This window comes from Lissotriton vulgaris, chromosome 4_1, assembly GCF_964263255.1.
Source record: "Lissotriton vulgaris chromosome 4_1, aLisVul1.2, whole genome shotgun sequence".
NCBI lineage: Eukaryota > Metazoa > Chordata > Amphibia > Caudata > Salamandridae > Lissotriton > Lissotriton vulgaris.
This window is the reverse complement of record NC_141691.1, coordinates 406,358,261-406,430,349: the sequence shown is the minus strand read 5'-3', so window position 1 is coordinate 406,430,349 and position 72,089 is coordinate 406,358,261.

Here is a 72,089-nt window from a genome sequence, read left to right as displayed (position 1 = left end):
CATTTTTTTCAAATTATTTAAATTTAGAGAGACCCTAAATTCAAGACCGGAGCATTGTAAAACTTGAAGAACTTTGTGAGTTCTCAATTGCAAATGTTCAAAATGCCATAGTCACCGTGTGTCCAGATCTGCTCCACAGAATCCGATTGATGCTTATAAGGGTCCACCTCCAAATGTCACAAACCCTCCTGTACAATCACACAGAGGCTTTGAGCCATTAGGCGAGGGATAAAAAGAACAGGGAAGGGAAAGGGAAGGGTCAGCTGGGGAAGGGATATACCTGAAACGACAAAACATATACTTAGTAACACTCAAGTGAGGACAGACTAGTCTCATATGATCTCACTAAATGAAACCTAAGTACCTTATGGTATGGGTGAAACCAGCTTGGGCGAAAACACTTCAATCATCTCTTGTCATTCAATGAAGCCTATTGGAACACAAACACAGGTCAGGGAAAAAAGGCATACCCAGTAGAAAACATAGACCACCTGATTCATACCCCTATATCCAACATACCATGACAGAATGCAAGAGGGTTGAGTAACTGGATTCTAATAAACGTACAGCTCCTTGCTGGAATAGTACTTGAAATAAAGATCCTCTGGTATGAAGGTAAGTAAGCACGAATTCCTTATTTGCAGAATCGGCAATGCGTGGGATGCAAGAACCACCACACTCCGCTCTACATGTCATAAGTGATCCACAAATTTGTTTAGAGAAGATTTTTATTTTATTTTATTCATATTTCATTAACTTATCAGTATGTCTTCAAAGGTACATTTATCAAAACAATCAAGTAAACATTCAGACAATAATGTGCACAATATATACAAGTGTTGGAACTGTACACAATAAATACTCAAAATTCAGGAACACCAAAAACAAAACTCTATATACAAATCAATTGAGACATGAGAAACATTTAACAAAAAGCACCAGTCCTTCAAATTATATACCAAAAGACAGGCGGACACGGGGATTCAATGATACTGCCTGCCTGTCTTAATAGGCCTGTGATTAGGTGTTTTGAGGATTAGACAACTAGGGAGAGAGAGAGTAGTGTTATTTATTCCCTAGCTGCACCCTTCTTCCTTGTCACAGGCTGGGGTCAACGCGTTTCGAACCACTGGTGAGTTATGGGTTCTCCTCCTGATGTGGACTGGGTGAATCCATTTCTGTAAAACAGGGGATTTGGTGTAAATATTGTGTTGCGGAAACATAGTAGTGACCTCTCAGACTAGAATATTGGTTGTGCAAAAAAATACCTGCAGGAAGCACGCAGGGGCTGCAAGGATGGTAATCAGCTTCACGCGGTGTGGAATTTCTGAAAAAATAATAATTTGTGGAGATGTGGGCTACAGGGGTAAGCTGGGCAGAACGAGGTGCATAGTAAATTGGAAATGCTGCCTACTGTCCTACCTGAACTTGAGAACGAGTGAGAGATATGTTGAAGATTGGAACGCCCGGTAATTAATCCGGAGGTCAGGGAGGGGCACTGCTTGCCTTCAATTGGAAACTGGATAAAAAGATAAAGAAGGGATTACCAAGCGTCCAAAGCCCGAGACTGGCATGTTACAACTAGAATTCGTTAGCGGAATTCGTTTGTGTACTCACCCTGGAGGGAGCTGAACTGAATCCGTTCCGCGGCCTCCAGCATTTGGCGTGTAACGCCGCGGGCCAACTAGAGGTATTTAAAGGGAGACGGAACTGGAACTACTCGGAGTGTGGAAATAGAAAGCGGATCAAGCTCTGAAGTTCTGCTAAGCCTGGTACTTGTAGTTCAATACCACTGCGGGAAAGGTTCAATTAGTTCTTGAATGGACAGATTCAGTGAATGGAGAATGATGAAGTGACAAATTGGACCAGCAGCACGGCCCAAATGGTTTGAAATTGTCGCAGACAAAAACTGAGAGGGGGAGGGGGAGCTTCTTATCCCCAAGGCTCAGGATGTTTAACAGGAAATGGTCAATTACAGGTTCCCCAGTTCGGACAGTTCATTCAGACCCGAGTTGGCTGTATCAAACTTGAGAATAAGGTAGGCCTCTTTCTGGGATAGGCGTGTGTCCGGATCTCCACTGCCACCCTTGATTACTGCCAACACGGTCCATCTGATGTCGTTAGCTGAGTGTTTGTATTGTAGGAAGTGAGACACCAACGGTGCTGTCAGGTTTTTGTTGTTGATTCTCAATCGATGTTGAATGATTCTCTGTCGTACCTCCTGAGTGGTCTTTCTAATGTACACCTTGTTTCATGGACACTGAATGGCATACACTGTGTTTTTTGTTTTATAGTTCGTATGTTCTTCGTGACGCCAAAATTTTGTCCCATATGTAAAGAGGGTGCCCTCCATTGTGAGATTGCAGACGGTACATGTACCGCATTTGCGGTGTCCCTTGACTGGACTGGCACCGAAGATGGTACTTTGGGTGTCCTTTTTGGCAGGTGGACGTATAGATGTTATCAACTGTCCAATACTTAGATTTTTCTTCAAGGCGAAGAGTGGTAGACCAACATCGGGCAAGATTTTTTCAAGAGGTGCCAACTCTTCCTAATGATTTTCTGAAGCGGGTGGGTGTGGGGACCAAAGGTGGAAACACACACAATTCGTTGTGTGGGTGATCTTGATCTTTTTTCCAAAAGGTGCTCCCTTGGCGTCCATCTTGCCCTTTTCATAGATTCCGTGGATATCCTCTTTCCTGCAATTTGGTGGTCAGCGCCTGGCCATGTACATTAAAATCCTGGACTCTGGAGCAGTTCCGCCTCACCCTGAGAAACTGCCCATAGGGGAGATTGTTCTTGAGACTCCTAAGGTGATAGCTCCTATAATGCAACGCATTGTTTTTATCAGTCTTTTTTTGGTATAGGGAGCAGGACAGTCCATCCAGTGTTGCCATGATTTCCACGTCCAGAAATGGCAAGGATTTAGAATCGTAACACAAGCTGAACTTGATGTCAGGACTTCTGTTATTGAGCCACACGTGAAATTCCTCTAGCAATTGTGGTGTCCCGTTCCAGACGTACCACACGTCGTCTATATATCTGAGCCATTGCTCAATGTGATCTCGGTATGGGTTGTTGTTGTACACATACTTCTCTTCGTATTGGCCCATATATAGAATTACCATTTCGGGTGCGAAAGGGCAGCCCATCGCTGAGCCCTTGACTTGCAGGAACATTTCATCCTCGACAGTGAAGAAATTTCTTTTGAGGGCCAGTGATGCAAAGGAGATGATGAGATCTGTTGGCACCCTGTGTGGACGAAGTCTAGTTTCCAGATATATTTCGATGACGTCGAGACCGTCTTGTTGAGGGATTTGTGTGTACAAAGAAGACACATCCATTGTGGCCAACAGTTGAATCGATGAGCCGAACTTGAGACCTTCGACTTTGATGATAAAATCCATGGTATCCCTCAAGTAAGATGGGACCTGAACAATCAGAGGTTTCAAGAATATATCAACAAATTGGGAAATTGGCTCGAGGACCGAATCACAACCGGACACAATAGGTTGCCCGGGAGGTCTTGTAGTGTCCTTATGAACTTTCGGAAGAAAGTAAAGTTGAGGAGTCCGAGGATGTTTTTTCACGAGGTATTCTGACTCCTTGGGTCCCACTATTCCCTTGTCTCTGGCATCCTTCACTAGTACTGAGATTTCTTCCAATATTCTAGTCAGAGAGGTCACTACTATGTTTCCGCAACACAATATTTACACCAAATCCCCTGTTTTACAGAAACGGATTCACCCAGTCCACGTCCTGAGGAGAACCCATAACTCACCAGTGGTTCGAAACGCGTTGACCCCCAGCCTGTGACAAGGAAGAAGGGTGCAGCTAGGGAATAAATAACACTACTCTCTCTCTCCCTAGTTGTCTAATCCTCAAAACACCTAATCACAGGCCTATTAAGACAGGCAGGCAGTATCATTGAATCCCCGTGTCCGCCTGTCTTTTGGTATATAATTTGAAGGACTGGTGCTTTTTGTTAAATGTTTCTCATGTCTCAATTGATTTGTATATAGAGTTTTGTTTTTGGTGTTCCTGAATTTTGAGTATTTATTGTGTACAGTTCCAACACTTGTATATATTGCGCACATTATTGTCTGAATGTTTACTTGATTGTTTTGATAAATGTGCCTTTGAAGACATACTGATAAGTTAATGAAATTTGAATAAAATAAAATAAAAATCTTCTCTAAACAAATTTGTGGATCACTCAGTACAGACAGGCTGGGTGCCTTCTAAATCACTACAAAGCAAACCTGACTGGCTAGTTTGTTCTGTTTCGTAAGATAGTTGAGGTCCAAGCCGGTCAGAGACAGGACCCAAACCTTTTTTTGTTGCCCAAAATGTCATAAGGGCATAAACAATAGACTGCGAACTTCCCCAGAAGGTGTCTGACAAATCAAAGTATTCACTGTTATTTCCAAATAGCGAGAAATCCTCCCCGCTCCTGAACGACAACAGAAAAGCGAATGACAAGAAAATTCAGTGCACGGTAGCGTGTAGATTCGACCACCACCGCGCTCCGCGGACTGTTAGCCACAAACCAGTTCATCCAGAATTAAGGGCAGAACCCTTCGATGTTCTCCTAGGAGTTTCTGCACTCCCATTGAGGATAGAACGGCAACGCGTGGCTGTTAACCACCGCGCTTCGCTCGTTTAGAAGAAAACAAGCGCGGTGTAGCAGAAAGCCCGCCCGTTATTAGCTAGGTGCTCCCCGCTCTTCCGATCCTACCTGGATCAATGGTCACGGTAACTCCGACCTAGCACAGTCCAAGAATAGCCGACAACGCGGCTGCAAGGCGTCTCCAAACGGTTCCTGGAACCCGGAACTAAAACGAATTACACGCAACAGGAAGCGTGTTTGGGTTGTACAAATACTCCCCTTCACAGTATAGGATGGACTTGGTCTCCGATGTTTGTCCTCTCCTCTTTTGTACTCAGCCTTCGCTTTCTGCAGATGAGCTCTGATCTTTTTGTGCACCGCATGTATTTTACGCATCTGCCCCAAAACAGTAGGTTGGTCAGCTGATGGGAAGAATTCGGGCGTCAAAACCATAGGTGGCGCAAAAGGGAGAAACCCCCAGCGAACTGTGCCAGGCGTTGTTCTACGCCACTTCGGCCATCCACAACAGGGAGACCCATGAATCCTGAGCTTCAGCAGCATAGCATCTGAGGTATTTTTTCAGCGTTTGATTAAGTCTCTCAGTCTGTCCATCAGTCTGAGGGTGGAAGCTAGTGGAGAGAGAAGACTGGATCTGCATGGCTTTGCACCAGGCCTTCCAGGACCTGGCGATGAATTGCGGACCCCTATCCGAGACTATCACCTCCGGTATTCCATGCAAACGAACAACATTACTTAACAGCAACTGTGCTGTTTGACTGGCGGTGGGGAGATTCACACAGGGAATGAAGTGTCCCATTTTAGTGAGACTATCAACTACCACCAGGATAGCCGTTTTGCCTTGATCTGGGGTAGTCCCGTAACAAAGTCAACACTGATGGTCTGCCAAGGTCTTTTTGGCGTGGGTAGAGGCATCAGCAGCCCCTTCCTTTTTCCTGTCTCGTTCTTGGCTCGGGCACACTCCTCACAAAATCCTACCCATGTGGTTATGTCTCCCTTGATGGTTTCCCAACAGAAATGGCGTTGCAACAACTGAACCGTTTTGTTCACTCCTGAGTGACCTGCCAACAAGGTATCATGATACCATTCTAAAGCCTTCTTCCTTAAAGCTACACTAGGTAGAAACAGTTTGCCACCTTGAAAAAGTAACCCTTGTTTTAAGGTGCGATCACTCCCCTGAGTAGCCCAAGTCACCCATGCATCATGAGCTCTTGATTGGCGAATCATATCCAAGAAGGTGTTTGCCTGAACTATGCAAACCACCTTTCCCGGATCCACTATCGTCTCTAAGGATTTTTCACTAGGAACGTTGTCAGTATGAGACTGTCTGGACAGGGTATCAGCTTTCCTGTTCTCCACCCCAGGTCTATACGTGATAACGAAATCATATTCAGAGAAAAACAACATCCACCTCATCTGTCTCTGAGTGAGGTTCCTTGCAGTTTTCATGTACTGAAGGTTTCTGTGATCAGAGAACACGGTGACCAGGAATGCCGCCCCCCACAGATGTTGTTGCCATTCCTGAAAGGCTTTCTTTGTCGCCAACAGCTTTTTCTCGGCTATTGTATAGTTCGTCACTGCTGGGCACAGCTTCTTGGACATGTAGGCTACGGGATGTAACTGCCCTGTGGTCTGGTTCCGTTGTGACAGGATAGCCCCTATCGCTGTGTCTGAAGCATCCGCTTCCACTATGAACGGGAGTTCTGGTTTGGGATGGACCAAGATAGGGGCGGTGGTAAAGGCTTCTTTCAGAGTCATGAAAGCGTTATTCGCTTCTATAGACCAAAGAAAAGCGACTCCTTTTCTGAGTAACTTTGACAGAGGTGATGCCACCAAGGAAAACTGTGAAATAAACCTACGGTAATAGTTCGCAAAGCCCAAGAAGCTCTGGACATATTTTACACTAGATGGGATCGGCCACTCCTGGACTGCCTTCACTTTTCTCTCTGACATTTGCAAACCCGGTAGGACTCAGGATCACCCCCAGGAATTCCACCTCAGTCACACTGAATTTGCATTTACTCAGCTTACAATAGAGTTTGTTTTCCCCCAACCTCTGTAAAACCTGAGAGACATGGTGCCTGTGGATCTCGGTTTTGTCTGAGTAAATGAGAATGTCGTCGATGTATACGACCGCACATACGTCCACAAACTCCTTCAAGACATCGTTAAGAAAATACTGAAATGCCACCGGGGCGTTACACAACCCAAACAGCATAACGGTATATTCATACAATCCGTAACGAGTCTTGAAGGCAGTTTTCCACTCGTCTCCTTCTTTAACGCGCACCAGATGGTACGCACCCCTTAAATCCAAGCGGGTGTATATCCGGGCATCCCTCACTTGATCTAACAGGACCGTAATGAGTGGCAAAGGGTATCGGTTTCTTGCCGTGTTCTTATTTAACACCAGGTAGTCCACACAAGCTCTCAATTCTCCGTTTGCTTTCTTGATGAAAAACAAAGGAGAGGCTGCTGGGGATCTTAAGGGTCTGATGAACCTGATCTCAACATAGTGATCAAGGTATTCTTTTAGGTGCGCTGTCTCAGGCACCGACAGTGCGTAGACACGACATGACGGTAGTGTGGCACCCTCCACTAGATCTATTCGACAATCATACATCCGGTGTGGGGGTAGTTGTTCTGCCTGGCTTTCACTAAAGACATCCTCGAAACACTGGTATTCGGAGGGTAGAATAACCTTTTTCTCCGCTGCAGCAGCCACTACCACCAGAAGAAAGAAGGCAGCTGTAGGCTGTGTCTGGGAAGAGTCCAGATGTTCCTTGCATACCTCCGACAAAAACTGGACCTCTTTTGTTTTCCAATCAATCAAAGGGTTAGTCACTACATACCCAGAGGGTCTCAAGGCGCTTAGGGAGGGGAGGAGGATTACTTGTCAAATATCCACGTTTTAAATTGCTTTCTGAATGCTAGGTGGTTCTGGGTAAGGCGAAGGTAAGTGGGAAGTGAGTTCCATGTTTTAGCCGCCAGGTATGAGAAGGATCGACCTCCCATGGTGGTCTTGTTGATGCGAGGTACAGTGGCGAGGGCTTGGCTGGAGGATCGTAGTTGGCGGGGGGGGGGTGTAGAAGGACAGTCGTGAGTTGAGGCATTCTGGTCCGATTTCGTAGAGTGCCTTGTGTGTGCGTGGGTCAGAAGTCGGAAAGTGATCCTCTTATTGACGGGTAGCCAGTGGAGGTTTTTCAGGTGACCAGAGATGTGTTCGTTACGCGGGATGTCCAATATGATCCTGGCTGAGGCGTTTTGGATTCGTTGGAGTTTTTTCTGGAGTTTAGCGGTAGTACCTGCGTAGAGGGTGTTTCCGTAGTCCAGTCGGCTCGTGACCAGAGCATGGGTGACTGTTTTTCTGGTTTCGGTGGGGATCCAGCGAAATGTTTTTTTGAGCATGCGAAGAATGTTGAAGCAGGATGAGGAGACGGCGCTGACTTGTCTGTTCATTGAAAGTGAAGAATCCAGGATAACGCCTAGGTTCCGTGCGTGGTCTGTCGGGATGGGTGCTTTTCCAAGGGCTTCCGGCCACCAAGAGTCGTCCCATGCAGAGGGGGATGTACCTAAGATGAGGACTTCTGTTTTATCTGAGTTCAGTTTCAGACGGCTGTGTTTCATCCATTCGGCAACTTCTTTCATTCCTTCGTGTAGGTTAGTTTTGGCGGTGCTGGGGTCATTGGTGAGAGAAAGGATCAGTTGAGTGTCATCCGCGTAAGAGATGATGTTGAGGTTGTGTTGGCGGGCGATGGCCGCGAGGGGGCTCATGTATACGTTGAAGAGGGTGGGACTGAGTGTGGATCCTTGTGGTACGCCACAGATGACTTCAGTGGCCTCAGACTTGAATGGTGGGAGGCGGACTCTCTGGGTTCTTCCGGTGAGGAACGAGGTGATCCATTCAAGTGCTTTTCCTTGTATTCCGATGTTTCTGAGGCGTTGTAAAAGGGTGCTGTGGCAGACTGTGTCGAAGGCTGCAGAGAGGTCGAGGAGGATGAGGGCGACTGTGTCTCCATTGTCCAGTAGAGTTCGAATGTCGTCTGTTGCTGCGATGAGGGCGGTCTCAGTGCTGTGTTTTGCTCGGAAGCCAGACTGTGAGGAGTCGAGGGATTTGTTGGCTTCGAGGAAGGCGGCGAGCTGGTTGTTGACAGCTTTCTCGATGACTTTGGCCGGGAAAGGAAGGAGCGAGATGGGGCGGTAATTTTTGAGTTCGGTGGGGTCCGCTGTGGGTTTTTTCAGAAGGGCGGTGAGTTCAGCGTGTTTCCAGCTTTCCGGGAAGGTGGCGGAGTTGAAGGAGCAGTTGATGACGTCTCGGAGGTGCGGTGCTATGACGGAGTTTGCTTTGTTGAAGATGTGGTGAGGACATGGGTCTGTGGGGATCCTGAGTGGATGGAGTTCATCAGGCGGATGGTGTCCTCAGTGGAGATTGGGTTCCAGTCGTTAAGGGTGTTCAAGGGGGGAGGATGTTCAGCATATGGTTGGATGGGTTGGACTCCGGGTTGGTTGTCGAAGCTGTTGTGGATGTCTGCAATTTTGTTGTGGAAGAATAGAGCCAGGGAGTCGCAGAGGGCTTGAGAGGGGGTGATGTCGTTGGAGTTGGCCGAGGGATTGGTAAATTCCTTGACGATGTTGAAAAGTTCCTTGCTGTTGTGGGCGTTGTTGTCTAGTCGATCCTTGAATGCTGTTTTTTTGGCCTTTCGGATTAGTTGGTGGTGTATGCGGGTGGCGTTTTTGAAGGCTTCCTTGGTGCTGGTGGTTGGGTCTTTTTTCCAGGCCTTCTCAAGGGAGCGGCAGAGTTTCTTGGACTTCTTAAGATCATTGTTGAACCATGAGGCCTTCTTGTTGCCAGGTTTGCTTTGACGTTTTTTCAGTGGTGCTAGGATGTCGGCGCTGTTGGATAACCATAGGGTGAAGTTGGCGGCGGCTTGGTCTGGGTTAGAAGAGTGGGCTGGGGTGTTTAGAAGGAGCGATGAGGAGATCTGGTCGATGGTGATTTTGTTCCAGTTTCTTTGCAGAGTTGGTTGGGGGTGGTTGATGAGTTTAGGCTTGTTGTAGGTAAAGTGGACGCAGCTGTGGTCAGTCCAAAGGAGAGCCGTGGTGTGGCTGAAGGAGACGTGGTTGCTGGAGGTGAAGATAGGGTCGAGAGTATGACCTGCTATGTGGGTGGGGGAGGTGACCAGTTGTTTAAGTCCGAGGTTGGCGAGGTTGTCCAAGAGGGTGGTGGTGTTGCGGTCGTTGTTCTTTTCAAGGTGAAAGTTGAGGTCTCCCAGAAGGATGTAATCTTTGGAGGGGAGTGCGTGTGGAGTGATGAAGTCCGTGATGTCTTCACTGAATTTTGCGCGGGGTCCTGGTGGTCTGTAGAGGAGGGTGCCTCTGAGTGTGGTCTTGGGGTCGATGTGGATCTGGAAGTGAAGGTGTTCAGAGTTGGCGAGATTGGCGTCAGAGCTGGTTGAGATGTGGATTGATTTTTTATGGACGATAGCGATTCCTCCTCCTGTGTGGCCGGTACGGTCCTTGCGAATGATCTTATAGTCTTCAGGGATGGCAATGGTGATGTCTGGGGCGGAGGAAGCGTTCATCCATGTTTCCGTTAGGAAGGCGACGTCCGGAGAGGTGGTGTCTAGTAGATTCCATAGGTCAATGGCGTGCCTGTGGACCGATCGGGTGTTGAGCAAGATGCATTGTAGGTGGTTGGGGTCGGGAATCTGTGGTGTGGTCGCAGCGGAGATGTTGTCGGTGCCGATGAATTTGCAGGAGTAGCAAGAGAAAGGTCCATGGGTGTGTCCAGGAGCGGCTTGGACGCAGTTGGGGGCGCGACCGGGGTTAAGGGCTAGGAGGGTGGCGGCATCGTAGGTAATGCGGGAGGGCTGGGCAGCGCGAGGGGCAGGGGGTCTGGCGCTGGGCGCGGTCCAGGCGCGGACGGGCGTAGACGGGCTTACCTTTGGCGCACCTTCGGCGCGGGTTGGGCGCGGTCGCTGCGCGTGAACGCTGCGCGCGGGAACTCCTGTCATATATGGATGGTGGAGGGGGAGGGGCGAGGGCGTCTCAGCTGGGAGGCGGGGCGGGCTACAGATGACCACAACAACAACACACACAAAATGGAGGCGGAGGGGGGAGCACAGCGGAAACACGCAAATACAGAAAAAGCGGCGATTTTTAAATCAAAAGTGCAAAATTATCAGAGCGGCAACCAGGCACACAGCGGCAGCAATAATTAGGCAGAATTAGCAACAAAGCAGTGCAGCAACGATACCGAGTGACACAGGAGGACACTGGGGAGCGACCACTCAGCCCAAGGGAGAGGAGCGAGTCACGGAGCTTTCCGGTGGTGGAGCGCTGTTATGATAGCTTAGCCAGGGCATTCCCAGAATGACCTCATATTGAGCGGCTACTATAATGTTTAAAGTTAGTTTCTCTCTATGCCATCCCTCTGGTCCCATAAAAGACAACTCCACTACGTCGGTCTGCTCCGTAATGAGGCCAGATATCAAAGGTTTTCCATCCACGGCCAATACCTCCTTGGGGGTCTCTCTAATTACTCTGGCCAGGGACAAAGAGGTTACTAAGCTGCTATCTATAAAGTTCCCCGTGGCCCCAGAGTCAATCATGACCTTGACCTGATGTATTCTCTGCTGACTCTCTAAACTCATTGGGAGAACTATATGTGTCTCCGTATCCTTCAAAGCCAGAACTGTTAACAAAGGAATTTTCAAAGGTTGGGAGTCCCTATGGGCTTCCTGAGGGTTCTCTGTCACTGCCTCGGACGCCCCTATCAAAGAGACCGCTATTCTTTTGCTTTTGTTCCATACCCCAGATGTCTTCGGTTTGGTGGGGCACTCTTTAACGAAATGCCCTTTTTTCCAGCAGTATAGACATAACCCCAGGGCTCTACGGCTTTCTTTTTCTTCTTTAGACAAGGGTGCTCTTACAGCTCCGATCTCCATGGGATCTGAGCTAGATTCAGAGGAAGGCAAAGACCTCCGAGGGACAGACTCGGACCCAACAGAAACCCTCTCCCACCATCTTCTTTCTCCTCCTCTTTCGCTTTGTCTGCCATCTAGTCGCAAGGTTACATTTATCATATCAGTGCAGGTAACCGGTTGAGGGTCTATCTGTGCTATGATGTCTTTTAGTCCATCTCTCAACCCTTGGTAGAAAAGCGACATCCTCTTTTTCTCTGGCCATGATGTCTCGGCCACTAACCTGTTGAAGTCAGTCAAGTATGACACTAAATCCCTCCTGCCCTGCCTAAGGGTGAGCAATTCTCAGTCTGCAATAAAAGTAGTGGCGCGTCTATCGAAAACCCTCTCAAATTCAGCACGGAAGGTGGTCCAATCCGATAATATGGTGTCATTATTTCTCACCAAGGGTACTGCCCAATTGGCAGCATCCCCGATCAGATAGGAAATGGCAAAAGCCACCCTCGAGTGATGGTTTGGAAAAGAGGCCGGCTTGCAGGAGAAATGAAGCATGATCTGCGTTAAAAACACCTGCGTCTTGGTTGCATCGCCAGAATAAACTTTTCTGGACTAGCCAAAGGAATGGGTGGGGGGACAGTGACCTGCACTTGCGAAGAGGACGCATCAAAAGGGTTTCGACTCAGTCTGTCTACCTTATCCCTTAAGGTTGCTGCTTCTGTCTTGGAAGCAGGTAACTCTTGCTGAACCAACACCAAGGCCTGGAGCACATCTTCCAATGTCGCTATTATAAGCACAACCACATCAGGTAGAGCTATATTCGTGGGCGTGTAATTCTGTCCAGATCTGCTCCACGGAATCCGATTGATGCTTATAAGGGTTCACCTCCAAATGTCACAAACCCTCCTGTACAATCACACAGAGGCTTTGAGCCATTAGGCGAGGGATAAAAAGAACAGGGAAGGGAAAGGGAAGGGTCAGCTGGGGAAGGGATATACCTGAAACGACAAAACATATACTTAGTAACACTCAAGTGAGGACAGACTACTCTCATATGATTGCAAAAGAAGCTCTCCCGCCTAGGGAGAGGGCGGCCCTGCGCACTACTTTAGGGAGACCAATGGTCTAATTCAATGTTCCATTTAAACAACAAATCGTAATCCGAATGGGAAAGTATTCAAACATCCAATTTTATTCATATCCATGATGAGATGTTCTTGTAAACAATGCAAATCAACACTTGTAATCCATATCCAAGTATGCGTTAATTCAGGTGTGTTATCACATCACACAACCCAATGCATTTCGGGCATGGCCCGTCGTCAGGGGAATTACTCTACGAACAAAAACAGAGAAACCAGCTGTAATCTCCATATTACATCTTAACTAAAACATATCATGCAGAGACCGTCTGAGGTGACTACGTGCTGAAAAACGGAATGAGATCAATGCGGTGAACGTGTCTATAGTAAAAGAAACCAACGTGTGAAAGGCTAAAAAAAGGCTACGGAAGGTGCCCAAAAACTTAGGTAATTACAGAACAGAAGGAAAGGCGTGACCGGTAACCAAACGTGATGGCGAGTGACAAACTAAAACAAGAACGAAAGGGTGAAACATGCCGGATAGATCAGAAGTAAGATAGTAACAACCACCGAAAATGCGGAGTATGACGGAGTCCCAGAGAGCGGGTACTTACAAGTGTGAAGATAACATTCGGACTCCGCGGAGTTCCGTGAGGGTGAACACTCGGTAAGCGACCAGGAAGGAAGAATATACCAAGAGTAAACATAGGAGTAGGACTGAAAGACCCAGTGCTGAGATGAGGGTGAGCGCCATCTTGGAAGGTGCAAAGAAGTGAAAAACCATAGATGAAAATAAACAAATGAATGGACATGCCGGTATCCAACACATAACATTCAATGTGTAAACAGATCATAAATAACACAAGAATTCTATGCGATCATTGAGACCTGAACACTTCAATCACCTCTTGTCATTCAATGAAGCCTATTGGAACACAAACACAGGTCAGGGAAAAAAGGCATACCCTCTAGAACACATAGACCACCTGATTCATACCCCTATATCCAACATACCATGACAGAATGCAAGAGGGTTGAGTAACTGGATTCTAATAAACGTACAGCTCCTTGCTGGAATAGTACATGAAATAAAGATCCTCTGGTATGAAGGTAAGTAAGCACGAATTCCTTATTTGCAGAATCGGCAGTGCGTGGGATGCAAGAACCACCACACTCCGCTCTACATGTCATAAGGGTATAAACAATAGACTGCGAACTTCCCCAGAAGGTGTCTGACAAATCAAAGTATTCACTGTTATTTCCAAATAGCGAGAAATCCTCCCCGCTCCTGAACGACAACAGAAAAGCAAATGACAAGAAAATTCAGTGCACGGTAGCGTGTAGATTCGACCACCACCGCGCTCCGTGGACTGTTAGCCACAAACCAGTTCATACAGAATTAAGGGCAGAACCCTTCGATGTTCTCCTAGGAGTTACTGCACTCCCATTGAGGATAGAACACCAACGCGTGGCTGTTAACCACCGCGCTCCACTCGTTTAGAAGAAAATAAACACGGCGTAGCAGAAAGCCCGCCCGTAATTAGCTAGGCACTCCCCGCTCTTCTGATCCTACCTGGGTCAATGGTCACGGTAACTCCGACCTAGCACAGTCCAAGAATAGCCGACAACGCGGCTGCAAGGCGTCTCCAAACGGTTCCCGGAACCAAAACGAATTACACGCAACAGGAAGCGTGTTTGGGTTGTACAAATACTCCCCTTCACCGGGGAGTCTGGGAGTTGTAGTCTTAACTCCCGTTTCTGATTTCTATGTCATTTCTCTTAGCGCTTGCACCCACGAGTGTTCAGCAATGCAGGCGCAACCTGGTTATTCCTGACACCGTGCTCCTTTGCCTTATGTTTCATGGTTATCACTCTTGTGTGTGTGGTTCACGATGCCTCTGTGTGACCTGCTGCTATGACACTCTGACTATGTATAAAAAAATTGCTTTCAGTTTAATAAAGAAACAATACAAATTATATCTCCTTTTTATTATATTTTGCAGGCTGCAAACTTCTTCAGGGACATGCCAAAGCTTATCTACTTTTTCAATCTCTTTGTAGAAATTCTCTGGTTCTGTTACTCTATTAAACACACGGTCAACACTGATAAATCCCACTCTATCAAATCTATTTTTGAAGTCAGCATGAAGTTCATTAAATATTTTGCAGCTCTCTACCATTTCATTGACTTATGTGGCATAGGTACTTTAGAGCTCCAGTCAGTGGTAGACTATGTCTACCCACTATTTTCAGAGAGTAGACGCCATCTACTCTGCTGCAAAGCTGGCCACTTTCTGCAGAGAGCCACATTCCTTTCCTACTTCTCTCGGAATTCACAGAAAATATGCTGAACTCGTCCAGGTGTAATTTTGTGACACTGGGCCACTTTCAGCAGCGTCTGCATGTTGTCTGCTTTTTTTCTGAGCAGCAACATGCAGACGGGGAAGGGGCTTATCAGATTCCAGCTTCGCCCATAACAAAAGGCAGAGTGAAGGGGCCATTAGGCCTCTTTTTGTGCATGTATCTTGACTGAGAGCTATGGGGAGCCTCACACCTAGATGCAATGAAGTGGAAACTAAGGTTCACAACTTGTTATCACTTCACAGGTACTTAAGAGAGAAATGCTTTGGACTTTGTTCAGACCCTGTATATAAGAGATATGTATACACTGTAAGAATATCAGATGTGTTGGTTGCCTCAGTAGTTACACAAACAACAATTTAAATCCCACTCTTTTGTTGTCTTTCTATAACAGCACTTTAGCACTACTCATCTCAATGCAAGTTGTGAAGAGCGCTTTACATCACACGTACAGATTATGCATTGATAATAAATCAGATGAGTGTTAATCAATGTACAGGATGTGTTACATATGACAGTGAGGGTTACAAGGTGTAGGAGACACATGGCCTTCATACCTCACATGCTACTATATTAGTAAGATTACAGTTTATGAACTGCAAGTGACAAAAGGATCTCAGTCTTAAAAGCAGTAACCGACTTACCTATTTACATAAAATAAAAATTGGTCATCTGGGTGTTACATAATGTGCTGTGCAGGCGACATAGTAACTCTCTATGCACTAGGACTAGGTAAAACACAGATCTCTCTATCAAATATGTTATCCTCCAGAGTTATCTAACCATTATTATCCCCTGAGATTTAGCTGGCACACAAAGATCTCTGAAAAATGTGCCTTAAAACCATAAGATATTTTAAAATGCAGACATTGCAACCAATTAAGCATAACAGGATTACTACAACGTTTCTGCTTGTTGCCAATTTCTCTGTGGAAGGATTAAAACAAAAGTTAAACAAATTGAATGTATACATTTAGACCCAGATTTTGTGTCGGGGTTTTGTCAATGTTTTGGCACAACTCCAGCACAAAATCAAATTTGTTAAATATTGTAATGTGCTCAAATTCACTCATGACAGACCTGCTAAACATATATTAGATCTTATGATCTGATGTCACTTCCTGTGAGATCATGGGTTGTGATGCCACGCACAGTGATGTCACACCCATTCTGCCTAACTTGGGGAGTTCTTTTTTTAGGACTTGAGCCCTGAGGTACATGTTAAATATAATCACATACAGGGTGGAAATGGGGCCGGCGCACGCTCAGGTTTAACATTGATCTCTCCCCGGGACAAGCTTGTCCAGTGAAGAATCAAATAAAAAGTCAATAAACTATTTGCATCCCACCTCCCTATGTCAGCTGATTCCACCTGATAAAATATATGATGTGCACGTGAGCACTCGCTAAATATACGTAGAAGGCAATTTCTTTTTTTTTTTTTTGCTAGAGCCGCGCGTTTTTTTTAAAGGTAGCGAAGGTCAACAATTATATTTTAAATAGGTCTCCTAACTTACGGGTAGGATACATGGGTGGTTGGGTCACAACTAAATGTCCTCATGCACTGCTGGAACATTACACAGCGCTTACAAAAGACACTGCGCACCACCGCGATACCAAGAACCTCCCTTCCTGTCTTCAGCCTGCAGCTGCCCGCTGCAGCTGCCACACGACCCCACCTCCCCAGCCCCGCCCCCTGCCCTCCCACGAGTCTCAAGGAGCTGAGCTCTGGGTAAGAAAGACAGGTGCGCGCCACGGAGGCGCAGTCACACAGGCAGCTCAGCCTGATCAGCTGCTGTTCGACACAGGGGCTGCTCTGCGCACTTGTGTAATTAGAGCAGCGCGCGCTCTGCGTTGGGAAGGATAACAGAACCTTGAGGGAGGCAGCTCAGGGTGTCAGGACGGCAGGTAATGTTTAATGCTGAAGGGTAGGAGAGCCAGAGGAATGTGAGGGAGTATCGTGGAGAGACATAAGGAACATGATCTTTTATCTGTGGCTCCTACGCAGTTAAGGCCTCACACGCTTTTTCCCCCGTTGTTTTTATTGGGGTTTCATAAACAAAAAATATATATATCACCATACAGGGCCGTGAGAGAGGGCCTGCCATTTGGCCATACAAGGCTGTGAGTGTGGGCCTGCTACCTGACCATACAGCGCCATGTGAGAGGGTCTCTATCATCTCATACAGGGCCTTGAGAGAGGGTCTGCTACCAGCCTATACAGGGCCTTGAGAGAGGGTCTGCTACCAGCCTATACAGCGCCATGAGAGAGGGTCTGCTACCAGCCCATACAGGGCCTTGAGAGAGGGTCTGCTACCAGCCCATACAGGGCCTTGAGAGAGGGTCTGCTACCAGCCCATACAGGGTCTTGAGAGAGGGTCTGCTACCAGCCCATACAGGGTCTTGAGAGAGGGTCTCTATCATCTCATACAGGGCCTTGAGAGAGGGTCTGCTACCAGCCCATACAGCGACATGAGAGAGGGTCTGCGACCAGCCCATACAGCGCCATGAGAGAGGGTCTCTATCATCTCATACAGGGCCTTGAGAGAGGGTCTGCTACCAGCCCATACAGCGACATGAGAGAGGGTCTGCTACCAGCCCATACAGCGACATGAGAGAGGGTCTGCGACCAGCCCATACAGTGACATGAGAGAGGGTCTGCCACCTGACCATAGAGGGCCACGAGAGACAGTTTTCTACTGACCATACAGGGCCGTGAGGGTGGATTTACCACCTGACCATACTGGGCAATGATAGTGGGTCTGCTACCTGACCATACAGTGCCATGAGAGAGGGTCTGCCACCATACCATATAGCACTATGAGAGAGGGTCTGCCACCTGAACATACAGGGCCGTGTGGGTGGGTCTGCCACCTCACTATATAGTTAAGCTTGATTTACACAGCTGTGGCTCTTTTGGGTTCAGGAATCTCAGACCTTATTTGCATAGCTGTGCTTCCTCCCGGTAACACGTGGCCACCAAGGGCTGTTAATTGAGGTCCTTTGGTCTGCCTGGCACATGACTCTGTACCCTTGTCTTGGGGTTCATGAAGGCAGTAGTAGGAACTGAGCTTGTTGGCGGGATCTGATCTCGGGGTACTATCCACAGGTCCTAGACATTGTTCTTCTCCAAACTCCAAATAGGAGGCTGTTGGTAGGGCTAGGAATGAGACAAGGGGTCAACCGTTTGAGCTCAACAGCTAGTAAAGGGTGAGTTGTGTCTCCTTAGCTACCCTGGCATTAGAGTTGTGCACCTTGAGTGATTGACTTTAAAAACAGAATGTCATTAACCATGTTATCCACCAAGCAGATTCATTTTTAATCTCTTCATCAATTCCTACGGCGATCAAATATGAATGCAGGATATTGTGCCTGCCCTTCCAATGGCTTCGCTAACCAGTTCCAACTTCGGTGAAGATGGAACTCTCGCGATACTTGCCAAGTGCCGGCAATGGAATCATCTGGAGGGTCCAAGGTCTAAGTCAAGGGGAGGTGGATTCTCCACGGTACTAGTACCATCTTTTCAGAGTGTCTCCCTGGATCCTGTCAATGATAGCTCTTCATCTTGTTCTAAAGTACTCTGTATCCAGGAGCGGTCATGGTAGTACTGTTTTTGCGGCGCTTAGAAGACTCTATTCTGTGACACAGGTCCCGAGCAGCATTGAATGATCTTCACCCATGCACCAGTGCTGTGGCCTTTGGTCGGTCCTTTATTACATTCTACAAACACCCCTGCCTAACAACGTAAAACAATGTAATATAGCACATCATAGGCTACAGGTGCACACTTAGGGGCTTGATTGTTGTTTATGCATAATTAGGAGACCAAAATAACAGCCGGGGTGCACTTTAAGAAGTAACATGTCCTAAGTATTTAAGGTCTTACACATCACAGCCTCACCTGAACGGAATGCATTGTAGCAGGGAGGTAGAATGATTGAGAGGTTCCAAATGGCAGAGGTAGCATTGTCATGTGACCTGTTTAATTGTAAAACTGTTAAGAGTTGGGAGGGTCCCAGAGAGTTTGGGTGGGCTAGGCTTGTTTAGTTTTGTTAACCTAATGTAAATATGCCTCATCACACTACACTCTAACCTATGCATTCTGGGTAAACACAACATTTGGTTTGACAAACCCAATATGCCCCATCCAAAAACAATCATCACTGGCTTAGGCGCACCGAACCTGCATCAGATCATTCACAAACCCTCACACATTGCTGGACACATCCAAGATGTCATTTTTACAAATACAGAACTAGTTACCTTTCAAACAATGACTCCAATCACATGGCCAGACCACCACTTGCTTGCTTTCCAACATTAAACAACACTAAGCGACACACCTAAAACCACCTTACGTGCATTCTCCTATCGACCGTGGAATAAACTTAATTATGAACAGTTAGAAACCCAGCTAACATCGAGTACAGATCTAAACAGCATAAATTCAGTTAAAAAACTATATGAGTGGCAACAGGAAGCGTTTGATATCCAAATACCACTTAAATCCACACCTCAGAACAAAAGAAAACAAGCACCTTGGAGAAATGCAGAGCTCAAAGAGATAAAACAGCAAATTACAAAGCTGCAACGTGCCTGGCTCAAAACAAACACAAATCAAGACAAACTTCGGCTACAGAAACTTAACAGGTTATGCAAGTCAGCTATATAAAAAAACGTACTATTCAGAAGGAATTCAAAATGCTAAATGTACAAATAAAGAATTCTATAAAATTCTCACTAAATTTCGCACACCAAACTGCTTAGGAGGAGCTCATCCCATTACTCAAGTTTTCACAGACAAACTGGCAAATCAATACACAGCCAAACCAGACACATTAGACTCATATTTAAAACAAAGAAAAACCACCTGCACCTACTCTTTTCCAAAATAATAATCCGCGAATACGCTAACCCAGCCTCTCCATTCCTTATGACAAATCTCACTCGATCAATTTAAGGACTTGGTCAAAGCACGCAGGTCTGCTGTCAGCCTTTCTTACCCCTGTCCACCACAAACCTTCCAAATAATTCTTGTAACAACTTCTGCAGCCACACCAGTAAGAAGAATCATCAAAAATTCCTCAACCAGGGGAATATTTCCAGTAGAACTAAAAAAGTAATTCATACGCACATTGCTAAACAAAACAAACCTGGTCCAGCTGAATCACGACAACTACAGACCAATTACAAATGGACCATTCCTAGGAAATTGATAGAAAGAGCAGCATTCGCCCTGATGTTACAATTCATTGAAGATAATGCCATACTTTCAGACTTCCAAACGGGATTCCGTTCAGGAAGAGGCACAGAATCTGGCCTTGTTGCCATTTGGGAGGACCTTAAGAACACAGTTCACTGAAACAGGACTTCTCAGCTGCGTTTGACACGGTTGACCATGACACTGAATTTTTTGTTTGATCTGTTTATTAATGTTCATATTTGTAATGTACATATATCAATCACTTGCGACTTGGAAATAACTAGTGTGTATTTACAACAAGCAGATCATATACAGCCAATAAAGTAAAATATAAACATAAAGCGGCCAAACTGGCCATAACAGTAGCGTACAATAAGCAAAGCCTCATATAGGGAGGCTATATCATCTCCATACATACCTTTCACATATTTAGGAAATACCAGAATTACAGATCCCGTGTTGTAAACAATTACGCTACACTTACATATCACTAAATGATTATAGGCAACTTGGCCGTTTCTTCAGGGTTGTCGATCAAACTATTGTACAGATAACTGTCAATTTTGGCCGTGACACTCTTATACAAAGACTCTATGAAGCCAGCATAAAGGAAAATGCTCTTGAGTGGATCACATCCTACCTTCGCAACAGAACTGATGTCATCCATACCCCCACTTTCTCTTTCAAACAGTACTTCACAAAAGCAGGGGACCCTCAAGGCTCTATCACTCATCCATGCTTGTTAACATCTACATGAAGTCATTACTTGCAATGATCAATCAGTTTCATCTCACATGCTTTAACTATGCAGATGACACACAAATACTCCTTCAACTGGAATGCCCCAAAGACACTGGAAACTCATACATTTTCAGTTGTCTCAGCCATGGATCAATGGAAGACATGTAGCCATCTCAATGTGCTGCTTCTAAAATGGAAATACTTGCGTGTGTTATTGGAAAAATGATGATCCACTCACTGCATGGCCTGATGATCTGGGAATATCGTTTAAGGTGTCAAAGGAAGTAAAAAACCTTGGAATTACCTCGGACTCCAAGCTATGAATGAATGCCCAAGTGGACAAACTAGCAAGATCAAGCTTTGTTATTATAAAAACTCTGCAACGCATCGTCCCCTACCTGGGATTCCCACACAAGGTCCAGGCTACCATCTCTCTTGTTCTGTCCAAACTCGATTACGACAATAGCCTCTACCACGGATCACCTTTAACAACTATGAGAAGTCTACAACTGAACTCTGTTGCCAGACTACTCTTACATATAAAACCACAAGCCTATATTTCCCCTGCCTTGAAAGCCCGAATTGGTTACCAGTTGCCAGAAGATCCACATTCAAGCTGCTTTGTATTACCCACAAAGCAATACATGGAACAGGACCACTCTTCATCAGGAATAAAACCACAAAATACATTCAACAAAGGAACCTCCGCTCTAGAGTGGCACGTCGCCTCAAAATCCCACCGTACACGAAAAAACCATGAGTGGCACATCCTTCTCTGTTCAAGCAGCCAAACTAAGGAACTCTTTACCCCCAAACATTAGATCCACCGTTAACCACCTTATCTTCAGAAGACTACTCAAGAGTAGGCTCTTCCCCACATAACCACCATACTCAAACATAAATTATACATCATATCCGTCTGTATATAAACCTGTATTGGGACTATATATTTGCACCTACATGATTATTGCTTTGTATAAACATGTATAATAATTGTTTTTAAAGATATAGATATTCATTAGTTCTGCTTAACAAATGTACTTATTACGTATAGTTACATTATTCTGTTTAACATGTATATAAATGACTACATAAATAAGTAAATCTCTTATCATAACTATTTATCTACTATTGCTACAATATTGAATTACAAAAAACCCAAAATTAAATAAAAAATAAAAGAAATTATTTTAAAGTACAGCAACACTTGAAAGTCTGAGCTTAATAAATGCAACTTTAATCTACGTATATTACCTTGCTCATATATATGCGTATACATGGAAGGTATACTATATATATATATATATATTGAGTCAGCTTCTCCCTCCTTCCGGAAAAAAGAATGCAAAGGACACCTTCGAATTTTTCAGAGGCTGCATTTATTCTGGATAACAACACGACCGGTTTCGGCGTTTGCCTTCATCAAATGTTCGTTGCCCACAGCGCACTCTTGGTTTGGGTGTTGTTTTAAGGGCTCCTCCTCCTGGTCGTTTAAGAAGCCCCTCCTTTTGCTGATTCCATTCACCTGCGCCGATTCCGGGGACTACTAGTCCCACAATGCTGCATTCTGAATGGTTCAGTACTGTTTCAGAGTCGCCCGTTGTTGCAGCAATTAACACCTCTGACTCCCTCTCGTTGCCACAGATTCCTGTTCGGTGCGCATTTGGGAGACACCGTTTGTACACCAGCGTCTCACCCAACAGTCTGGGTCTGCCGCGCTTCAGCAGCTTGAGCGCACCAGGCAGGGTAATGTGGCGGGTCACAGTAAATGTCCAACACCTTGGATACCTTCAGGAAATTGACTATTTTCCCTGTGTTCGCTTGGAGCGAGATGGTCCTTTGAGCGCTCAACAGGCTAGAGCGTAATATACCGAGTCAGCTTCTCCCTCCTTCCGGAAAAAAGAATGCAAAGGACACCTTTGGATTTTTCAGAGGCTGCATTTATTCTGGATAACAACACGACCGGTTTGGGCGTTTGCCTTCATCAAGTGTTCGTTGCCCACAGCGCACTCTTGGTTTGGGGGTTGTTTTAAGGGCTCCTCCTCCTGGTGGTTTAAGAATCCCCTCCTTTTGCTGATTCCATTCACCTGTGCCGATTCCGGGGACTACTAGTCCCACAATGCTGCATTCTGAATGGTTCAGTACTGTTTCAGAGTCGCCCGTTGTTGCAGCAATTAAACCTCTGACTCTCTCTCGTTGCCACAGATTCCTGTTCGGTGCGCATTTGGGAGACACCGTTTGTACACCAGCGTCTCACCCAACAGTCTGGGTCTGCCGCGCTGCAGCAGCTTGAGCGCACCAGGCAGGGTAATGTGGCGGGTCACGGTAAATGTCCAACACCTTGGATACCTTCAGGAAATTGCCTATTTTCCCGTGTCCGCTTGTAGCGAGATGGTCCTTTGAGCGCTCAACAGGCTAGAGCGTAATATACTGAGTCAGCTTCTCCCTCCTTCCGGAAAAAAGAATGCAAAGGACACCTTCGGATTTTTCAGAGGCTGCATTTATTCTGGATAACAACACGAACGGTTTCGGCGTTTGCCTTCATCAAGTGTTCGTTGCCCACAGCGCACTCTTGGTTTGGGGGTTGTTTTAAGGGCTCCTCCTCATGGTGGTTTAAGAAGCCCCTCCTTTTGCTGATTCCATTCACCTGCACCGATTCCGACGACTACAGTCCCACAATGCTCCATTCTGAATGGTTCAGTACTGTTTCACAGTCGCCCGTTGTTGCAGCAATTAACACCTCTGACTCCCTCTCGTTGCCACAGATTCCTGTTTGTGCGCATTTGGGAGACACCGTTTGTACACCAGCGTCTCACCCAACAGTCTGGGTCTGCCGCGCTGCAGCAGCTTGAGCGCACCAGGCATGGTAATGTGGCGGGTCACGGTAAATGTCCAACACCTTGGATACCTTCAGGAAATTGCCTATTTATATATTATATAATATATATATATTATATATATATATATATTTGTGAATATCTCACGCTGCCAGAACGCAGGAAGAGTCGCACTCAGGATTTCAATTTTTGGAGTTGTATTTAATGACTATATACACACCTTCCATGTATCTATGATAAACCTTCCATGTACATATGTATCTTTATATTTATTACTTTGCTTCAAATTCAACTTATCCAATGCACTACCCTAAATCTCTCGCAATAAATCACTGACCTCCACTCTGACTCATCTCAAACCTCATTCCACTACTCTCTCCAATGCACTACCCTATTTCTCACCCTATACCACTCCCAATATATTCTCTACCTTAACTCTCAGACTCATTGTGAGAAGTTGGCCTGGCATATGATGTCCACTATTCTAGTGGGCACCTTGCACCAGTCCAAATGACCCTTATTGATGGTAGGTTTAAAGACAAACTTTATAGAAAGCTATCCTAGTGGTAGCCGTGGAGAGCAGCCTTTAGGCTAAGTCTTGAAAGAGTGTAAAGCAGCTTTTTTTACCAGTCTATAATCTCGTGAATGACCAAATGAACGGAGAACCACACCAGGTATATATATGTAAAATCTATGTATTTATTCTAAACATTTACCTCTAGTCGCTTTCTGAGGCTAGATGCAAAAGTACATTCAGTAGACTTAATTAGCACACACTAAATTAGCACAATATATGTTGAGCTCTAGGGGCGTACCAAACCATATATTAAGAAAGTGGTATAAGAACCACGACTGCCATAGGGACAAGGCCTAGAACCTTTAGAACTGCTGGGGCCTCCAGGAACCACCCAAGGAAGTGACACAGTGGACCCACGGGGGACGCGTACAGTGTCTAAACACAGCCGCAAATCACCATTAACTTCTATGGGGAAAGTGCGGTTGGAATTTTAAAGATATAGGACACTTAGAAGAAGACTTGGAGCAAACCCCTTTAGAACTAGGAGGTTCTAGAGTCAATACCCACATGAGCACCGGGGTACTAGTGTTACCTCACCAAGGGAAGCCGGGTGCATAGGTGTCTTTTCGTTTCGGGTTTCGTCGTCGATTTCAATGGCGATCTGCTGAAAAGTGCTGCTGGCGTCCAAGTGGAAAGTGTCCGGGTGGATCCAAGGTTGGATTGGGGATATGAAGAACCTGAAAGCAGAGGGGGCAGAGTCTGGGTCCCTTGCCAGTTACCAGGAAGGTAATGAGTGGATGCCCACCGATGTCGGGTGATTTCAGGTGAAGAAGGTGAAGCTTGACTCTTCAGCCTTGAGGACCAGGAGGCGTCGATGCTGACCAGGTGCTGGATTCAAGCTGTCCCACAAAGGAAGGCAAGTGTTGCGGTGTCGGTTTCCGGATTGGACCCAACAAGCCTTGGCAACAGCAACCCACGCAGAAAGCAGAGATTGGCTTTGGTGCAGACCAGCAAGGTCTGCGGGACTCACCAAGTGGTGGGGAGGCAGGGCACAGATGGAGCAACCAGCGAAGCCCAAGGAAAATAAGAGTTACCTTCATGGGGACTCACCAGTCGACAGACCAGGGATCGCGAAGGGGCCTCAAGCAGAAATGCTAGAAGCGAGATCACGGAACACTCGTGAAGTGTAGGCCCACAATCTTCGGTGGAGGTGGTGCTCGGGGCTTGGTCTACAAGTAGCCCAATGCACAACTTCGAGAAAGCTCGGGAAGTTGATGCACTATCAATTGTGAACGGTGTCCAGGAGTTCCGGTTTCACGTCACTCAAGAGGGCTGTGGGTCTCAGCTTTGCTCGGATCTCGTGTCGGCCTCTGAGAAGTCTGGAAGTCTGTGTCCTGAGTTACACATACTTTGGAGTCCGGCGGGAGCTTCAGAAATGCAGACAGGCAAGATGTTTCTTTGGTGCCTGTTTGAATGGGGGAGTCACTCCTTGGCCCCAATGGAGATTCTTCAGTCCTCTAGTCGTTAGTAGTGTTTCGAAGTTCCAAGATTCAGCTTCAAAGTTTTGTCGAGGTATAATCTAAAGTCTTGTTGCTAGGGATCCCCTACTTATACTAAGAAATGGGGTTGGACATACTCTGGGGACCAACCTATGGGAGGGTCTAGGAAGAGGGGTGGTTAGACCCACTTCCTTTGTCCAGTTTCGTACCAGAGAAGGGGCTGAGTGCCCCTGCAACCGGTTTGAGTGCCCCCATCCAGCCCCAATACACTAAAGCCTGTCTGGGAGGTGGTTACACCTCCCTGTGACAGAAAACCTATAGTCCAGGCCTCCCCTGCCGCAGTTTCATCCAGCAGCAGGAGGTCAGACCCGTGTCTGTGGCTGCAGCATCCATTTTGTGATGCTAGGGTTCTTTTAAACTATAACCGGTTAGGTCAGTGTGTTCATGTCTCTCCCTCTAGAAGGGTGAAATTCTATCGCCGCCGCCAGGATTGGCGGGGGGTAGGATTCCAAGGTGTTTGACACCAAACACAACATGTTTCCTTGCAGCCATTCCAAAGTTAGCATTTAACACGAGGTTATTATGCACTTAAGAGTATATGGTCTGGCTGCATCACAGAACAGTCTCAGAGAATAGGCTCGGAAAGCTTCAGAGGGGCCCAGCTCATGCATGGGCACCCTCTCACACAGAACCAGGCACTCTGCCTTCAGGATTAATAAGGCCTGCCATATGAGTGACTGATAGGTTTATATCTGTCAGTGATTAACGGTAGATATAGGTAGCCTATATCTTAGTAAGGGGTGCATGCACCACCTTACCCAGGCTACAGTAGCAGACCTGTGGTGCCATTTTGGAATGCTTCCCAGGGGTGGCATAATACATGCTTTAGCCCCTGGTAGGCCTCTGGGGTACCTATGCCCTTGGTACCTAAGGTACCATATACTAGGGACTCACAAGGGTAACCCAGTAACCAATCTGAAGTGTACCTAAAGTACATGCAATCATTTTAGAGAGGAAACAGCTAGGCTGGGGTCCTGAATAGCAGGGCCCCAGCCAGACTAAAGTCGAGAAACAGTGAAACACCAGCAAAAAGTGGGGGTAACCATAGTAAGCAGATCCTACTCTCCTTCGCTCATCTCAAGCCTCATTCTACTATTCTTTCCAATGCACTACCCTATTTCTCACCCTATACGTCTCTCAATATATCCTCGACCTCAACTCTCCCATTCATCCCAAACCCCATACCAGTACTATGATCCCCAAAATAACCCTTTCTAGGCTTTACCCTCCTCTATCCCTCCTTGCATCATCTCATACCTCTTTTACTGTTCAGTTCTCCTAAACAACCCTTTCTAAACCCTTCACTCTGATTTTTACCCTTCCACCTTCCCTATACTCATCCCATTGCTACTGCTATAAGCTCCCCCCCAAAAAACCTTCTAGACCCTCCCTTCTTCTATCCCTCCACTAATTCTTTTACAATCCAAATAACAGACTAACATGTCCACTGCTGAAATCCAATTAATTTTATATTTCCCTACACTAATTCACCACAAATCCTTTTTGGGTTCCAAAGTAGCCTGGTACTCACCAAAAAGTGCTACAACACCTCATTAGGGGAGCAAGCGCTATATAAATGCGAACACTTCCCTCTTCCATCTCTCCACTATCCTTTTCAATCTTTATAACAGACTAACATGTCTAACAGGCAAACTCATTTCACATTTCCCTAGACTAATTCACCAGTAATCCTTTTCTGGTTCCAGAGTAGCATGCTTCTTGCCAAAAAGCATTTCAACACCTAATCAGGGGTTGCAAGTGCTATATAAATGCAAACCTTTTCCTTTCCTATCCCTCCACTATCTTTCTCAATCCAAATACTAGACTAACAAATCCACTGCTGAAAATAATTTCATATTTTACTATACTAATTCACCACTAATCCATTTTGGGTTCCAGAGTAGTGTGCTACTCGCCGAAAAAACACTTTAAAGCCTCATCAGGGGTATCAGAAGCGTCTCTTTTTTCACCTACTGTGCCCCCCCCTCCAACTCATGTGCCCAGATCTAGGGTGTGCCTTTACCTCGATTATGTTGTCATGTTGGTTGGGGTGCGGGGCAGAAGATGCCCTACTCTTTGTAGTGTGGCAGTGCAGTCCCCAGGTAATATCTACAAATGATCACGCACTAACAAGGAATATAGTGGTGGTCCCAAAATTGAACCACACTTGGCTCCCCAGGCTATTTATTATTGCGTCTGGCTGTACACCAGCAACTAAGCTTTCGTCAGCAGGGAGCTACAGGTCTCCTCCCCCCAGGCACAACAAGTAGTATGGTGTTACCCATTACTCGGCAACACTACATTCCTCTTTAACAGGAGATACAAAACATCTCAATCATTAACCAAAATTGCAATGGCACCTTATGATAGTCTAGACCACAATATGTATTTCACCATCATCACTTAGTTTGTGATGTGGAACAAATACAACTACTCACAAATGCAGCACCGTCATCGGTCCCAGGTTAGTCGCACACAAAGTCACTCAACTTCTGAGAGAGCTCGGTTTGGGTTGCAGCAGAAACCGCCAATGGCCACCCCTGGTCGAAGAGTTCAGTTAAGATCTCTCCAGACTCGCTGTGCCGGCAGGTCTTGGGCTCTTGCTGAGTGCCGCCGGTGGTGTGCCCACGGTGCCAGGGAGGGACCGGGCAAAGGCGCTGAGAACAGTTATACCCACTGTGTGCCCTCATCTTGGTCTTGCTGACCTTGTCATCGCTGTCAGGTGGGTTGTCCACTTTGGCATCGTCTTGCGAGTCAGCAGACATGGGTACGGTTGTGGGCCTCCGATGGACTCTTTTGACCTAAGATATATCACGTGTGATGCACTCATAGTCTGGCAGGACACATTCTGGACGGGGTGTTCTCAAATGACCCTAGGTTGTCCTCTGGTTCCCCCGTACCACTAGTCTGGTCTGACCATCTAGCTGTGCCTTTGGAGCTGATTACCCCTTTAGGTCCCCTGACTTCTCAGGCTCCCGCCAATAGAATTCCCAAGCAATGCCTTAGGAATATTACCAATGAGGTACTTGCCCCTTTAATAGAATCTGTGGTCGATCTGGCTTCCAGAGACGCTGGTGCTGCTGCACACGAACTTGACACTTCCATCGCGAGAGCTGTTGATGTGCTAGCCCCAGCCTCGCTCTGCTATTCAGCTAGGGCAAAACCCTCTGCCCCCTGGTTCTCAGAGTCCTTGAGACTCTTGAGACAGAAGTGCAGGAGGCAGGAGAGGAAATGGCGGAAATCCTGGGAACCTACAGACAGAGATTGCCATAAGCGGCTACTGGGAGAATATAAGGCCGCGATTATTAAGGAAAAACAGGAGTTTTTCTCAAAACGCAAGCTGTCCCTTACCTCACCCAGGGAGCTCTTTAAGATTGTCGATACCCTGTGCACTCCAAAGGAACCGGATCCAGTCGTAGCTTCTCAAGATCTTTGCGACAGGATCTCTGATTTCTTCCACTCTAAAATAGTGGATATTTACACCATGTTAGAAGCACAGAGAAAGACTCTTGACGACGACTTTAGTCTTACCCAAGACAGTATAGAGCCCTGGTCTAGGGACTCGGCTAAGACCCTTACGGTCTTTCCCATCCTCTCTCCTGAAGACCTTGACTCTTTGCTGAATAAAACGAAGTCGGGTTCCCCTTTGGACCCCTGCCCTTTAAAGGTCCTGAGGGATTGTAAGGATACCTTGTTACCACCATTATTGGAGGTAATGAATGGTGCTATCCTTCAGGGCATTTTTCCGGTAGCCTGGAAAAAGGCCATTGTTAAGCCCCTTGTAAAAAAAACTACCTTGGACCCAGAACATCTTAAAAACTTCAGGCCCATTTCCCTGCTCCCTGCCCCTGCTAAGATGCTGGAATCTCACCTTAATTCTCATCTCACCACTTTTCTTGATTCCTCTTGCTACCTGGACCAATCCCAACATGGGTTCAGGAAATCACACAGCACGGAATCTGCACTTACTGTGGTGATGAATAATATCCGAACTAAGGTTGACCAAGGACAGACCACCCTGCTAGTCCTTTTAGATCTGACGGCAGCATTCGATACCCTGTCCCCCTCGACTTTAACAACTCGTCTGAGGGAGGTAGGGTTGCAGGGCCCAGCGTTGAGCTTGCTGTCTTCCTTTTTAGAACTCAGGGAGCAGAGGGTTAAGCTTGGAGAGTTCCTCTCCCCAGCTAAACCGGTGCAATGTGGGGTCCCTCAAGGGTCGGCGTTAAGTCTGACCCTGCTCAATATCTATGTGGCCCCCCTTGCTAGGTTAGTTAAATCGCAGGGGATGGAGGTTGTATCATATGCAGATGATACACAGATTATGGTGTCCCTGACCCACTCGGTCAGCACCACCGCGTCCAGCTTCAGGAATTGCATGCAAGTAGTTGCAGAATGGATGATCCACAATTCGCTGAAGCTGAATGGCGATAAAACCAAGGTGCTGATCTTTGGCAAGGACCAGGATGTCTGGTCCAGTGAGTGGTGGCCTCCATCATTGGGAGCCTTTTCTACACCTTCGCCTTCTGCCAGGAACCTTGGAGTCATCTTTGATACTTCGTTGGCTTTGAACTTGCAGGTAAATCGAACGGTGGCTACCTGTTGGGGAGTCATTAGGATTCTGAGGAGAATCGCTCACTATCTCTCCCCCCAGGAACGTAAACAGACTGTAGTCGCGTTGGTGTCTTCTCGATTAGACTACTGCAACGCTCTGTATGCAGACATCAACAAAGGTCATATTCAACGCCTCCAGAGCGTGCAGAATGCTGCGGCGAGATTTGTGTTGGATGCCCCTAAGTCCTTCTCTGCTACTTTAGCCAGGAAGAACCTCCATTGGCTCCCGATCCAGCAAAGAATTGTGTTCAAAATCCTCTGCTTGGTTTTTGGAGCGCTTTTGGCAGGACCATCAGATGCCCTAGGATCTCTGTTAACCTCCTACTCTCCTAGTAGGAGCCTTCGTTCCTCAAACAAGAATCTTTTGTGCATCCCGCGTAGTAAAAAAGTCAGATGGGGAGGCAGGGCCTTTGCCACCGTGGCCCCCCGTCTGTGGAATGCCCTCCCCTCCGACATAAAGATGCAACCTTCGTTGCCTCTTTTTAGGAAAGCATTAAAAACATGGTGCTTTATTAAGGCTTATCAATAAGCTTGTTATGTGGATATCTCCTTTGGATTAGGCGCCTTGACGCCCTTCGGGCTAAGTAGCGCATTATAAGATGGACTTCATTCATTCATTTATTCTTCTGGCCGTTACTTGGGTGCCTTTGATGTCTGTGACAATCCATGGATGGAACTCCAAGGGTAGTCTGAACTTTCCGCCCGGGTGACGGTCTCTCACCAATACATGATCATCTATCCTGATGGGGCTTTCCTTAGCCTGTCGTCTTAGGGAAGCGTATTCATTGTTGCAGGTTCTCCAGGAGTCTGACTGATTTGAGGGGGTTAGGTGCCTCTTCCCATGCAGGGTGATGAGGGATGGTATCCACTACGGACCAGCCAAAACATATTTTGCTTGGGAGACACCTGTCGTGGAGTGGGGTGTGAGTCTGTACTCCCGTAGGAATTGGTACAAGGCATGTTCCGTGTTGGTGCCTTCGGCCACCACAATTCAGATCACTTTGGTGTGGTTTCTCATCAGACGCTCCACCTCCCAATTGTCTTGGGGCCACTGAGGGGTTATACGGCGGTGTTTGATGTGGTGAGAACTGAAGTAGTCAGCTAACTCAGAGCCACTAAAGGCGGGCCCATTGTCTGTGTAAATCTCTTCAAACAGGCCGTGAGTGGCTATGAGTTTCTCCAGCTTCAGGATGACTTCTGAGGCAGATGTCGTCGCCACGAGTTCTATCTCAGGATAGAGAGAGTAGTCATCCACCACAACTAGCATGTGTGTTCCTCCGGGAAGGTTTCAGAAATCTGCACTTAGCCCCTGCCATGGGGCACTAGGGCCAGCCTCGGTGATGACTGGAGCTGGGCGGTCAGCAGGGCCGGATTGGCCGTAGTGGGTACCGGGCATTTCCCCGGTGGGCTGCCAAGGTGGGGGCTGGTTTTGGGCTCATGGGGGTCGTTTTTGCTACAGGTCTGTTTTGGCAGCATAGCTGCAATATCGGCCCTTGTAACAAATTCGTCCCAAACCGGCCCTGGCAAATGGGTCGGCTGCACACCCAACCCCCCAGGCCGTGAACTTTGCCAGGGCTGGTTTTGGTTACCAGTGCGGCCCTGGAGGTCAGGCAGGCTTGTTGCAAGGCAGACCGGACAATTTTGCACTATTGCTTTCACCTTCTGGTCCAAACCCTGGACCCAGACCTTGCTCTTGAACCTTTCTTGGATTTCACAATGCCCTGATGCGCTCCATGTGCAAGGAGTGCTACCTTCTGCGTCAGACTTGCTGGCAATACAAGCCAAGGATTGCTCAGCAGGCACCCCTCGCTAGTGATAGCGAGTTGTAAGCAGTCATCGCGGTGTGTGGCTTCCACAACTTCTGCCAGGGACATCGGGAGTGGTTTGGAGCAATCCACATTCTTTTTTAAATTTTTTTTAATGTTTTTATTAAATGTTTCCATTCAACAACAAACAAATACCCAGCAATCTTATATTCAGCGCTCATCATGGAAACCTTCACCCCAGTCAAGAGTCACGATGCCCTCTGTCGCCGTGGTCCCAGGATTACTGTGCTTACAATCTAATGGCTGTACCTCGCTAGTCCAGCCACAGTACTTATTGCAACTGACATACAGGGGCCCATCCCTTGTCAACTATGAGGAGTGTCTGTTCCATGTTAACTTTCTAACATAACAAAATAAGTTGTCTCCCACACTTCCCCCACCCACCCCACCCTCTGCCACCAGTGCGTCCCAACTACTGATCGTCTATACAGTCTAGTGTAATAACATTATTATAGTACACCTGAGCTTCTAACCAAGCCTTTGCGGCAACTGCGCAACATGGCTGCACAAGGGTAATCCCTGCTGCAGTTACATTTCAGGGTAGTCCTGCCCTTGCATTCAGGACTGAATACGTATCTGAATCTACCTCTGGTGTGTACAATAATAAAACTAATGCCTCCCATGCCCTTGCAGTCTCCAGCGCCTTATCATTTTTAGTTCACTTAGAATGTTGAAGCGAAACTGTACTTTCACTTGTCGCCTATTTAACTAGTTCTGCTTTCCACCTTTCAAAGCTGGGCCCTCCCCTTGACTTCCAATGCGCTGTGCTTTCCCTCTTGGCCAACAGCAATTCCAGGTCCAGAAACGTACTCCTCACCTTCGTTTTAGGGGTGTGCGGGAACCAATATAGTAAACAGGTGCCCCAGTCAGGTTCAATTCTCCGTTCCATAACTTTGCAGAGCAGGTCCACCACCTCCTCCCAGTATGTACCCAGTTGTGGAGAGCCTCACATCATGTGGCAGAACTTCGCCCCTTCTAAAGCACAGCGGGGACATTGAGCAGTATCTATTTTAAAATACTTATTAATCTTAGAAGGAGTGAGATATGCCCTATGTAAGATGAAAAAGTGAACCAGCTGAAATCTGGCGTTCCTGGTACTCTTCCACGCTCTCTTAACTAGTTGAGCCCATGTTTTCTCAGGGATCTCTTTGCCTAAATCCGCCTCCCATTTCCGTTGCAATTCCCTCATAGGTTCCGTTCCCTCACCCACCATGCGCCTGTACAAACATGTAACTGCTTTGAAGGTCCCGGCTGCCATCACTATATACTGACATGCCATGGACATCCGTGGCTTTGAAAGTTCCTTCCTCCAATGTCGCTGCACTGCAGAAACCAGGGCAGAATGTAATAAATATTCCCTGCGTGGGAGACCATACCTATCTTGCAAGGCCTGATAGGGCAATAGAGGTCCGTCCTCATACAATCCCCCAATACATGTACTCCCATTGCCTCTCATTAGGCCAGCACAGTCCAGTCCCCCCATGCGGTAAGCCGTGCACATACCAAGAGGTATCTCCGGGGCATAAGGACGGCAATTCCAGCTCTGCGCTTGCTCCGGTTCCAGCATAGCCTCAGCGTCCGTTCCTCGTTAGAGAACGTCCCAGGATGAAGCCCCAGGTGGAGTATTATAAAGGAAAGTACATGGCGCCATATCCACTGTCCCTCAGGACCATCAGGGCCTCTGTACTCCAATGCCACTGCTTGAATAAGCCACTGCGGTTGGGCTGCCAAATAATGGAGCTCAAAGTCCGGTACCGCCAATACCCCATCAGCCCTCGGGCGCATCATTGTATCTAGCCCCACCCGCCGTCGTCCAGTCCCCCCCAAAAAACCCCTGACCAGGGAACGGAGCTGTCTAAATGTGGATCCCGGTAGCCAGAGTGGCAGTGTCCGAAAATAGTACAACAACCGAGGGAGCGCCACCATCTTCAACAAGGCTACCCGGCCGGCAACCGAAAGTGGCAAAGTACTCTAAAAGTAAAGCTACCCTTAAGCCCTCGCATTGCTCTGCATATGTTCCCTTCTACCAGGTCAGCAGGTGAATGATAGATGTTGGTTCCGAGATAGGGCAAACAATGGGACTCCCACCGAATTCCATTAACCTGAGCAGGGCCATCCTCTGATGGGGCCACTGGAAACAAGCAAGTCTTCGCCCAATTCACCCCCAGCCCTGAAACCCTACCAAATTCGATAAGCAAAGTCATCGCTCCTTCTAAAGCCTCCTTTATGTTGGCCAGAAACAGAAGTAAGTCGTCGGCATAGAGTGAGATATACTGCTCAACCCAGCGGAAGCCAAGCCCTAGATAGTGCTGCCCCAATTTAGCATGTGCTGTTAGCGGCTCAATGGCCAATGCGAATAACAAAGGAGAAAGCAGGCACCCCTGTCGTGTTCCTCGCCCTACTGTGCAAGTGGCTGAAATCATAACCCCCGTCCGAACCCAGGCCATCGCCGATCTATAGAGGATTTCAGTCCATCCCACAAATGCCTCCCCAAGACCGAATGTCCGCATGACATGGAATGGGTACGGCGATTCTAGGCTGTCAAATGCTTTCTCAATGTCCACTGATAGGACAGCCGCAGAGGGAGATACCCCATAGCTCTCGCCCAATATACGACGCAAACGCCACACATTGGTGGCTGTATTCCGGGTTGGAATAAATCCCGCTTGATCTTGATTTTTTATTTTTTTTTAATTGGTTTTATTGTTTTGCATCAAAGGGGTACATCAAACAAATTATACAACAAGATATAAACAAAAATAACAAAAAGTTGCAAAAAAAAAAAGCAGTTTTATGCATAATTAACCCCACATTCTGTCCACTTTCCATTTAGCCTGTAGACCCCTAATATTTGCCAGAGCGTATTCCATATTATGTATCTCTTTAACAAGGCTCCACCACTCAATGACCTTTGGTGAATTTTGTTGAACCCAATCTCTAGCAATAGTCAATCTAGCACAAGTGATTAAAATATTCTGTAAATCACATAACACATTATTTTCCCCTGACGTTCCTATAAATACATCTTTTAGCGAGAGCGTAATAGAAGTACAGAGTTTAGTAGAAATAACTTTAGTTACTCCATTCCAGAATTCACCAAGATTTGGGCACAAAAAAAATATGAATAATATCAGCTCCTTTCAAATCACATTTTGGACATTTTGTGCGATCGCTGAAGTTATTATTCGATGCCCATTTAAGAATCCGATCCGGTGTATGGTATAAATGACATATAGTTTTGAATAATTGTAGTTTAAGATTTGAGGATTGAACAGCAAGATTGAGGCTATTTAAAGAGGAAGTGATAAAGTCTGGTGTTATTTCCATTGTAAGCTTATTAGTCCATTTTTCTGCCAATTTATGTATGTCATTAGTATTATATCCAGAAAATATTTTATACCCTATACTAATCAGTGCTTTATCTTCTTCCCTATAAATACAATTCCATACGTCAGATTCTGTCAAAGAAGTAAGTTCTATCTTCCTCAAAAAATAATCCCTAATTTGATAATATTTAAATCTTGCCCCTTCTTACAGTTTATTGCAAGCTTTCAATCTTTCAAACGAAAAAAATCCCCTATGATCATATAGATCTCCAAGTACATTAATGCCAGATTTGGAAAATACACCGCCGATTGTGTCTTGAAATATTTCTAGAAAACCAGGATTAGACCATAGAGGAGTTTTATCATGAAATAAAGATATTTTGCTCTTAGTAAGAATGGAGCGCCAAATGTAAGTGGTATCCCGCTTGATCTTGATGTACCAATTGTGTCATATATATATTGTGAGTATCTGACTCAATATCTTATAATCAAATGTAAGCATGGATAAGGGGCAATAAGCCGGCTTATCAGCGGCATCCTTCCCAGGCTTCAGCAGTGGGCCAATGTCTCGTCTAATTGTGGAAAGTCTATGGATGGGCGCTTCAGGCAATGGTGGATGAGATCTATCCATGTCAGTGTCCGTTACGGAGTTGAAATTGCCTGCCAATATTACTGAACCGGTCAAATACGTAGCCAACCTCCCCGATGTGTGGGTAAAAAAGGCCGCCTGATCCACATCGGGGGCATATACACTACACAACATCACACCCTTCCCATTAAGGCGCCCTGATACTGCCACAAACCTTCCCTCTGGATCTACTAAATGACATGTTGGCTGAAAGGGGACCCCTCCTCTAACCCAGATCAACGCCCCCCCCTAGCAAAAGCTGAATATGTTGTGTAAAAAAGTTCTCCTCTCTATCTACGCTGTAGCGCCAATCCTTCAGTGCTTTTAATATGTGTTTCCTGGAGGAGCGCAATCTGGGCTCCCCTGCGCACCAAATAAGCGTGCACCCTATGACGTCTCAATATTGTATGTAACCCTCGTACATTCCATATAATACATTTCACTGCAGGTAACGTCCCCATATTACATTTGAAGTCCCATGCAGGACTGCTCACTCCCGTGAAGCAATCCACATTCATCCATACACATGCTTTGTTTTCCGCAGCTTTGGCTGCTTTGGGGAGAGTGTCTGGATGAGAAGTCAGCCAGGTTCCGGGTGCCAGGTTGGTATTCCACAGTGAAATGAAACTCCTGCAGCTGCAGTATCCACTTTTCCATCCTAGAGGGAGGTCTTGATGAGGATCCTTGGAAGAGTGGGATCAGAAGCTTGTGATCCGTGATGACGGAGAAGGGATGGCCGTATAGGTAGATGAAGAAGTGCCTGCAGCCCTACAAGATTGCAATTGCTTTGCACTCTGTTTGAGAACAGTGCTGCTCCGTGGGGGTGAGTGTGCGACTGGCATACGTCACCAGAGCCCATTCTCTGCACTTTTGCTGTTGAGCCAGTACAGCTGCCAGGCATGTGGGACTTGTATCAACCACTAGTTGTGACTCTCTTTGGGGGTTGAAGTAAAGTAGAATGGTATCAGCTGACAAGCCAGCTTTGGTTTGTCTAAACGCTTCTTCCTGCTCTGGTCCCCACACCCAAGAACTGGGCGATTTGATGAGTTCGCGGAGCGGGCCGTAACGCCCGACAAGTTTTTCATGAGGCGCCCGCAAAACGTCATCATTCCCAGGAAGCTGCGGACACCTTACACTGATGACAGGGTAGGGGCCTCCTGGATGTCTCTGACCTTGTCGGGGTTGGGGCCGATGCCTTTGCTCCGGGAACCAATACCAAAAGAAGCTGATGTCCTTTTACAGGAAGACGCACTTCTCGAAGTGCAGCACGAGTCCTCGTTCTTTGAGACACGTGAACACGATGGTGGAGGCAGGTCAGTTGTTATTTAACTGTGGGAGCGTGAACCAGGATGTCGTCACTCAAGTTGAGCTCTCCGGGCAGGCCATGGAGGACATTCTTCACAATGTTCTGGAAGACTTCAGCTGTGCTGGAGATGCTGAAGTTGAGCCTGTTGTATCTCTGGAGACCAGCGTGTGTTGAGAAGGTGGTAATGGGACAGGAGTCCGGGTGCAGCGGGATTTGGTGGTAGCCCAATCTGAGGTCCCTTTTGGAGAACAATTTAGAGCCCGAAAGCTCCTCAATCATGTCATCTGTGGTTGGTGTAAGATGACATCCCAGCTTGATCGTCAGGTTCAGGATCATCATGTCCACACAAATGCGGGATGTGAAGGGCTACTTAGGCGTCTTTGCCACAACAATGGGGGACACCCACAGTGTGGGACTTCTCATTTGTACAAGGATGCCTGCTTTTTCCAGGGAAGCAAAAGACATACAATTGATGGACGGAATACAGAACAAATCAAAACATTTACCCCAGTCAAGAGATCTGGTTTAAATCCATCCTTCTTTTGTTCACCATGCCACTCCAGTTTAGACCTTGCCATATGCAAATCAGTCTTGACCCTGTGCCTCATGGGAACAGTCCATCCCGAACTGCCAAGCCAGGTCCTTCCTAGACCGGAAACAAGCATCCTAGGACCTGTTTCACCCCTCAGCCAGGTTAGCTTGAATCCAGTGGCACAGTGAGCCCGGGACCCACGTCTGGGCATACCCGGTGCACTATGGGCGGGAAAGCAAAAGACACACAATTGATAGATGGAATGCAGAACAAATCAAAACATTCACCCCAGTCAAGAGATCTGGGTTAAATCTATTCTTCTTTTGCTCGCAATGCCACCCCAGTTTAGAGCTGGCCACATGCAAATCAGTCTTGACCCAGTGCCCATGGAAACAGTCCAGCCCGGACTGCCAAGCCAGGTCCTCCCTGGACTGGAAATAAGCATCCTAGGACCAGTTTCAGGGTTTCACCCCTCATTAGTCAGGATAACTTGAATTCAGTGGCACAGTGAGCCTGGGAGCTTTATTTCGGCCACCACACTTGTTTGTTATCTTTTCTTATAAAAACCCATGTAATTATTGCTCGGTGTGCTTCCTCCCTGAGTATCCCTTGGTGCTTGTTGGACGAGGCCCCCGCTCATAAGTGTTAATAAATGATCTGATTTTTACTTCACTCCAGTGTCGATTCTCCTTACCTGTTTGAACCCGTGGACCAAGGGTGACCCTGCACCAGTGTGTCTGGCAGAAGGCACACTTCCACAGGTGGAGTCATGGGACAGATCTGCTTGGAATATGCCACGAAGCTGCAGTGGTGAGGGATTGCCGAAAGCGCATACTTGCACATTATTATTCCTGAGGGCCGATGAATCGGGCAGGCTGTGGTGGTAGACGTCCGTGGACATGAGATTGATGGAGACCCATGTGTCTATGAGAGCAGAAACCTTTTGATCTTGCACATGGGGGCTGTCTTGTGAGTAGCCTTTAGGGTATCCAGCATTCTCACTAATCTGACAATGGCCGCACCGTTTTCGTCCATGTCACCATTAGATACGTTGTTTGTGTGAGGTCCACTTTGCGACTGCTTTGTGTGGGCCTCTGGGTCACTGACCTTTTGAAGAGCGACAGACTTTGGAGAATTGGTTTGGTTTGCACACATGCTGCAGGTCTTGCTGCTGACAGTGCAGGTTCCAGTGTGAGGGTATGGGCCACCACACCATCCACAGGTGCAAGATTGAAGTCCTTGTTTGGTGGGACCTGGTACAAGCTCCGCAGTTTCCGTATTTTGTGTTTGACCCCTTTTCTGGACAGCATTAAGAGACTCTTCTTTGATAGTGGTTAACGAGTTAGGGTCCATGTGGCCACCCAAGCCTTGTAGAGTTTCTTGGAGCAACCTAGCATCAGGATACCTCTCATGGACATATTGGATTCCTGTAGAATGCATTTGCGTAGTTTGGATGAGGCGCACCCTTGGATGAATTGGGCCGTCATCGACTTCTTCTGGAAGAGTGCGTGTGCTGGACAGTTCTCTTAGCTGCCCATGGAAGTCATCCACTGACTCCTCTGGTTGCTGATGAGCTTGGCGCAGAAGGAACCTCTCATAGTCTTGGTTAGCGTAAGGCTCAAAGTATGCCGTGATGGCGTCCGTCAGGGTGGTGTAATTCCATGGGGGACCAGCTTCGACCGCCACCTTCGATATTGTATGTTTGTCGGCTCCTCCTAAGTGTTGCAGCATGGGACGCTTGCAAGAATCTCAACATATTGAAAGTAATTTTTCAAGGGCTCCACCCATGCCTTCCAGCAAGCAGCCTGGGAGGGTGGAGGCCCAATAACCGTGAAGGGTTCCGATGGAGGGCTAGATGCCATGTGGCTGTGGGGTTAAAGCACAGCATGGGTTGCTGAAGGCAAGAGGAAACTACTGTCTGAGTGTCTGAGGCGCTTTAGTACTGGTTGTGGAAAATTGACTGCACAGACTTCGCTTGGAGCTGTGCTCAGCGAACCGTCTCATATGGCAGGTGTAAGAAAGTGCCCTTTTTTTAAATGGTTGTCCCCATTTTCGCAAAACTGTTGAAGTACTTTGACTGAGTTTGCCCTAGGTTCCTTTCAACCAGGTACCCAGGGCCTATGTTTGGTCCCTAAACTGCATTGATACAAAACCCCAATTGGCATCTTTGGCTACATGTAAGTCCCTTGTAAATAGTACAATAGGTACCAAGGGCACTGTGGCCAGGGATGACCTGTAAGGGCTGCAGCACTTACTGTGCCATCCGTAGAGGCCTTGTACCTTTACACACACACACACACTGCCATTGCAGGCTGCATGTTTTGGTGCAGAACAAAGTGAAGAGTCGGCATGCCACACATCTCCTTGTGCCATGCCTACAACCCAATTCCCTGGCATAGGAAAGCCACCCCTCTAGATGGGTGCCCTATAAAAGTAGTTAGAGTACAGGTGCATGAGCCCTGTACCCCTATAGTGTCTGAACCAATTCTTAGACATTGTAAGTGCAGTATTGCCATTAAGAGTATATGGTGCTGGGAGTTTGTCTTCACGAACTCCACAGCACCAAAATTAATTTACTGAAAAGTGGGAAGTTTGGTATCAAACTTCTCAGCACATTAAACTCACACTGATGCCAGTGTGGGATTTGATTAACAATTCACTCAGAGGGCATCTCTAGGATGCCCCCTGAAAAACGACCTAACTCTAGTATCCTGGCTGAGTGGCTGCTCATGAGCTGCCACCACTAGACGTGTCTGGACCCCTGAGTCGAGATCCTACTGTTCTCGGGGGTCTGAAACAATGCACATCCTGGGACGAGGTGCCAAGCCTCCTCCCCTAGGATGGGCAGGGTACACGAAGGGGAAGCTTCAAAGGCTTGCCGTCTTTGTGAGCTACCCCATCCATTTGCTGCTCCCAGCAACTGGCCCCCACCGGTTCTGCCCTCCACTTTGGGCGGGACAATCGTTGAGAAAACCTAGTGAGGAAGGGAGGTGTGCCCATCTTTGCCAGGCCCTACCCCTCAGGAGGGGGAGGCGAGGTGAAGCACAACTCTCAGTCCTCGCCATCTGGCAGATTGGGGGGACCCAGCCAACCAGAGTGAGGCATATGCCCCCCTTCCACTGGAGGGTGGCATAATAGGGGGTGTACCCACCCCAAGGAAGGGACCAATTGGTCCTGACCTGTACCTACCTGTAACGCCCTAAATGTGGTATTATGGGGCAACCCTGAACCTTGCCTCTTCAGACAAGAACAGACAAGAAGAAGAAGGAACGAAGAAGCTGCGTTGAACTAAGAAGAGGACGCCGCCCACTGACTTGGCCCCAGCCCTACCAGCCTGTCCCCACCTCAAACCTGCTCCAGCGAAATCCCTGTGTGTCCTGCAGCCAGCAGCCCCCAAGAACCTGGAGGACTTACCCTGCCTTCCCAAACCAAGACTGTTACCTGTGAGCACCAGATTTGCTCACCCACAGACTCTGGCTCGGGCCAAATCCACGAGTCTGTCCCACTCTGCACCCGACACCCACAGCCCAAGTTTGAGTAGCCTAACACCATGAGGAGATCTTGCCGGTGATCTTGACCTGAGATCCGGTGATCTCTGACCTGCCTCGAAACTCCAATCAACGCCTGGAGCCACTTTCTGGAGAATCCCCCAAGTGAGAATGGAGCTGGAAAAGGAGAACCTGACGCCTAAATACACCCCTGCACCTGACGTCCCAAAGCCTTGGGTGACCCAACCAATGGTTCCCCAGCATGGCCAGGCATCCCAACTTACTTCTCAAACCGGTGGTCACCTCCAGAAGATCTTAGTCCCCGAACCTGCAATGTTTGTTGCAACTGGATCCTCATTGAAATCAACAGGGCTCCCAATGTCAAAATAGCACCCTACACCCAGCTGCCCCTGTGCCGCTGCGAGTGCACTTTGTGTGCTAACTCGGATCACCCGTTGCCCTAAGCCTATCACCAGGAGCTTTGCTCACACAACCTTGTGGTCTGCTTGTGAGCAGCCACCAAACAGAGCCCTCTATCCCAATTGGGTCTCACCCGGTCGCCCTAGTGTTGCTTTCAGAGTGCATCCTCGACTCTGGGGGAACCCTGGTTCTAACCCCAGAAACCCAACTCCCACAACCAAGTAGTTACCTGTTAACCAATAACTCCCTTTTCTAATTTAGGATTGCATTGACTGCTTTTCTTTAAAAAAAAAATTGTAAATGTGGAGTTGGTTTGTATCGAACTCTAGGAAATTGCAAATATACAACAACTGTTTTACTTACCTTGTCTCTAGCAAATGGCCTAGTGTGACATCTAGGCATATCACACTGAGTAGAGAAAGTAATCTGAAAAGTACTCTAAAAAGTAATCAAAAGTAATCTAACAGTAATTTCAACTGTATTCAAAGAATTTACAAACTTGTAACAAAGACATTTTTATTCAGCTTGCTTGTATTGTTCAACCTGCCTTGAAAAGTACCATTTACACCTACCTATATAACTAAAAATTATTTTTATACAAACAAATTGGTCTGAGTTCAGTCTTTAAGTGTGTGACATAATTTCTTGCCTGTGTGTGTACATAAATGCTTAGCACTACCCTCGGATAAAGCCTTACTGTTCGCCCTCACTACCGCATATAGAGTATGGTATTATCTACTTTTGCCTCTGCCTACCTTTGGGGTTCCACTGGACTGTGCACAATATACCTTTGTTTGGTATAGTTAATACAGAGCCAGCTTCCTACAGCAGGGTCCTCCAGTAGGCTCACTGTGTTGCAATGCATGCTGAAGGGTCGTCAGGCACTGACCTTAGGTTTGTGCGTGCTTGTAGAGGCTCTTCTAGGAGCTGAGAGCCGTAGAATGCAGGAATGGCAAGGGCAACTCATGGTCACCCTGAGGAGGCGCTCTCTGCACCGCGGGACTCCAACGTGGGAGGGACGGAGATGGAGGGAGAGCCCTCCCTTCAGGCTTAGCGCACAGGGTGTGCCACAGTGCCGGAGGATGCAGTCCGTTGCATGCGGCTGACAGCTTTAGCGGTCGGGACAACGACTGAAGGCAGAGCGAGGCACAGGTGGGGTGACCTGATCCTGCATGGAAGTCACAGGAAACAGGGAGGACGGTGGAGGACACACACAGAGATTTTGGGCCCCCTCGTCGCCAGTGTAGTGTTGAGGAATATAGTGGTGGTCCCAAAACTGAACAAACTTGGCACCTCAGGCTATTTATTACTGTGTCTGGCTGTAGGCCAGACGCCACCATTAGGCTTACTCCAGCAGGGGGATACAGGTCTCCCTCCCCATGCAACATGTAGTATAGTGTTGCCCATAACTCGACAACACTACACTCTTCTATTTGCATGAATGTGTCAATCTCTGAAAATCTCTGGGACAAATAAGGGTTCCAGAAAAGCCCAATCCCTGCTCCTGGAACCCCGCTTCTTTAGTCGAGAAAGGTACATGAGCCAGCCGTTCTCTGGTAGTGCCACCAGAATCTGGATCTTCTTAACACCCACCCTTCGCCTAACAACCTCCATAGCCTCCTTCAAGAAGGGCCTCAAGCTCCTCCTATTTGACAGACACCTGGGTTACTCACCCTCGACCACTCTAATGAGAGAGGTGTGGTGCAGCGGGCAGACCGGGTGACTCTGGAGTGTAGGGTTTACGATTCAATCTCTGGCGCTAGCGGCAGCTTAGCTCAGCATCGTGTGACTCTGCGTAATAGCTCACTTAATCTCTCCAATGATCCTCCAGCGCCTGGATACCCTTAAGAGTGATAAGTTGCGCTTTTGAAATCTGGAAATATTTATGTATTATTTATCTAGGAGATGAACTATCTTCATTGTGTCCCCCCACCATCCAAATCAATGCTTGAACCATGTACAACTCTTGTCCAACAGCTCCATTTGTCCTGATTGCAGCTACTAAAGCAATAAATCTACTTTTTGCCTGACACAAGATGCACCTTGACTTGGTGTGCCCCTGGGTCCCTGCCAATCAGGTTTTCCGGGCCTGTGTTCTTTTCCAAAGCTGTACCTTTGTACCCACAATTGGCAGATCTTTGGTCACAGGTAAGCCCCTTGTAAAAGGTACACTGGGTACCAAGGGCACTGTGACCAGGGAAGGCCTGTAAGGGCTACAGCACCTATTGTCCCACCCTTAGGGGCCCTCTACCGTAACACCCACACATTGCCATTGCAGGCTGCGTGTTTTGGTGCTGAGAAAAGTGAAGAGTCGACATGGCACACATTCCTGTGTGCCATGCCTGCAATCCACTGCCTGTGGCCTTGTTAAGCCACCTCTCTAGCAGGGTGCATTAGACCATAGATGAGGGTACAATTGCATGAGCACTGTACCCCTTTAGTGTTTAAGGCCATTCTTAGACATTTTAAGTGCAGTAAAGCCATAACGAGTATATGGTCTGGGAGTTGGTCATTATGAACTTTACAGCTCCATAATGGCTTTACTGAAAACTGGGAAGTTTGGTAGCAAACTTCTCAGCACTTTAAACCCGCACTGATGCCAGTGTGGGATTTTATGTAAAATGCACTTAGAGGCCATTTTAGAGATATCCACTGAAAAAAGATCAGCCCTTGTATGGTTCCTAATTGGCTGCCCGCTATTTGCTACCACCAGACAGGTTTCTGGACTTCTGGGTCTCCCATCTCAAAGTTCAGAAAGAAAGCGCATCCTGGGCAGAGTTGTCATGTCTCCTCACCCACTATGGGCTGGGTCCAAGAAAGGGGAAGCTTCAAATTCCTCCCACCTTTGTAAGCGGTCACTGCCTTTTGCTGTCTCCAGCAACCGGCTCCCACCGGTACTGACCCCCACTCTGGGCAGGTGAATCGGCAGGAAAACGAAGCTATGAAAAGAGGTTTACCTACCCAACCACTCAGGCGGGGACGCGAAGTGAAGCACGCATCTCAGTCCCCTCCATCTTGTAGATCAGGTGACCCAACCAGTTAGGAAGAGGTTCATGCCCCCTCCCACTGGCATAATAGAGGGTGGGCTCACCACAAAGAAGCGACCCATTAATCCCGACCTGCACACTCCTGTAATGCCCCTAAATTTAGAATTTATGGCCACCCCAAACCTTGCCTCCTCAGATTCGAGGAAGAAAGAAGAAGGAACGAAGAGCCGGGCAGACCCAGGAAGAAGAGGACACCAATTGCTTTGGCCCCAGCCCTACCGGCCTGTCCGACTCTGACCTGACTGGGGCAAGAGGTCCGGCGGTTCCAGCAGCCTCCCAGAGCCCGAAGGACCTTCCTTGCAACAAGCTTAAAGACACTGTCTCCAGTGAGCACCAGGTTTGCTCAAGAAAAGATTTCCAACACAGAACTCGGATCCAGGCGGCTCTGCAGCTCTGCACCACTCTGCACCCGAAGCCCACGGCCAGAGTTCGAGTGGCCCAACTCCACAAGGAGGAGTCCTCGACAATCCTGATCTGGTGACGGCCGACCGCCCTCAAGCTTCAAGTCGATGCCTGCAGCCTCAACCTGAAGGGTCCCCCCAACCGCTACTGGAGCTGGTAAGAAGACCCAATGCCAAAAGACACCCCTCACCTGACACCCCACATCCTTGGTGTCAGGTGAGGGGTGTCTTCAATTTCCTGAGTGTTCTGGCCTGTGAACCATTTGGCGAGCCACTGTAACTATGCAGCTAATACTGATGTATGACATCACAATGCATGCTTTTACCACGCATGCTTTTACATCGCAACTTTTACAACACATGCCTTTACAACGTATAGTGTTGAGGGGTGCTGTATTGTGACTAGTTTAATTTACTATTCCAACTCCAGTCCCCGTGGATAGTAGGGAAGGTGTTGGATAGTAAATTAAATCTATTCCCTATCCTAGAGCGCCCCCCAGCGCAATGCGTTGTAATGGTTTGCGTTGTAAAAGTTGCGATGTAAAAGCACTGCGTGGTAAAAGTTGCGTTGTAAAGGATGTTTCCCAGCTAATACAATTCGCAATCAGGCCCTCCCAGTCCCCGTGCTGCATCAGGTGTTGAAGCGTGTGGAGCGCAACCCCACGTCTCCCCCATCCTAGATCAACTCCCTGAGCACTATGTTAAGTGACCTGAATGATTTCTGAGAGACCCAATTCTGGAGGTTAGCAAAGTAGTAAATCTCTATGGGTAGCACAGTGATTTTGGACAGGCAAAAATGCTACACTGCTGCAGAGTGCATGGAGTATCCCCCCTATATGGCCTTTCAACATGTCCATGTCTGAATGATAGATCTTAACTCCCAGATATTTAAGGACCCGCAGCTCCCATTTATCCCAGCATTCTGTATCTCCTCCAGGGGCTCCTTCTGCTTACGGCTGAGCGGGAATGCACCTGTCTTCTGCAGATTTTCAAGTCACGCCAACACCCCCTTCCCCCATGCATCTCTAAGATAGAGCAGCATATGGTCCCCATTTAAGGCGATTATATGTTCACCATCTAGTATTGGTATGCCCCTCCCGGGCCCCTTAGTACAGAGTATACTGGTCAATGTATCCACCGCAAGGGCAGGTAGCAGTAGGGATAGAAGACAGCCCTGTCTGGTTCCCCAGTGTATGTCGAATGTTTCGGATATGCACTGGCTCGTCCGAAACCTTTGTCTGTGCACTCGAGTACATCAGTACCACTCATCTATCATATTGCACATTATGGCCCTCAAGTATTTGAAATGTCAATAGACAGCAGTTGTATGTCCTGGTAGGAACAGTTCACTGTCTCGAGTACTCTATACGGTCTCCTGATGTTATTTGAGTTGTTGTTACACTGTGTGATGAAGCCATTTTGTTCAGAGTATATTAGATGGTGTAGGTGAGGCAGCAAGCGGTTGGCTAGCTCTTTGCTTACAATCTTATTATCTAGATTTATCATAGAGAGCAATTTATAGGACGCTTCAAATTTAGGCACCATCTCTATAAGATCCTCTATTGCTGTGTCCATGAGGGATCCTCAGTATATTGCCCCCCGCATACAGCTCAGCCAGCTTCGGAGGAAGGAGAGCAATATGAGTCTGGTAGAATACTGACTGTAGGCCACCTTTGTCCAGCATTTTCCCCAGCTCAAGCTCTTTGGTGGCAGTTTGTATTTTACTTTCCGTCACTAGCCCCTAGTCCATCACCATCCACCGCCGGCAGTTGTGGATGGACCGCCCAATTAAAAAAAGCCTCTGCTGCAGCCGGGCACGTTGCACAGTCCAGCTCTTGGTATGGTCGGGTGAACACCTCTTGAATCTCCCAGTGAGTGTATACAGGTGCAGCCTCTGGTCCCACAATGTAGGCGATAGGGCGGCCTCTCTCAGCTGGTTGAGCCACCCAGGATAGCAGTCGGCCTCCCCACACCACATGTTTGGTAGTTAGGTACTCATGTCTGTCAAGGGCTGGTAGTCTTTCTAGCATGGTGGCATATTTCTTCTTCTATTCCAGCATTTATGCCAGATTGCTAGGTCCACCACCTGTGTCCTATCCAGTCACCTGATACCATCCTCCAGGTAGACGTTGACCAGTTGTGTTGAAAGTAGTCCGTGATCATGTCGGCCAGAGGGTGGCAAAACATGGGCTCATGCAGTGGGACATTTGGAGCCTCAAAGTAGGAATAGGGAAAAACTGTCTCCCCCAGCCATGCTCATGACTAATTGGCTATGGTCCGAAAGTGTGCAGCCCAAGTATTTTGTGTGTGATGTGTTCATCAAGCTCAAGGGAGCATATCAGTCTATCTAGATGGACATGGAGATCATGTACCTCAGAATAATAGAAATATTCTCTTTTCCTGTCATACTTCAGTCTCCAGCTGTCGCCAAAACCCAGTGGCCCAGCCAGTCCCAGAAATACCAGACTGTTCAAACACTTGTGGAGTCTGCCAGTGGAGGCATTGATCTGTTCAAGTCAGTATCTATTGCAGATCAGAGGCGTTTTAAGGCATGGGCAAAGTGGGCTCTGGCCCAGGGCTCCAGCCTTCCAGGGGGCCCCTGATAGAGCCAGCTCTCTTCTACAGAGAGCCTTGCCCTGATGACCTTGAATAATTCATAAACAGCGTTTTCCTTTATTTTTTTATTGCAGGTGATGTGTCAGAGTCAATTACACACATTTTGCAGAGAAATGTTCTGTTTTTGTTTCATGTAATATCCATAAATAGTTTTTTTGACCAAAGAGGACCTAACATATGAGAAATTATAGGGTGTTACAGAGATTATTTGCAACAATATTAGTGAGCTGCTGCTGTGTTACAATAGCAACAGTATCCCTGAATATTAGATGTACACATTGATAATTTGGAGGAGTGTGCCTGTGTACTGTCAGTGACCTGGCCAAAGAGGGCATGAAAAAGCTGAAATTGGATCATAAATTCAAAGCTGTTCTGAACAGGGACCCCCAAAATATGTTTGGCCCAGTGCCCCCAAAATTCTTAAGATGTCACTGTTGCAGACTTATAATCCCTTCCTATAATTTCCAGGGTCCACACATTCAGAGAAAGTATACGGTTCAAGGAGTCTAGAAACTAGGACTGTCCCATGTTCAGACAATAAATGCTACCCAGCTTCAGATGCATGCCCTCCTTGTTGATATTGACCCTTAAGGGCTGAGATAGCATCCCAGATCGCACCCTTATTAGCGCTCCCCTCGCAAAGGAAGCATTTATCAGCCTTTTCACCTCCTTCTCAATTTTGATATTTCTCCATCAGCTAAGTGTGTTTCTGTCAAGGACTGTCCAGGACTGTCTGGGACACAGTCGGGGATTTGGGCAAGGACTGGGAAATAGGTAGTAAAAGTACCCAGAAAAAGGAGTACAGCGCTGCCCAGGATCATACAGGAAGTCAGAGGAGAAAAGGGGTTCAAAGGGTAAGCCTGCACGAAGGAACAAGATGACTAAGACTCAGAAAGGACAGGCACTCATGAGGCGATTTAGCATTAAGAAAAACTACACCCAGGAGTGATGAATGTGCAAGACATATGTATGAAACAACATTAACACTAAAAGGGAGTGTGGGGTAAAGCACTAAGGAGCTCCACACAGTAAGACTGAAGCTCAGTAAGTTTATCACCCACACTTGCTGTTACAGATACTGACTTCAAATACCCACATATATGATATGCATGCAAAGGCAGGGTCTGTGGAGCTTATACCTATGGTGATGTTATAAATGTAACTCAAAGACAATACTCACAGCAAACAAGAAACACCTCCTAGGTAGTCATCTGTGCCCACAGATCCTGGCGATCAAACAGGAACATGCAAGGCAGTAACAGCAAGGGGGTAGAACTAAACACAGACACAATAGACAAGGAGGTAGCTAAGAGGAGTGCTTAACAGGAAAGGAAGGAAATCACAGGGCACATTTGGCAGAAAGCAGGTAACAAACATACACGGTAACAGAAGCAGGACAGCAGAATAGAAAGACAGCAAACTAGGAACTGGAACCAAGGAAATGGGAAGAAAGGCTGGGACTGGAAATGGATGTACAGAAGGGGAGGCTACATGGGAATTCTAGAATAGTGCAGGTTCAGGAATCAAGAAAGCAAAGTAGCATAGAAGGCAGTGCTGGGACAGGAACAAGAATTGAGCTTAGGCTCAGGAGTCAAGGTAGCACTGCAGGCTTGCAGGCTGTGCTGCAGCAAGAACAAAAATTGAGCTAAGGCTCAGGAGTCAAGATAGCACTGCAGGCAGTGCTAGTCCAGGAACAGGGAAAATGCTAAACCTCAGGAGTCAAGGTAGCACTTCAAGCAGTGCTAGTTCAGGAACAGGGGAATTACTAGTGCTCAGGAGTCAAGGTAGCACTGCAGGCAGTGCTAGTTCAGGAATAGGGGAATTACTATAGCTCAGGAGTCAAGGTAGCACTGCACACAGTGTTATTTCAAGGAAACAGGAAATAGCTACAGCTCAGGAAACAAGGAGTCAAGAGAGCACTGCAAGCAGAATTAATAAATAGCTGCAACTCAAAAACAGGAACAAAGAATGCTAAGGCTCAGGAGTCACTGCAGCACTGCAGGCAGTGCTAATTCAGGAATCAGGAAATCAGCAGGAGCTCTAGAACAAGGAATAACTAAATCTCAGGAAACACTGGAGAGAAGGATTTCAAAGGCTCAGGAAACACTGGAAACAAGGATCGGTCTCACCGGTATACAGCTACAATGACCAACCTTGGCCTGAAGGGAGCTGGGGTTTAAAAGAGCTCACAGTAATCACATGCATCAGGTGTGAGCAGGCTAGCACCAGCCAGCCACAGGTGAGCTGAATTCCTCCACCCATCCTTGACCTGCTGGGGTGGAGACGAAGCAGTGAGTAGGGAATTCTAGGTAATGGAGTTTCAGGCATGAGCAGGATAGCTTCCCCAAAACCCGGCATGGATTGGGAATGGATGCCAATTCTCAAATAGTGTCCAAATGGCTGGAAGTCAGTATATACATGAAGGAGAGGGTCTGGAAGCTTTTTAGAATGCTGGAGAGTCCCACAGTTTAGCTCCCTGGTGGTGAACACGAAATTGCAGGGAGCAAGTCATGACAGTTTCTTGTAGAAAAGCTAAACCCACTCCCCACTGCATCAAGAATGCCAATATTTTGTGAGATTCGGGGGAGTCAGGCATTGTGACTGAATTGCAGACCGCTGGAGGCGAGCTATTAAGTGACCCAGTTAGGATAGCGAATAGGTTGAGCTAATACTACTCCGATTTGTATCAATCTAGGACAGAGGCTGATGTAGCAGCCATTCAAGAGTATTATATACAGATGCCGTGGCTGACTAATGAGAACATAGAGCACCTAATGCAGCCGTTAGAGCCTAATGATGTACTTGTTGTTCTTAACGCAATGCGCATTGGAAGTGCTCCTGGGCAGGTCGGTCTCTCCATCGCTTTATAAAAAGAGTTTAAGGAGCTACTCATTCCGCATTTGATCACTCTTTTCGAGGAGATGGGAGAGGACGAGATGATGCCCCCTCAATGAGAGAAGCCTTAATAGTAACATTATTGAAACCAGGTAAGCCCCCAAGGGAATGTTCGTCCTGTAGGCTTCTCTCACTTTTGAACATAGATACTAAGCTTTTTGCAAAAATCTTAGCTAACCGGCTTGCCCAGCTGGTGCCGCTATTGGTGGGGCCGGAGCAGTCAGGGTTTGTGCCGGAGCGCAATTTGTCATATAATCTTAGGACTGTGTTTGGGAACGATACAGCATTTGAAGCCTGAGATCAAAGCTGCTGCGGTCCTTCCCGACGAAGAAACGCCTTTGACTCTGTTGAGTGGGTCTTTATGAATGCTGAACTGAGACGGATGGGGGTGGAAGAGATTTTCCTTAAACTGCTGGCAGTTCTATACAACTCCCCTGTCGCTAGGGTAAGAGCCGGCGACGCGGTCACAGCCCCTATTAAGATCTCAAGGGGTACCCTGCAAGGTTGCCCATTATCCCCACTAATATATGCCTTAGTGGCAGAGCCTCTGGCATGCGCCCTAAGGGAATTATTATTATTATTATTAAATTAAATTTATATTGCGCACAGCTACCTTAAACAGGGTTTCCCGGTGCAGATAGTTGGAATACTGCAACTGAGCAACCAGAAACTCATCACTGAGAAAAGAGCCAAGTCTTAAGGTCTCGCCGGAACCTGAAATAGCACTGTTCCTGCTTCATTGACCAAGGAAGAGAATTCCATAATCTGGGTCCAAGGAATGCAAAAGAACGACCGCCCATTCTCGATAGTCTACAGCTAGGTGTTACCAAATTGCCCTGAGTGGCTGAGCGTAGGGGACGGGGCGGAACATAAAGATGGACAATCTCCTTAAGATAAAGGGGGGCAGACCCTTGATTGATTTTAAAAATAAGACACAAGGTCTTAAATTTGATCCGACTCTCAATGCGGAGCCAGTGCAGATCCCGCAGCACAGGGGAGATAGATGATCTCCTTGGAGTCTGACATACAAGGCGAGCTGCGGAATTCTGGACTGCTTGGAGTTTCTTCAACACCTCCTGATTTCCCCCAAGATACAATACGTTCCCGTAGTCCAGGCGCGAGGTAATTAGCGCCTGGACCACCGTTCTTTTTGTGGAGTCAGGGAGCATCCAGATAATCTTCCGCAGCCATCTTAGAATAGTAAAACATGTGGAAGCAACGCTAACCATCTGTTGCCGCATTGAGAGGGTGTTGTCAAGGATAAACCCCAGGTTACGGACTTTTGTGACCATGGGCACAGAGGGATTTGTTTCCCTAAATACAATCTCATCTTGTCGTCCTACGCTGATGATACGCTCTTATATGTTAGAGATCCAGGGTCCAATCTGTCTCTGGTTCTGCATGAGGTGGTACGGTATGGGGATCGCTCTGGCCTCAAGATCAACTGGGCTAAGTCCACTATCTTTCCCTTGGTGCCTATTGAATTAGATTACCCCTTCCTGTGGTCCTTCGACCCGGCACTCTATTTGGACGTGCAGGTCCATACGGACTCGGAGCTGGTTCTCAGTGAGAACTATGGCAAAGCGATTGCTAGACTAGAGGAGGATGTGAATCGCTGGATTTGCCTGCCTTTGTCATTAATGTGTTACAGCAAACAAATGATGGACGGAATGCTGAAAATGCAAACATTCTTCCCCAGTCAAAAGATCTGGGTTAAATCCATTGTTCTTTTGCCCACTACACCACCCTAGTTTGGACTCAGCCATAAGCAAATCAGTCTTGACCCTGTGCCTCATTGGAACAGTCCAGACCGAACTGCCAGGCCAGGCCAGCATTCCGTCCATCATTTGTTTGCTATAACATTTGTCAGTAATGGAGCATGTAACCCTTATCAAAATGGTGGTAGTTCCTAGATTTGTATTCTTGTTTTTAAACATCCTGGTGGTGCTCCCTGTGTATATGTTCAAAGTAATTCGTTCTTTGTTAGTGAGGCTGTCCTGGGCTGGGAAACATCTACGTGTCAAATCGGATTTTCTCACCTCTAAATCCATGGGGGGTCTTGGGGCCCCGGATTTAGAATTATATCATAGAGTGGCGCAGAGCTCACATGCATATCACTGGATGCATGACCAGCTAGGCCTCCCACACTTACAGATCAAAAAGGTGGTGGCAGCGCCCTCCCCTCTCCCACTACTGTTATTCCATGCACCCTCTAGGCAGTCCGGCATTCTTGTCAACTCTACAACACATGCAAGGCGGAACCTGTTGAAGAGACAGGCGGGCTCCGTCCTTTATTCCCCCTTGACACAGGTAAAGTGGTGTCACTGGTTGCCAGTCTGCAGGGAAAGAGAAGTGGTCTATGCTCCTGCAACACGTAATATCACTAAGATTGACAATCTGTTTTCTGATTGCAGAGCCCGCGGGTGGGCCGAGATTGACGACGAGGGGCATGTCTTTATGCCATTTGATCTGTTTCATTTCCACAGGGTGAGGCATGCTCTGCGCAAGAAACTTGGCGAGGACATGTTGGAAGCACCTGAGTTTGCTTCCTTTTCTTTCCTCCTGGGCTCCGCCTCCCCTAGAAAGATCGTTTCCATTATTTATGATTAGGGCTTCCGGTTTTATGTTATTTATCTTATAAACATTTCCATCTGTATTTATCCATATTCATTTTTCCCCCTTTTATCTGTATTTATCCATATTTCTTTTGTGTTTTGCACATAAATGAAGTTGTCAAACTACAGTACCATATTTATTTAACTGTTAGACGCACACTCATACTTTGATATCTGTCGTGTTTTAGCTATTTAGGCTGTCAAATATTACATAACAATACTTCCACTGGTAAATACTAGCATTATACTATAAATGTATGTTGACATATGCCATTATATAAAGAAATGTCATCCTGTTTTTTAATTACTCATGCTGTCCATCTGCTCAGCTGCTGGCCTATAAGTTCTGAAAGACAGCATGGAGAGTCACTTAAATGAAGCACAATTTTCTGTACTTATCCACTTTTAAAAATAAATACAGACAGAAAACAAATTGTTTTGTGTCTGAATTTATCTGTAAAAATCCGTAAAAACAGAAAACAGGGAGCATTATTTATGATATGTCACAAGAATACAAAAAAGGAACTATTTCACCAAGGCTAGATTAGAGTGACAGAATGACCTGGGGGTGGCTCTCGATGACACCATTTGGCGGTACTGTTGTGAGGTTACACAACATGTCTCCCTGAACGCGAGGCATCGCCTTATCCACTTTAAGTTTCTTAATAGAGTTTATTACACTCCGGAGAAGTTGCTTCGCTATGGCTTGCGGAACACTACGGATTGTGAGTGCTGCAGTGCTGGCTCTGCTGGGTTCTCGCATGTTGCTTGGTCGTGCCCAGTGATTACTATATACTGGGAGCAGATCTTAGAAACATTGAGCGAAATCACAGGCCTGTCGCTATCGCTGGACCCACTACTGGTCTTACTGGGCGATTGCAGAAAGACATGCACCGTTTAATAGATATGGGTTTGATGCTTGCTAAGCTAGGGTTGCGATGCGCTGGGATCCCGAGCCCGCTCCATCAATTGCAGACTGGTCCAGACATATGGGGGAAACATCCTTTACAACGCAACTTTTACCGCGCAGTGCCTTTACCACGCAACTTTTACAACGCAAACCATTACAACGCATTGCGCTGGGGGGCGCTCTAGGATAGGGAATAAGTTTAATTTACTATCCAACACCTTCTCTAGTGTCCACGGGGACTGGAGTTGGAATAGTAAATTAAACTATTCACTATCCAGCACCCCAAAGCGCTATGCGTTGTAAAGGTTTTCGTTGTAAAAACCGCGTTGAAAGGCATACATTCGACATATGGTATATTGCAAAATACAATCAACTGTACAATGATCTATTAGCCCTCAAAACTGCCCCAAAAGTTTCTGGAGTCTTTATCAACACTACCTGGTTGGGAAGGAAACGAGAGAAGCTGAAGGTAATGATTCAGCTTAACCTTGTTAGTCTGGCGGATGTATTACACCGCATATTGGGTCATCTCCTGGCTGGCTGACTGCTGTGTTTGTTAGAATTAGTCAATGTCCAATGTTACGTTGAGTGGAGATCAAGTACATATGGCCGCAGGTCAGCTCACCAATTATGCCTCTTGAAGTGTTGTTATATTCCTGTGCCACATGCTTGATTGATGTTCTGTGACCGGATCATGATATATTTATACACTATGTAATGCTAATGTACCACTGTCATTTTTTTCTTTTTCTTTTCAATAACATTTTTATATAAAAAACAGAATACCAGTATTTTGTAGCGTTTACTGGCGGAACCCCAGCCCACATACGTTCCATGTGATAACGGTGTACCTAGTTTCACCTGCAGCCATACGCGCGCTTCTCATCAGGAGGGCGTTTGAGCCCCGTTCTGATGGCCTGTAGGGGGTCTCTTCCCCCGTCCATACCTGGCATCTTGCCTCTCCTGTCTTGCGTGACGGCCCCTGATGTAGTGGTGCATGACATTGCAACATGGGTAGGTTTAAAACAACTGTCCTCGGCTCACCTGTCACAGATCGTAGTGGCTACCGCCGACCCTCCAGTGAACTCGTATTCAAACCCTAACTCAAACCATACGCCTACAGGGCACTAGTTGGGGATTGGTTATAGAAGATGGCAACTGAAGGGAGGCCGAGGCGCATATCCCCAAGTACAATCCCTTGTTAAAACAACATAGCAGTATATACTAGCCCAGAGCCCAAACTCAGCAGTATGTGAATTGTGGTACGTCTCTGTGGTGCTGCAGCTCCCTCTTGCAAGCATAACAGTCTCAGACGCCCCAAGTCACTTTGGGGGATCTCCGCATGTCCCTTTATGTATAAAATTTTCCCAACTCTCACCGCTCCTCCTTATAGATCGTCTGCCGTCCTGGGTGTTATGTGAGGCCTCAGGTCCTGCACCTCCCTGGGTTCCTTAGTGTCTCACACTCGCTCCGATGATGAATTTGTGTTGTGGTCACTGGAGGATGATCTCACCAGTGCGACAAATGTATTTACCGTTTCAAGCGCAGCTGCTTGATCATATTCTACCCAGGCCCGACAGGGCTTTCCTGTCTCGCATCCTCTCTCTTCCTTTTATGATATCATTCCAGGCAGGGTGATTTGCTCCATACCTCCCCATTCTTTCCAGCCTTGTAGTGTTACAGCCAGTCTCTGGGCACAGTCGTTGACAATCACCTTCAGGTGGGCAGGGAAGAGCAGCACATATTTCAGGCCAGCGTTGCAAAGCTCCTTCTCCACAGCTAGGTAAGAAGCCCCTCGTTCCTGCAAAACCAAAGGGGATGATGGACGGAGTGTTGAACATTGCAAGCACTCACCCCCGTCAACTGATCTGGGTTTAATCCATCATCATTCTTTAGCTCACTCCGCCACCCCAGTTCAAACATGGCTATATGCAAATCAGTCTGACCCTGTGCCTCATGGGAACAGTCCAGCTCGAACTGCCAAGCCATGTCTTTGCTGGACCGGAAACAAGTATCCTGGTACCGGTTTTGGGTTCATAACCCTCATCAGCCAGGCTATACGGCCCCAATAGCGCTAGGATGCCTGGCTTTCACCCTGGGGGTGCCCAGGAGTGGGCAATTCACAGGGAGAGACCAGGAAGGGTTCCTCAGCTGTATGCTTACAGTGCCTTGATGCCACGTCTGGGGTGATACGTGCGCTATACAAGCAACCCTACATTTACATTTATCTTGAATCTAGTGGCAAAGTGAGCAAGGGACCCACGTCCGGGCATACCCTGCCAACTTAAGGCGAACTTAGCAAAACCAAAGGGGATGATGGACGGAGTGTTGAACATTGCAAGCACTCACCCCCAGTCAACTGATTTGGGTTTAATCCATCATCATTCCTTAGCTCACTCCGCCACCCCAGTTCAGACATGGCCATATGCAAATCAGTCTGACCCTGTGCCTCATGGGAACAGTGACGGTATAATATGGAAAGATCACCACAGCAGCATTGTTAACCTGGATGCAGCCAGGCATGCGGAATTCTTGCAAGTTGAGATCTCTCTCTCTGTAGTGAAGCAACCTGGGCGGGGGGCGAGGGGGGGGGGGCGGTTGTGGCACCTTTTCAGTGTGCAGATTGACGAGAGACCCTGTGAGGCCACCTTCCTCGACAGCCAGCCTTATCTTCCACTTTTTCACAGATATTTTTTCGGCGGCTGCTGCCTTCCACATCTTTGCCTTGTGGGATAGAAACCCATGTCCATGCTGATTCTGCATCTTGGACATGCTCAGGCCTATCTCCTTGTGGGACTCTTCGTTGCGCTTGGCTTTGCTAGCCTGCTGTGGTTGTCCCGTAGGATACCAGGGTCCAGTGAGACCAGGTCAATTTTGTGCTCCAATACCACCCGGTGGTGTAAGCAGCATTTAGGATCTGGTCCAGTTTGTCTGCTGGAATGGCATCCTGTGACCGTTGGGCAGGAGAAACTTATCTCTCCAGTGTGTCCCTTCACCTTAGGGAGGCACCCTTGGTGCCGGAATGTCCCCCTGGCTGGATGTCCCTTGTGGATCTTGTGCACCCATATCCACATCCATATGTTGTTTGGGGGGTTTCAACGGACACCCACACAGTCTCGGTTCATTTCTCCTCCATCGTCACTGCGAGCGGTGAGTCGCCTGCCGTATAATGGGGTGGCCAGATATGTCCCTGGCTCTCAGCATTAGTGGGCAGGCAGTGGTGAGCAATGGTGGTTTCCAAGATGGCAGGGTTACCACTGGTGCCTTTCCCAGGGTTGCAGTCTTTCAATCCTGTGATGGTAGCCAAAGTCTCCCAAAAAGGGGACTTGTGCCTTTCTCTTAGAGCCCATTGCTTCCAGCAAGTGCCCTGCAGGACATCGAGCCAATGCTGCCTAGGCTGCCAGTGGGGAGAACTCCATGTGCTGCACATTGATCAGGGGGAAAGGCTCCCACCCTAACTATTCCTACCTTATGTGCCGATATCACAGTTTCTCTGTCTGCTATGAGCGCTGGGACTGTGTCAATCTGTACCTGGCCTGTGGTCCGGGGTGCACTCCAGAAACTTCACCCAGTCCGCTGCTCACACCTCCAGACAGGTGCCCAGGATCACCCCGGTGGTGTTCAGCACTCGCGGACAGCAGGCGCCAACTTGGATTCAGGCGATGAGCAACCCCATCATCTCCCAGCCCGGCTGGAGGGGGCTGGGCCCTCGTTGGACATTGACGGGCGTCCTTGCCAGTCTAGTGGCCAAAGAGATTATGTTTGTCATTGGCTCAGGCTGCCCATACCACCTAAGGTCACACTTGCTGAATTGCTTTGTAATTCAACAAATGTTTACATATGGTGAGATTTTTAACATATAACTAGGTGCAATCATATTTTTCATATTTTATTTCCTATAGGAGCAGAGACATCTAAAAAGCAACTGATTTACAGTTGTTAATTGCCCGTAAGAAATAACTGGTTTCTATTCAAATATGCAAAATGCATAGGTAAAGCCAATAGGTCTGGTATTGGCTGGTAGCCTTTTGTCTTTATCAATGCTTGTTTTGTAATGGTTGTACTTGTAACACTTTATTATTGAGAAAGGTACAGGGCCCTCATCAATCTAAAAAAACATATTGCCTAAAATAATATTTTTTGGGTCTCAAAAAGCACACATTGTATTATAAGTCCCTGTTTCCTAAGGGAACAACTTTGTATGTGGATAAATTTCTTATGAAAGAGCAGAAGGCTGTAACTCACAGTGAAGTAAGCCACTGCCCCCTGCTATAAGCTGTAGTCAATCAATCAATCAATCAATCAATCAGTGGTTTGTAGAGCAAGCTACTCACCCGTGAGGGTCTCAAGACGTGGGGGAGGGACAGCTCCGGGTCAGTCAAAGAGCCAGGTCTTGAGGTCCTTCCTGAACGTGTGGAGGGTTGGGGAGTGTCTGATGTTGACCGGGAGCTTGTTCCAGGTTTTGGCTGCGATGTAGGAGAAGGCTCTCCCGCCGGTTCTGTTTCTGCAGATGCGGTGGACCTCTGCCAGGGCGAGGTCAGCGGAGCGGAGGTTCCTCTTGGGTATGTGGAAGCATACTCGGTTGTTGAGGTATTTGGGTCCGATGTTGTTGAGGGATTTGTAGGCGTGGGTGAGGAGTTTGAAGGTAACCCTTTTCTCGACGGGTAGCCAGAGGAGGCTTCGTAGGTGTTGGGTCATGTGTTCGTGGCGTGGAGTCCCTAGGACGTGCCTAGCTGCGGCGTTCTGGAAAGTTTGGAGCTTGTGTAGAAGAGTTCTGTTGATTCTGGCATAGAGGGTGTTGCCGTAGTCTAGTCTGCTGGTTATGGGTGCATGGGTGACGGTCTTTCTGCAGTCGGGGGGGGAGGTTCCATATGAAGGTCTTACGGAGGATGTGGAGGCAGTTGAAACTGGTGGACGCGACAATGTTGATCTGGCGGTTCATGGAGAGGGAGGAGTCGAGGACTATGCCAAGGTTCCGAGCGTGGTCTGTTGTGGTGGGTGGGCTCCCGAGGGCGGGGGACCATCAGGTATTGTCCCAGGTGGATGTGCAGGGTCCGAGGTGAGGACCTCGGTCTTCTCGGAGTTGAGCTTTAGGCAGCTGTCCTTCATCCAAGCTGCTACTTCCTCATTCCTTCCTGGAAGCTGAGTCTGGTGATTTCTGGGTTCTTGGTGAGGGAGAGGATGGGTTGGGTGTCGTCGGCATAGGATACGATGCTGAGCCCATGCTGTCTGACTATGGCGTCAATGGGGACCATGTAGATGTTAAAGACCAGAAGAAATAAGTGAATGACACACTAACAGAGCAATCAATAAAGAGAGCTGGCTGAAAGCACCTATAAGTAAATTAAACAAATAGTTTTAGTAAAATCAAAAAGCCACTGTTAGACTCCTTGGTGTGGGAGTCCCCCCAGATCTTTTGCTTTCACCCCTGCTGTTTAGCTAAATAGGTTTTTGTTAGATTTATGACTCTACACTGTACCACTGCTAACCAGTGCTAAAGTGCTTGTGCTCTCTCCTTAAAACATGTTAAAATTGGCTTGAACCTAATTGGCACATATAACATGCTAGTAAGTCCCTAGTAAATGATACTACGTGTACCCAGGCCCTGTAAATTAAGTGCTACTAGTTGACCTGCAAACAACACACATGTTTATGGACGGAATGCAGAACAAATCAAAACATTCATCCCCAGTCAAGAGATTTGGGTTAAATCCATCATTCCTTTGCTCGCCATGCCACCCTAGTTTAGACCTGGCCATATGCGAATCAGTCTTGACCCTGTGCCTCATGGGAACAGTCCAGCCTGAACTGCCAAGCCAGGTCCTCCCTGGACCGGAAACATGCATCCTAGGTCCGGTTTCGGGGTCTCCCCTTATCACCCAGGATAGCTTGAATCCAGTTGCACAATGAACCCGGGACCCACATCTGGGCATTCCTGGCACACTTAGGGTGAGGAAGCAGAAGACACATAATTGATGGGTGAAATGCAGAACAAATCAAAACATTCACCCCCAGTCAAGAGATCTGGGTTAAATCCATCATTCTTTTGCTCACCATGTCACCCCAGTTTTGGCCTGCCATGTGCAAATCAGTCTTGACCCTGTGCCTCATTGGAACAGTCCAGCCTGAACTGCCAAGCCAGGTCCTCCATTTTTCTTTTTTGCATTTGTCACCCCGAGTGGGACGGGTATGCCCAGACGTAGGTCCAGTGCTCTCCATGCCAATGGAGTCAAGCTATCCTGGTTGATAAGGGGTGAAACCCAAAAAAGGTCCTAGGATGCTTGTTTCCAGTCCAGGGAGCACCTGGCCTGGCATCTCGGGCTGGACTGCTCCCATTGGGCGCAGGGTCAAGACTTATTTGCATATGGCTTGGGCGTAAATGGGATGGGATGAGGAGCAAAAAAACAATGGATTTAGGCCCAGATCTTTGTACTGGGGTGAATTTATGGCATTGTTCTCCATTCTGTCCATCAATTTTTCTATTTTCTTATTACACTTGTGGACCTGCAGCACTTATTCTGCCACACACTAATTATCTTTTAAAAAATGCCTCAGCCCTACCACTGCAGCCTGCAGTCTAGTTTTAAACTGCCACTTCCACCTGGCAACTTAATCCGTTTGCCAGGCCGAAACCTTCCTTTTTAATACACACATGTCAGTTCTAAGGTAGCCATATAGGCTCATTGGACAGGGTGCAGTGTATTAAACAAAGTAAGACATGTACTTCATTTCACATGTCCTGACAGTGAAAAATTCCTAAAGTTGTTTTTCACTGTTGTATGCCTATCTCTTCCATTGACTAACACTGGGAGCCTGTTTTTCAACTTACCAGTTGTTGTTTGAGGACCGCTGTCTTTACCCGCTGACTCTGGGGGACACTCGACCTGTGGAGCCACAAACCTGCAGGCAGGCGCGAGGCGTCTGTGATCCACTACTGCCTGCCCTGAACTACAACCCCCAGCGTCCTGTGCGGTGCGCATGTCGCGCACCGTGAGCACCAGGAGGTGCTCAAAAGCGTCCGAGGGCTCCCGCAGCGCAGGAGGAGCGCGGGCGTGCCCGTTCCGCGCCCCGGCAAAGCCTGGGCCAAGGGCGGGCCCGTCCTTGGCCGTCATCGGCCGAAGGAGGCTGGGCTGGGCCACGGCTCTTGGCTCCTTGCCGTAACCAGTATACTTGAAGGTACCGTGCTTAGAACTATATTTCGTCCATAAAAGTGCAAGGATACTGTTTACATCGTATAAAAGACTAACTGGGATACATTAATAGTCACACAGGTACTTTAGAGATATTTTGCGGAGTCATTCCGTGACATTAACAGTGTGACTGACCTAAGTACGTGGCTAATAAGAGGTTTATCTTGAACTGCTTCCACTGCTTTATAGACATCCATAAAGAATCACAAATTGGAGCAATTATGGGAAAGAGGAAAACATCGACCGTATTGTACAAGAAGAAACAGAGTAAAGAGGGGGAGGGACCCTGTTTGTCATTATTGAATTATTTGACAGGCGCAATGGGTGCAATAGAAAAGGAAATTTTAAAGGTAGAAGAGGCAGTGAGCCCAGAAAAAATAGTACTACAGAAGGTTCTCCTCAACCTGATGCTGATAAAGGATCATTGGCTGAAAAACAGAACAGAATAGATAAAAATAACGGTTGTGTTGTGAATATTTTTGATCACATTATTGATAGCGATCTCGAGAGTGATCCCCAACCACCATCAAAGTGCCCTAGAAATCCAGATACTGCACCTAAAGTGAGTAAGGAATCATGTACAAAGGGTATGGTAACCCCGTGTATTGCACACAAAAGAGCGTCAAAAACGGGTAAGGTCGGGGGGCGTGGCTTGACGGGCGAGGATGGCGGTCGCAGCTTAGCAGAGCTCCCGCCGGCCCGAACTCACCTTCATCATTTATCCTGGCCCCCGAGCCCGCAGGGGATTCATTGCTCTTGCCATCGTTCCAGGAGTGTGCACTGCCCTTTCCGGTGCCGTGGTCCTGCAGCTTAGTCTCCACAGGGACCCTGAGGCGCTGATAGCAGTTTGCGGCCCGGCGCCTGGCCGTGAGCCGCGGACCTCGATTTTGGGGACGCCGAGTGACATCTGCCGGAGTGCCGCCGGGGGTGACGTCAGCGGTGCGGACCCCGGACGGCCCTGAAACACTTGGACCCCGGGCCCGTGGGTGAAGCCTGGTGTACACCGTCGGTCCGGAGGTGGGCCCTGTCTTCTCCGGTGCCTGGATCTGGCGGCCCCGTCCCCTCTGGGACCCTGGGGCGCCGGCGGCGGTCTGCGGCCTAGCGGCTGGTTGGAGGCCGGGGACCTTGATTTTGGGACCACCGAGGGGCGGCTGTGGGCCCGCTGCTGTGTGGCATCGGCGGCACGGACCCTGGCCGAGCCTGGCAACACTGGACTACTGGGGGAGTACGGAGGTGCCCCCCCCCTGCCCCCTCTGGTTCTGAGCACTTTGGTGGGTGACACGGCGTGGTGGGGGCCTGTCCGGTCCTGTGGAGCCGAGACCTCGAGCTTTGTCACGCCGGTACCTGCGAGGGACACAGTGCTGTGGGGGCCCGTCCAGGCGTGTGAAGCCGGGGGCCTTGAGTGTCGTGGCGCCGGAATCACATTGGCCTGCCGCACTTTCTATACGGACACTGAACCCGACGCCCGGACGTGGGACCGGGAGCTCCCTGTGCCTGTTGGTGTGGACACGCTGCCCAGGACCTCCTGACCCTGCCTGCCCCGTCCAGTGTGACGCTCCGCTGTGTCAGTGAGCGGCCATGACCAGGGGTGGTGGCGGGGGCCCGCCTAAGCAGGGCCCCATGGACAAATTTGCCGGGCCCAGTGGTGGCGCCGGGGCGTCCGGCGGCGGTGGCGCTTCAGGGCCGGACAACGCTGCAATCCTGGCGGCCATTACCCAATCCCGGGACATGCTTGATGCAAAAATTGGGGCTGTGGGAGCGGACGTTACGCTGCTTCGCCAGGACCTCCGAAATGCAGTGGCGCGGATTACCGAGACTGAATCACGAATCTCGGTGACTGAAACGGACATCGGCGCCCTTAAGAAAAGAATGGCAGAGGTGGAGTGTGTCCAGAAGACGCTTGCGGCCCGAGTGGAGGATGCCGAAGGGCGTGCACGGAGAAATAACCTCCGCTTTATTGGCTTTCCGGAGAGGTGCGAGAAAGATGGCATGGAGCGGTTCCTGACCCACTGGCTGGAGGGCTGGGTCCCTGAGGGGACGCTGTCGGCATGCTTTGTGATTGAACGGGCACACAGGGCCCTGACTCAACGGCCGCCTGAGGGGGAGCGTCCGCGGCCGGTCATTGCTCGGCTGCTGAACTATCATGACCGCGATGCCATACTGCGGGAGGCGAGGAACAAGGGCTCGCTTACTTATGAAAATCACGCCATAATGATCTTCCCAGACTACACGAAAATGGTTCAGCAGCAGCGACAATCCTTTGTGGCCGCTAAGGCTAAATTGCGAGGCCTGAAGCTCCAATACTCTCTCCTGTACCCGGCCCGATTGCGGGTGGTACATCAGTCCCGAACGCACTTCTTCGATACACCTGAGGAGGTATTTCGTTGGACCGACGAGACGGTGCGACTTCGGCCACATGCCCAGCCGGGGCTGGACCCTGGCGGGTCCCAGAGATCATCGCCGGAGCGGACGGACCGTACTAGCCGGAGGGGACGACATCGGAGGTCCAGATCCAAGAAACGCTCAGCCTCCGCTAGTGCGACGCAGACTAACGGCGCTCCTGACTCTGAACACTCGGATGCTGGCAGCTGAATCCCGGCGGGGTCTGGACGATGGTGTTGCCCTATGCCGGACCGGATCGGCTGGTGAGACTGTTCCATGTGACATTATTTGTGCACGTTTATATGCTCCTGAGACACTCTGAGGCTCTGGGATGAGCCACTGCGGGGCTTGGGTGGCGGCTTCTATGGGCCTTAGACCCTCACGAGTAGTGGGTGTTGGTGGGGGGTGGGTGAGTGTGTGCTGATGGGGGTGTTGGGATCCATTGGTATGGTGGGCCCTGGGTTCTCTGTTCTGGACCCGGGTCTCTCCATGCCGCGACAGATACTTCACTGTTTTCTGAGGTATTGGGGTGGGGGGTGTGGGGTGCTGGGGGGGGTTGCCTGGTTGTTGGAGTTTGGGGAGGTTTGGGTTAGGGGGGGCCTGGGAGGTGTTGGGGTACTGAGTGTTTGGGTTGGGAGGGTGGGACCACACGTGTCTATAGATCTTGCTTTTGTTACTTCAGGGGGTGCGCCAGGGTGGGACGGAGGGCTGGATAATGGACACTGTCTTGATCATGGCTGATACTGCGAATATGCCTCCTCAACAGACCCTGCGTGTTGTGACGTGGAATGTGAGGGGTGTCCTGGACAAAATCAAGCGTGGGGCAGTGCTGCGTTGGGGGAAAAGAGAGATGGTGGATGTGCTGCTGCTTCAGGAGACCCATATGCTGGGCTCCAAGGCCCTTAGCCTCCAGAGGTTCGGATTTCAGCAGGTGTACCATGCGGGCTTCACGAGGGGCTCGCGGGGGGTGGCCATCTTGGTTCACCGCAGGGTGGCCTATGTGCATGAAAAGCAATGGATTGATCCCCAGGGCCGGTACATTTTCATTAGAGGTCAGTTGGGCACCGAACAGGTGGTTTTTGGTAGCGTGTACGCCCCCCCCCTTTACAGTGGGCCTTGTCTGAGCGGCTGTTCGCGCTTTGGGATGAGATTCCGGAGGCCCTGACCATAGTGGGAGGCGATTGGAACGAGGTTATGGATGTGGGCCTGGATCGTCTGAGACGGGTGCCTGTTGTGTTGGATCCCCCCCCTGCTGCTGCTCCCACCAAATTATGTGCGATTGCGAGTGGCCTGGGCTGGGTCGATGTGTGGCGACACTTTCATCCTGCTGTGCGTGAATTCACGTATGTGTCGGCGGTGCATGGGTCCTTTTCGAGACTAGACTATTTGTTTGTGCCGGGTGCCTGTCTGAGCCGAGTCAGAGATGCGGTGATCCTCCCCAGAGGCCTATCGGATCATTCCCCTGTTCTGGCCACCGTGACCCTCCCCGCCGCGAGACAGCCGTTTCGGTGGCGGATGTCATCTTGGCAGCTGCAGCGGCCTGAGTATGTGCATCACCTACGTGAGGCGATTGATCATTTCTGGCGCGAGAATTTAGTTGGGGATGTGGATGCAATGGTGGTGTGGGAGGCGCTGAAACCCACGATACGGGGCATTGACATTGCTTGGTGCGTGGCTGCTCGGCGGAAACATCGAGAGGCCATTGCGACCGCCGCGGCCCGTGTGGAGGGGCTGGAGCAGCGGGGCCGGCTCGGGGGTGATGAAGGCATAGTGAGGCAGCTCTTGCAGGCCCAACAGTTGTACGCCTCCGTCCTTTACGAGGAAGCCCGACAGGCGTGGCTCGCCACGCGTAGCAGGGTCTATCAATGGGGCGACAAGTCCTGTACTATGTTGCATAGGCTGTGCCAGGCGACCTTCCAGCCCCTGGTGTTGCCGGGTCTGACGGCAGATGACGGCTCGGTTGTAACCGACCCGGATGTGCTGGCGACTAGCTTCGCCCGTTATTACGAGGCACTGTACGCTCCCCGAGATCACTTGGAGGCGGGCGGGATATCAGCATATCTCGACGACCTGCTGCCACAGGCCGTCCCTGATGAGACCAGGACCGCATTGGACGCCCCACTTACGGCTGAGGAGCTCGGAGAAGCCCTAGGTCAACTAAATACCGGTAAGGCGCCAGGCCCGAGTGGCTACCCAAGCGAGTTCTACAAAAAGTTTCACGTCCAGTTGGGGCCCCACTACCGCCGCGCCCTGGAGGCGGCACGGGCCCAGGGGGAGCTGCCACCAGATTGGCGTCATGCTGAAATAGTGGTATTTCTGAAGCCGGGCAGGGCGCCGGACAGGCATGACTCTTACAGGCCGATTTCCCTTCTTAACATAGAGGCAAAGGTCCTGGCTAAGGCGTTGGCAAACCGTCTTTTACCCCACATTGCTGGCCTGGTCCACCCCGACCAGGCTGGTTTCATGCCTCGCAGGGCCACCCGGCACAATATTCGACGAGCGCAGGCAGCGGTGGATGCCATGGGCGCTAGAAGTGAACAAGCGGCACTCCTCCTGGCGGACATGGACCGCGCCTTTGATTCGGTGAGCTGGGCATATCTGTTCACACTGTTGGCCCGCCTCAACCTGGGGCCGGTCTTCTTGTCGTACATTCGTCTCCTTTACACTAACGTGACGGCCTCGGTCCGAGTGGCCGGTGCTACCTCTGGGCGCTTCCATATAGGTCGCGGTACTCGGCAGGGTTGCCCGCTGTCCCCATACCTGTTCGCCCTCGCCATGGAGCCCCTGGCGTCGCGGATACGAGCAGATGCCCGGTTGCGCGGTTTCGTCTGGAGTGAGGATCTTGTAGATAGAATTGCACTGTACGCGGATGACGTCCTCCTCTTCCTCACGGATCTGCGGCAATCGGGTCCCCGGGTCCTGGAGATCATGCGGGAGTTTGGCGGGGTCTCGGGTCTTCATCTCAACCTGAATAAATCAACCCTGTGGGTGCTGGGTGGTGGGGTGGTTGCCGACCCCTGGGCTGCGGAGTTGCGAGTGGCATCGGATGGCCTCAAATATCTGGGCGTCTTCCTTTCAGAGTCGAGGGCCGTGGCCTGGGCGCGTGGAGTCTTGCCGGTGTGGGAACGGGTCCAGGCTGATGTTAAGACATGGTCCAGAATGCCACTCACTATTTTTGGTAGATCGGCCATCTTCAAGATGGTGGCGCTTCCGCGGCTCCTGTACCAACTCCAGAATTTCCCGCACCCCATTGGCCTGGAGTGGTTCCGTCAGGTCAATTCGGTGTTGGGCCGCTTCCTGTGGAGTGGCGGTGCGGCCAGGGTGGCTTTGAGGACGTGCTTTCTGTCCACATACTGTGGTGGCTTGGCCACCCCGGACCTCCTTTCCTACTACCAAGCTTCCCAACTGCTTGTCCTTAATGAATGGTGGTATGGTGATAGGAGGGATCCGGCTTATGCCCTGGAACGGTTGCTCATGGGTGACCGCACGCTCCACACCATTCTTTATTCCGCTCGCCTACGCCGTGGGTTGCCATCGGTCACCGGAGTGGTCTTTGCGGTGTGGAGGCAGTCACTGCGTCGCATGGGATGGTGGGGCAAACTGACGGCTGAGACGCCGCTTTGGCATAATGGTCTGCTCCCGGAGCTGGCGGCCCTGACCGGGTTTGAGGGTTGGGAGGCCATCGGGATTGCACAACTGGGCCAGGTCGTATCCGGCACCACCCTCAAATCCTTCGAGGAGCTTCGTACAGAGTTCCAAATGCCTCAGTCCCAGTTCTTCCGCTACCTCCAATTGCGGCATGCCCTCGCCCCGAGCGTCGCAGGTCTCGACTCCCTGCCGGAATTTAGCCCAGTCGAGGCCAAAGTGTTTATGGGGGACCTGGGGGACAAGAAAGTCTCTAGGATCTACCAGACGCTTGTTATTCACTGCTCCTCCACCCTACACTCCCTTCGGGAGGCATGGGAGGTAGACGTGGGCCCCCTGGATGAGGACGATTGGAGGGAGGCGCTGGAATCCCCACGTGGAACCGCCATTGCAGTCCGGCTCCGGCTAATCCAATTCAAATATTTGCATCGTGCTTATTACACGCGTGAACGATTGTGGAAGGCTGGGTTGATTGCATCCTCGGAATGTCTGCGCTGTGGGGCGGTGCCCGGCTCCCTGGTACACACGGTGTGGTCGTGCGGCCGACTGACTGGGTTCTGGAGGGGTGTGTGGAGTTGCCTGGCAGAGGTTCTGGGCTGGGACCTTCCCCGTACTCACCGGCTGGGCCTTTTACATATTATGGAAGGAATTGGAGGCAATGTTTATAAGCGCCATTTGTTGCTCTTGGGGTTGGTGGTGGCTAAGCGGGACCTGGCTCGGGCGTGGAAGTCAGTGAGGGCTCCCCCCCTGTCTGCATGGAAGGCTGGGCTGGATTATTTTATGGGTCTGGAGAGGCCGATCTTTGAAGCGAGGGGATGCCCGCGCAAACACTACAAAATCTGGAAGCGTTGGGCCGACTACCGTGGTCTGTCCTTGGACCCCCCGGCGGAGCTGGAGGAAGACATTTGATCGCAGAGACAATCTTGGCCTGAAGACGCAAAGCCCTGGTGGCATTACACCCGCCTGTTTTTATTTTCTTCTTTTTTGTTCTCTATGTTGCTTTCTATACACGTGTGGTAGGGGGGGTTGGGGGGGGGGGTGTTTAGAGCGGGAGGGGGGTAGTGTTGCGGGTTAGGGTAGGGTGCGGGGGAATTTCTATACTGAGCCTATTCTGAGTCTGCTCTATCACTTGCTGCCTATGTAATTACTATATTGATATTGTGGTGGTGTTTTTGGTGTATGGAGATGCCACATTCGTGATGATCATTTGCTCAATAAAATTGGTTGTGAAAAAAAAAAACGGGTAAGGTCTCACCAGGGAATAAACTAACCGGGTGGGAGAAAGCGCTAGCATGCTCTGATTGCCGAATGCAGAACGAAGTTTTAAAACTGAAAAATAAATTGGATTCATTGATGGCCTTCTCAGGGAATCTCTAACTAACTTGATTGAAAGAGTGGGGGCAATGGAAAAAGTTGTATCTAAATACCATAATAAATGTGAGCATAATCCACCCAATACTAATGATGTTCAGAGTAACAGCGGACCAAATATTAATCCCTGTATCCAGTTAAATGCCTTTACCACCACTGAACTCTCGCCTGTTTGTAAGAGAGTTAGGGGGATATCTCACAAGTTAACTGCCCAGAGTGGGATTATAAATCACCAAGAGAAGGGCCCTACAGTGAGGAAGGAAATGATGCGTACAGTGGAACAGGTGTGCAAAAATTTGAGTACATGCATAGATCTGCCACCGGCGTCAACCCCGTACACAGTCATATGAGCCAATGTCCCTAGACTGCAACAGGGGATGACTGAAACCTGTGAAAGCCTGAGAAATAAGTTGTTATCCTGGCTCGGGAATAGGGTAGGACAAACCGATAGACTCTTTCAAGAGTTTAAAATGGCCAGAAGGGTGAGTTGGATAGGGAAAGGGAGTAAGGACCTGGCTGGTGATTGTGTTATATTAAATTTTAAAACCCCACAATTGATTGAAAAGATTTTGAGTAGGGCGGGAAACTGTTTGATCTCACCACAACATATCAATATTGTCCCATTAGAATTTTTTTATAAACCCTGTTACTATTAACATAGTAAACAAAATAGAGAGGTCCCACTGGCAATCCAGAATTTTAAGGCTGGAGTATCTGTATATAATCGCTTTAACGCGTTAGCTAACTTGGAAGAAGTGGACTGACTGAAGGGAATGGATATTAGAGTAGCTAAATCGAACAATAGAAGTAGTGAGCAAGAAAATAATACAGATATAACAGCACTAGATATAGGGAGTGGGAGTGATAAAGTGAGTACCCATAGGGTTGAGAATATCATTGGTGAAAGGGATATACTTGGTTTATATGATTATGCGGGGCAATGTGATCTGTTTACTAATAACTCTGTGAATACCCCTCGTGAAAGGGCTACTCTAAATGATAAAGACAAAAGACCCATTTCCTCCATATCAGTAAGTGAGGTTGCCCCAATATTATGTATTACAGTGGAGGATAACCATTTGAGAGCTAATAAAGGGGAAATCATAGACTCCATTGAAGTTGATGTTACTGAGAATGGAAATTGTAACTTTATGGTATGGAATGTAGCAGTTTTAAAATCTAAGGTGGGGAATTCGGTATGGAACAATTTTGTGCAGACGTTTGAAATTGTTAGTTTACAGGAAACCTGGGCAGTGGAACCCATACATATAAATGGCTATGAAACATTACATACATCTGCAATAGCCTCATTGCATGGAAGAGCGAAAGAGGGTTTATGTACCTATGTTTCGAACTTGGTAAACTTTGGTAAAGCTAATATGGTGGCTGAAGATTCTTTTTATCAAATCATTAGTTTGCTCCAGAACATTAGTTTGCTCATGGATAAAACCTGCACAGTAATATTAGTAAATTATTACAATAATGTCCCTCACAAACAAACAGAGAGGATTGTTAAACCATACATTGCCTTCTTCAAAAGCTACAAGAGTCTGTATGTAAGGATTTATTAGTGAACTGGAGAGGGGATTTTAATTTGGGGTTATGTCAACACTTAGAAACCAGGAACTGTGGTATTGCATATGACATGGAGATGACTCTCCCTCATTTTCCCCACTCAATGTATTGGGACAGTTTGAATAATATAGTGTTTCAACTTGATCTGGGGTTTGCTAATACTCTATGTGTCCCCCCTGTCAACTTCAGTCCCACTTTTAATGGTCGTGGTATATTTTCCACAATAGATTTTATATTGGTTACCAACAGGCATTGTTCAAGAATCACTAACTTTCGTACATATAAGATCGCTATAAAGTGATCACTTCCCACAGAGCGTAGGTATTTTATTATTTAGGAATGATGTAATGAGGGCTAATAGCCCCAACCACATACTAGGAGACATTGTTCTAGCTAGCCAAAATAGATATGTGCTACGATGGGACCAAATAGACCCACATGAATTAATGAGTAAAGTCGTAACTGAATGTAATGATAAGATTATGGTCTGTCTGGAGGAGAACTCCACATGTAAGGAAATTATGAGTGGTTTTATTGCCATCACAGACCATATCAAGAAGGCCCTTACTGGTAAAATTAATAATAATAAGAAAATATTGAGGAAACAAGGGTGGTTTGACTCCAACTGCACAAGGGCCCATAGGAATCTCAAGAATACTCTGCACGCGGGAGATAGAACAAAGGAAAAGATCACAGACGCCCGTAAAGAGTACATTTCCTTTCTCTGAATAAACTTATCCTATCCTTTGCACGCGTGGGTTCGTATCCCATCCTCGTCGCCAGTGTAAAATCAAGATAAATCTCCAAGGTGATGAATATAGGATAAGTTTATTCAGAGAAAGGAAATGTCCCATCCATCAGCTGGATCAAGTCAGGTGCAACTGACTTCTACATCACTCATCCACATTCCATTGCTATGGAGCTGCTTAAACAATAACCAGGGCTCTTAAAGGTATAGGTATATACAATAATGCAAGAGCCAAGTGAAAGGCACAATATTACAGTTTCCTGCTTAACTCCAGGCAGTGATGGGGCCGATAGTCTGATCCTAGTTGCTGTCTTCTTGGAGGAAACCCTTTGTTTTGCTATGTTTTTAGTGTTATGAACCAGTTTGGTTTACTGGTTGGGGGAGGGACTCTCGCCACAGGACGCAATACATATGCCATTTACTCACATTCCCATGCTGATGTATTCTTCCATGATTTCCAATGATTTATTTTATCACGCTTAATGTAAAAGGTCTACATTCCCCACATAAAAGAGGAGAATTTTGGAAAAGCCTTAGAAAGCCACAACTGAATGTGATGTGCTTACAGGAAACCTACCTATTGAAGAGGCACCAGGGGAAAATGTGTTACTAGGCTTATCCCACAGCATACTTTTCTTCCGCACTGGGTAAACAACGAGAACAAGGAAGACCTCCCCTTTATTATGATTGTAAAAGTAGTCAAGGAGGGT